At 42.6% G+C, this 72,089-nt stretch overlaps 1 protein-coding gene and 1 long non-coding RNA gene across 2 annotated transcripts in view; both read right to left on the bottom strand.

Annotated features, from left to right (window-relative positions):
- Positions 1 to 3,169, bottom strand: part of msx1a (muscle segment homeobox 1a) — an 11,210-nt gene extending 8,041 nt beyond the window's left edge. The window contains exon 1 of the mRNA XM_053868327.1: positions 3,075 to 3,169. The gene's annotated coding sequence lies outside the window, so the exon portion shown is untranslated. The remainder of the gene's footprint in view (positions 1 to 3,074) is intronic.
- A 44,203-nt stretch (positions 3,170 to 47,372) lies between these two features.
- On the bottom strand, positions 47,373 to 52,397 carry LOC128760915 (uncharacterized). Its single transcript, XR_008414885.1, has 3 exons — positions 52,216 to 52,397; positions 48,786 to 48,877; positions 47,373 to 48,728 (listed from the first exon to the last, which is right to left on the bottom strand). It is a non-coding gene; the product is annotated as an uncharacterized LOC128760915 (long non-coding RNA).
- Between the last annotated feature and the right edge of the window lie 19,692 nt (positions 52,398 to 72,089).

Below are 72,089 nucleotides of genomic sequence, written 5' to 3'. Positions count from 1 at the left end.
ACACCATGTACATAAACTATCCCGCTCTAAAACCCCTAAGCCCATCATTTGGGGTTGTGACCAAAGAAAAGCAAACTAGGAGAGCAAAGTGGGGCGGAGTCAGGGGGTCTTGTCTGGGAAGCTGGACGGTGGATGGTGAGCAGCTCCGCGTACTGTCTCCCTGATCACGCAGGAACAGACTTGGCTCCATCCTAATCTCACAAGTCTGCAACTCAAGTTTACCCAGAGGGGGTTGAACCTCATGCAGCCTACCTCTGTCCGCCACCCGCCTTCAGCCACAGGAAGTCTCCTCTGTCAGTGACCCTTCTCTGACTCCGGCGGCCTAATCCCGAAAATGTGGGCAAAGCCTGAAATGATGAGCTATTGGACCCTTGATATACAGGTAATGTCCTCGCTCTAATGTTGCCTTGTGGTCAGCAGGATCAACTCAAAGACATGAGAATCCCCGGCTTCAACGGGGCGGGCGGCACATGACGTACTTCATTTCCTTTCATGCTACAGCAAGTGTGAAGTTTAGCAAGTGATCTGCTTTTCTATTGCTCAGATGCGTATGAACCAAGAGCCAGTCCATTGACTAAGGGGAGGCTTAAAGACAGGTCTTTCCTTGGTTTGAGACCCCAGCAGTCAGAAACTTGATGGACCTGTTTCCCACGGTTACACCTGGAGATGGTCCTCATGAGTGAGGCCTGGACACTGACTGCCAGCACAGCTGACAGCTCAAATCCCATGACAGGATACTCACATTACGGTGTACAGGTACCACATCTTGTGGCACCAGGTCGCGCATGCCGCGGCATGGTGACATCATATCTGGCAGCTCCGATTGGGTCATTAAAAAAATTTGAAAAATGAGCTAGAGAAACTTGAAATGAAGGATTTAATGGAACTTTTTACCACGGCAAGACAATGTTTGTTTGTGAAGTATTTGTCTGCTGGACAGCACATTATGACTGTATAACTGTACGGGTTATTGTTCGGTCGAGCCTCTGTAAGGGTGGAAAACTCCTTCCTTCGTGCACATTTATCACCGGTTTCGGGTGCGATATCATATGAAAGCACTAACCCGTACATGTCAGCCATGTCATGTACATGTACTTGTACAAATTGTCGAACTTGTCGGTCACCTTTTGCGAATTTTCAGTTTTCTCTGAATAAAATGTTTTTAAAATCCGATTGATGCTGCTGCGTATGAAGCGTCATGTCGTAGCAGCAGACCAATTGGTTACCTACGCCGTCAGATGTATTTTCTCACGTCACAGAAATGTACGTTGCAAAGCTATTAAATGACTCAATAAAAAGTCAATGTTAAAGTCAGCGTCACGACTGCCACGAAAGTGCGCAGAGGGTTGTTGCAGCCGCAGCAGGCCCAGCTCACTTGCCCTCACTTGTGCATTGCACCCCCAGCCCTTTTCCCTCCAGGGGACATATTTAATTAAATTAAGGCCTGTCACAGCCATTGGTTGTGACACTTTCAATTATGGCGCTGGGTTTATGGAGTGCGCTGGCTGTGGATGCGCTGATCTGTGATGAGAGGGTCCCTATCAGTGCGCCGCCACATGGACCCGCAGCCTCTTTGTCTTCCTTATGGCCCTGTGCTGTCTGCTGCAGACAGTGAGGCATGGCAGCGGCTTTAGTCCCGCTCCCTCCCCGCGCTCCATAATTAATCCCTCATTAGACAGCGCTTTATTGTTTAATTTGTGCCCTTCCTCATCAAATTGGGCAGATTAATTGCTACAGAATTGAGAAACCGGGAAGAAAAATCACAGTTTTTAATTGACTTTAGGTTTTTAGTGTCTCGGTGGAGTCACTAAAATGCCTCATGGCTCCCTTTATGAGTGATGAATTGAGCTGCTGGAGCTTCGCTAACTTGCTTCCTGAAGACTTTTTTCCTCACTTTGCTTTCCTATTTGCAAAATCCCACCTTGAAAATTCTTGTGTTTCTGTACAGTATAATCATGGCCTTTTGCTCTCAGTTGTTGCTCAGGAAAGATGGAACTAAACAGGGTGTAGAATCTAGTATGACACAAACTACTGCGATGCCTACGCCAGTTTCTGAAAGGTAGCCCTAAGTAACATCCGACTTATGGCCTGCTCGACTTACGTCCACCCGTACTTACAACCACGGCCAGCAGATGCTTATTTATTTATCTATTTATTCAATGTCTGGCACCGCAGCACGTAGCAGCCCAGCATCGCGTACAACAGTCACGGCAGCACAGTATCCCAGCATTACAGCGATCTACCAGATCAGATTGACATCATGTATCGTATACAGTAGTACCTATAACCCTGCGTCGGCCATTCGACTTAATCTGACAAATACGACCGTTTGGTCGGAGCCGATCCCGGTCGTAAGTGAGATGTTACTTGTATATGTAACCCCCATGGTACAGTCCAGTCAATTCTCCAGTGAGAGCTAGAGGGAAGCAGCAAGTGCGAAATTACACTTGACTTCTGTATCCATGTACTGTATGTCGGCTCATGTGTCGTGCGACAGGTTGCGGTAAATCGTCGCGCGACTGTGCTTCAACAGTGTGATACCCTCATAAGGGGGTTTGGCTTTCATCCGATGGATTAAATTCTGGATAAAATGAATGAAACATTCAGGAGACTCTGTCATCTTTGTATCATAAGAATGATAGATGTCGCTAAATGTCAATGTCGCGTCTCGCTTTGATCATCGGTGTGAGTACCGATTAACATAGCAACCATGCTAACTGTTGCTAACGTGGTGGTAATGTCGGAAGTTGAAGGAAGTTGAGGACAAAACTACACACCTGCAGAACATCGTCGTCGCACATCAGGTTACACACACGACTTCTCCATTGTGTAGAAGGTTATTAGACATCAGTAGACTGTGATTAGTCCAGGAGTTTGTTTACTTCCGCTGCTTATCTGAAGCTCACGCAGCTGCACATCACCCAGTCCGATCACAGTCGAGCTACTCGGCTACATGCTAGCTGGGTCCAGCTATTAACCACATTATCCAATGTAGTCCGACTAAGAGAAATTCCAATTTCTCTCCAGTAGTCGGACTAAGATGTTTACATGCATATTCAAAAGTCCGTACTTACCGTCGTAACCTTGCTCAGTGCCTTTAGCATGTCATTCTATCTTAGAGTCTGCGCTACAGACAGATAGAGAACTCTTGAATATGAGACAAGTGAGCTTTCAAAGCCTTTAAAGATGTTTTGTGTTACCTTCAGAGAGTGCTGTAACTTTGTAGCATAAAGTTACACTTTAAAACCAATGATGCGTTTTTACTGCCAGCGCAAGGATGTCTGCGAGTCGAAAACCTACAGATTTGGGGAGCTAAAGTGTGGCCAGAAACAGTTGGAGGGCATTTGTTCGCTACATTTTAATAGCATTTTTAAAGTCATGACAGAAACAGCTCAAACCTCAGACACATACCATTTTGTTCGCTTAGCACAGCCTGCCTGTAAACACTCTGCTGAGACTGAGGCTGCTTTAAGTGAAAACAGTTTCACTGCTTCACCACGTTTGATACTTACATGCTGGTTATGAATCATTTCATGAAACATTTAGCAGACATTTCTGAACACATTGATGAAGAACCAGAATAGTCTTCAACGGACTCGACGCTCACAGGGGAAAAATGAGGCTCACTTGCTTCTGCCTTTATATTCACAGTGTCTTCTTGTATAGCTGTCTTTGCGGGGACACTTTTGTCAGACACAACAAGGTTAAGACTCAACTTTATAATTGCGTTTATATTTGGTAATGTGAGCGATTATGTTTAGGGTGAGAGGGTTTGCTGGGCCTAATGACGCTCAGCCTCAATTTGAGGATTGAAACTTCAAAATAACTGGGTCATTGTCATTGAGTGTAGAGTGCTGGTTAAGGTCAGCCATTTGTTTTGGCTGGTTAGGGGTTTAGAGTGGGGACAGCGCTCACTGAGATGGATATATGAATGTGCGTGTGGGCCTGGGGTCCGTGTGTGTTGTCAAGGCTGTGTAAGCATCGTAAGGCCGTGTCGCCGATGTCAGACCTTAATAACCTGCCTGTTATGTCACCGATCACTCCAGCAATTATGCGTCATTATCGCTGCGGCACAAAACCAGTGCGACTGGTGGAATCCAACCAACCTGCACGCTAATCGCTCGCAGCCCTAAACACATTTGGAGCTGCCTCAAGTGGTTGATATTTATTTTTCTGTGGGGTTCTAGCCTGTTATGTTGTGGAGAACTGTGGCGAGGAACCCTGCGGAGAGGGAGGACGGGTTTGGCTGGGACAGATGAGACTTGTACGAAGGTTAGCCAGGGGCCCTGATCACAGCAAAGTGAGACGACAAACTTGTTCGGGTTTCTATCCACGTAAAAAAACAAGTCCGCCACAGGACTACCAGCACTCGAGACCTTATAAGGCAGATGGATTCGTCCGTATTATCTTCTCTGCCTTCCTATCCAACGCAGCTGATGATAATCGTGGTTCAGCGCCGTAGCTTCAAGCTCCAGCCCTTTTATGCCCAGCTTTGTGTGTTGCTGCCTTGTGCCGTCCTGTAATGGATGGATGCTGCGGCGGTGCCCCAGCAAAGGGCAGGTATTCCATGTGTGACGCAAGGATTGCCTGTTAAATAATTGCTCAGCATTGTTGTGAACAGCCATGGACATAATTGTTCAGCTAGTTCACTGTGTTCCCTGCCAGCAGATCAGGAATGTGATGAACTGTGTCACTGAACTGTGTCACTGAGGAAAACAAACAACTTGGAAAATTAACTTGAAATTGAAAGAGGTCAGAGGCAGGCACTCTGGTTTCCTCCCACAGTCCCAGATTAATTTTTACTCATATTATATTATTGGTGTGAGTGTCTTTTATTAGCACATTTTTTTTTTTTAATAATACAGTTAAATTATATTATCATTATTAAGTAATATTTAATGTAATATCTGTGTTGTTTAAAGCCAACAGCCTTAAGAGCAGAGCAAGGCGAAGTGTTGCCCTTTGGCTGTATTTTTGCGGCCCTCGGGTCAGACTAAAACTATACATCCGATATGCTGCCATGTTTGTACTGCTGTGTTCTGCTTCTTTTTTAGCCACTACTAGTTCAAGAGTAAATAACCTTTACATTTAATATTTTTGTGTGTTTTTCTTGTTCCTCAAAATACATTTGAAGATTTTTGAAATGACTTTTTTCTGTCTGGTCTGGTTTTATTTTTTATTTATATTCAAATAAACTGCATGTAAATTAAAATATCTTTATAGGTTTGATCCTATATTTTTCTTAATATCCTTATTTATGTTTCCTTTTATTAGGGTGATTTTGTCCTTGTTACTTATACATATATATATATATATATATATATATATATATATATATATATATATATATATATATATATATATATATATATATATATATATATATATTATGGATTTTCCCCGTCATGTTTCCACCTTTCTTTCAACAGTGGCAATATATATGTGTCTCTTCAGGAAATTGAATGGCCCACCTCTGCTATAGTGATACTGAATGGCAAATGTGTTTATGCTAATTTACTGTGTGGTTTTCTACAGTGAAATCTCAAAGATAACAGGTGATGAACTTGTATATGCTGCACTTAAATTCGTCTTTAAACTGATTTTTTCCCCAAAACCCAGACCAGCTCCGAGCTAACACCCCGAGACGCATTATAATGGAGGATGAATGTCCAATTATAGCTGCGACGTCGAGCTGCTCGCTGTGTGGTGGAGCCACCGAGGCTGCACAAACATCTTGGAGGCCCCGCTCCTTCTCTAATGAAACATCGCAGGGGCCCGACGAGCGCACACGGAGAAGCACAGCACAATCTGACAGCGTCACCGCAGCCGTGCCAATTATGTTTTCAGGCCCCCAGCCCCTCCACCACCTTCTTCTATACAGCACCCCCCCCTGCTTGGCCAGACATAGAATAACAGGACAGAGATATGATTACTAATCTTTCCCCCAAACCAAACACTCAACTGTTTGGATTTGTTTGTTCAGTCATCAAGAAGTGTTTCAGACTGAAGTGGGGGTCTGGAGGGATGATGGCGTAATGAGAGTTTGCTGCTTCAGATGTTTGTTTTTGCTCTGATTGCTCTCTGTACGGCTTGATGTGTAAACCTACTGCTCTCATTATGGTTTAGCCATCCACTTTTAATAGCTGCAATTTGTTGGGCAGAGCGTCAGGGGGACTGAATATGGGACGCCAGGATGGGGGAGAGCTGATAATGTCAGGTGGCAGATTCATCTGCTTGTCTTCATCCATTATTCCTGAACACTTCCATCAAAATTCTTGTCTTTTTAAACGCAGCAGTGCGACAGGCCTGCAAGCAGTTGTACCTCCACTCTGTTTTTATATCCGCAAAAAATGAGATTTCATTTTGTGGCATGCATATCAGCTTGAGTAGTTGAATTCTGGAAAAAAAAGCTGAACATTTTCTAAATTATACTTCTATGTGTTCCATATTAAAATATTTGATTGACACCAAACAAAAGGTTTTGGGCTGTATGTCTTCACTATAGGTTCAATATATGAAGTTGTTTTTTTTGCACAAAAATTCAAATCACAAACCTGAAGTGAAGTTTTGTCGTTCTTGAGACTGTATTTCTTATACACCACTGTTGGAGTTTATATTTCATATTCACCACTGCGGTCACCGTCGGTGCTACAGAGGGGACCAGAGCCTCCAGATGTGTTGGACTGGAGAATATTTGAGGGCTGTGTCTCATGAGGAAGGATGAATCACTGTCTCCTCTCCATCTTTACTGAGACAGGCCCCTCATACACAGAGGAGGATGTGATTGAGCTCCAGCTTAAGCCCGTGTTCGGTTTGACACCAAAGCTTTTACTTCACCTGACGCACAGGAATTAATTCCACATTAGTCTGGTTAATCTGCTGCAGGGAGCCGATGAATGGAGGCCCTCAGCTCGCAGGTGCAGAGGATGAAGGTGAGTATCTTCAGAAGAATAGGAGACACTGGTTATTGTCTGCCGGGCTCGCTGATGAACTCGGGCTCTTCAGCTGTTTGGCAGGACGTGTGAGTCAAAGCCCATTGTTACTCATCATGGGAACTGATGTATGTGTTAGAGTGTGTCTCTTCGTCTTGTCTTTGTTTCAATTGTCTGCGCTGTGTGAGACTTTGTGAGCTGATAATTATGCGTGTAAAAGACAAGTAAAAATAGACACATTTGAGGTGAAAATGCAAGATGAATCATGTAGAGGAACGTATAAAACAATGTAAAATACCAACATCATCCCTACTTCCTTCCACTTCTCAAACAAAGCCTTTAAATGCCACATCTTCATTCCCCTGGACGCTCCTAGCTACGGGCCTATTTCATCCTTTCTGTCACAGTATATGATCAGGAAGAACATTGATTTTCAATGTCATGGCTGTCTATAGGATCAGACCCAGTTGCTGAATTGTTGCAGGCTGACAGAAGACTAAGGAGATCCAGGGTAACTTTAACAGAAAGCACTCAGCGGTGGTTCTACACACACACACTCAGACAAGGAAATAACTATGATGAGTGGAAAAACAAAAGGTGGGTTTTACAAAACACTCTACACAAACACAACAAACACAATCTAAGAGAGAAGCAGGAAAGCAGAAAACGGAGCGAAGAGAACCAACTAGAGGAAGAAGATCAAGCGCGCACGGAATTTAGAAATATATAACAGGAGCACAAGAGAACGGAGGGTCGATGGAGAGTTTACTGTGAGGACATGAAGCAACCATCTGGCAGCGCAGACTGGAATCCAGGTGTAGAAATCAGTAGAGTCTGATCAGAGGAATTGCATCCAGCTGCGCTGCTGTCAAGCTGAAGAGAGAGAGGGAAAAGGAAACGACACACAGGAACACCAGAGGTAGCAAAATAAAAGCACAACAGAAACATGACATTGAAGGTTGTGTTGTTAATACATCATATTGTGTAGTAGTCTCGTATGTGTTCAAACAGACCACCAGATCCTTGACCCTCTCATCAAGTTTTAGCTCTACATCTCTGGCCCACTGCACATCACTCGCGCAAACAGGTTTTGACTAGAAGCATCTTCAAATCATTTTTTTGAATAAATGGGAGCTCATTTTACAAACTAACACACGTAGAAACCAGTTTTGCCATGCGAAAAAGCCTCCAAGACTACGACACGCCTGTTACATCCTTCCATCACCTGTAATTTCCAACACACGGTGCAATGCTTCTTGTCAACTGAACTCCAAGGATCACGCCAGTTTGATCTTATATTACATTATTAAAGTGTTAACTTTCTCATTTGGAGAGCCTAAAACAGGTGAGGAACTCTCTATCACAAAAAGGATATGGGGGACGTACTGGGTATAGAGTCTAAACTAGCTCTCCTTACCAGGTCGTTATTGGAGACTTATTAGATTGTACTTCTTCACCACAGTCTCATAACACTCCACTCAGGGTTTCCTCCTCCAGATTCGCTTTCTCTATCACTCTTATGGGCCACGGAAGACAACTTTGTGAGCAATATTTGGCCCACGGGTCTGGCATTTGACACAAGATCTAAGACATTCAATAGTGGTGACATTTTTTTTTTTTATTAGAAATGCTAAAGCTGAGTTAACTCAGGATTAATGGCAAATGAATCTCACATGTTGTGTCTGATCTGAACGTAGCTTAAAGGAAGAGGTTATCAACACCAGAGCGGCCAAAAATGTTCCCAATGCTATACTGTTAGCATGTTGTCGAGCCTCTTCAGAGCCTCTGAGGTTATTCTGAAGAATGTTCTTGACACTATCTGTTCTGGTGGGTTGTTGGAGGAGCCATTATATGCCACTCTGCTGTTGATAACCCCTTCCATGAAGGTACATTTAGAACAGATACAAAATGCGGGATTCATTTGCCATTGATTGTGAGATAACTGCGATTAATTGAGATTAATGTATTGACAGCCCTAATATTAAGGGAGACGACGTAGTTCACTTAAAAACAAAGCACGGTTTTCCTTCTTCTACTGATGTGTAATTAAGTGTTTGAGCCAAATTCGGCATTAAGGTGGGCTGTTAGCACTCGGTCTGAGTCGTGTTCCATGCAGCAGGAGAGCTGCTTAAACCAACAAAGAGGGCTAAAACTTTGCAAACACAAAAGACCTTCAGCTAAATAGCGGAAGCGCTCCGAGAGGGAGTCGTGATCGCGCCTTTATATTATTGTAACAGGATTAACGCGCCCTTGAATTGAGACGGCACGCAGAACGAGGCGATTACAGGCGGTGTCGGTTTCACTTTGCTGTTTAAAACGTTCACACTCACGGAGAGCAGCAACGTGTTGGAGAGCATTGCTCCAGAGCCTGATTATCAGAATTGCTCTGCTCATGAGCCTCTTTCTTCTGCGCTGCCACGCGGGGCCTCCCGCTCCTCCACCCCTGCTGCTCACAGCTCATTGGGCATAAGGAACACAATTAAATTCAGCTAATACAAGACCGCTGGCTGTTCATCCGTCGCCTAATAGGCTTAAGAGGGGAAAATAAATACAATTGTATGTTTCTGATCTGAAGTTAATCCTCGCTGGTTTGACAGCGGAGTGAGTCGGGGCATGTGTGAGAGGCGCTCTGGAGTGACGCAGTTCAAGAGTGCTGAAAAGAGTTCAGGTGGCAACAAAGCCGAGGGGCTGCACTTGACTCCGCCGTCCTCCTCCAACGCTTCTGAAGTGGCCTTATCGAGGCTGAGCTCTTGTGTGAGGCCAGCGTCCAGTCCGGTGATGACTTCAACACCAGGGTGATATAAGGTTCCAGCTCCTGAGAAGACAAGCATGGGCCGCTCTGAGAATTACTTATTTCATTGCCCCCATTTCGTGTCACATTAGATGGGATTAATCCAGCGTTGCCTTCTGCCAAAGGCTGCAGATCCGATTTCCACCTCCATGTTTAACGAACCGAAGTGAAATAAAACACTTGGATTTCTGTTTGGCTTCCAAAATGGGTTCCAGTCTTGAAGCGCTGCTGCGAACAGATTGTTTCTCTCTGCAGTCTCACCATAATTGGAGTCTCTTTCGGCCTTTTGTACATATTATTAAGTTGTTAAAACTATCAAGTCAGAGGTTGAGCGTTTAACCGCACAGCCACACGCATTGTTAATCCTCACTTTGTTATTTCAACTCGACAAGATTTGGCCTCGCTCAAGGTTTTTCTTCACGTCGGCGATACCTTTCAGCTGCGCCGGTCATGGATGTGCTGCAGCTCCACGGCGAAATGGCTGGTGGTGTAAATAGGACCCAGACGACTGAGTGGATGGAAACAGTTTTCGAACGTATTTAGTTTGGAACGATTGTGAAAACCACTGATTTATTTCCAATCCCCCTTTTTTTTTCCTTCACTTTCGGACATGTATGTCTGCCTTTAATTTAGCCGGCACTTCAATACCGCACTCTTCTCAATGAGTGCTAATCGCCCTCGATTGAATGAGATTTGGAGACTTGTGACTTCCAGACCTCGAACAGACATGCAGTTCAATACGAAAAATCTACAGTCACACACTAGAGATGCTTGAAGAAGAAGCATCCCACTGCACCAATTGAATTTTGAAATTGAATTTTTAGGAATTGTTGGTCACATTTTGATGGTGCACGCACACGGATTTGCCATTTGGACCCAGAAATCACTTGAATATTCATACGTATGTGGTGCAGAAGGAGCTGCAGTTCTGGATCCTCCACTGCAAAAACCCAACTTATTTGTCTTATTTTGAGTCAAAATGTCTCATCCCACTTGATTTAAGATGAATTAACATTGCGCAAGATGGAGGGACTTGTTTTAAGATGATGCATCTTAAACATGTTTTCTCACTTCTTCTATTGGCAAATTTTTTCACTTATTTTGTGTTACTTTTATCATAGAGTAAATGAAGAAATCTGCTGAAAAATGAAAGAAAAATCACGATGCATCATCGTAAAAGATGCCCCACCATTATGGTCTTATATGTAAGGCAATTTATCTTAAACCAAGTGGGAGGAGACATTTTGACACAAAATAAGACAAGCAAACTGGGTAAGATTTGGTGCTTATAAGTATAAGTTTAAGCAGCAAAGCAACACACCAGCAAAGTTGTACCGATATTCTGAAAGTGTTTGTTACTTTGCTGACTGTATTTGTTCTCATCCAACATGTCAATCAAGCATGTGATGGCTTTTTATGATGATGAGACCTAGATGCTTATTAAACCATCTGCAGAGCAACAGTGCGTGTTGGCCCTCGTATTTCACAGGTGTGACTGTGGCATTCACCTCATGCTGTTAAGGTTTGCGAGCTCAAACCAGCTTATTTCCGTGTCTGAACTGAACTCCAAGTGATGTTCGGGAAACAAAGGTGACAGACCTCTGTGTGTTCTGCGAGCGAGTCACAGGACACTACGGCGACCAGCTTTTGATCTTATGACAAAGGTCTGGACTGACTTTACTGCCTTTGCAGTTATGAATGCTTTTTGTCAGTTGTATTTTGTTAGCTAGCGCTTACGTTAGGAAAGTGTTTAAAGCAGCGCTGCAGACAAAGCCACAATTTCAACGAATGACTGAAATAAGCCTTGAAAAAAGAGGTGAATAAAATTAAATAATATATTTTTTTATGCCACCAAAACATGTCTACCAAATATATATATGCAAAAAAAGTCCTTGCTGCTAATATTACCTGCTGCAAATGAAAGTGAAAGTTCGATGAGCGACACCATGAAACACAACTTGTGCTTTGTTGTTTTAAATGTGGTTTCCATCTTTGTGTTTGTGAAAAATCAACCCCAACCTGCCTGATTCTTGACGTAAGGCGCATCTGTGTGTCTTCCTAAATATCTGTTGGCAGTCACTCATTAACACAATCATTTGTGGGGGTTTTTTAAAGGAAGGAATCTCCTTGAAGGATCTTCAGACTCTTTGATCACGGCCTGATCGCTAGTCTACTTATCAGGCCTGATGTACACATGATGTCTCTGTTTCGCGTTGAGATAGCAGCCTTTGTTAGCTGTCATCCTCTGTGTGGCCAAGCATGCAGCGGATGAGCTTCAGAGAGAGAGAGAGTCTGGACGTTTGCCGAGCTCCAGTGAAACCTGAAGAGCCCTTCAGGATTTCCCTTGCACTGATAAAGCCAGATTTAGTGCTGCTCATAAAACACAAGGCAAATTGTGCGCTTATAGCTCTCCACTTGACAAACCAGTAAAAGGTTCCACTGAATTTCCGCTTCAAGTGCCACGGCCAGATTTCACCGGGTTTTTTTTTCTTTTTCTCTTCTTTTCGGTGGTTACAAAGAAATACTGACTTCTGAAAAACGTGTTTATTATCCTTGAAATAGTTTTGATGCTTTCTCAAACACTGGCTTCAAAATATTTTAAAAAAATATGATAATATAATAAAATAAAATATCAAATAATAATCAAATTATGGTTGTGATGTTTATCATGTTATGGTCTTTCATATAAAATAATCTCAAAAACAATGATGACATGGCCAAATCTGTGTCTCTTCTTCACTCAGGAGCAGAGCAGGCCTGGGAGGCGTCGAGGGCGAGGGTCCTCCTCTGGTAGTTAAGTGATTACAATGAGCCGCTTTCAAGTGGAAGCGTCCGTTGCTGAGACTTGATATGATTTTTATCTGATCCTGAAATGCTACATTACCAAGTGGCCAGTAAATTACATCTAAACCAATTACAGCGGGACCCAGTGCAGCCCGGCGGCCACAGAGGTCCAAGCGGGAGGGGGAAGTGTTGTGAAGGGGGTGGGGGTGGGAGGGTATGATAGGGCCGTGGCTGGAGTTTGTCTTGATTAGTAGAGTCTGAGGGCACATGAATGGGAGTCTGCTGATAAGGCCTACGCTGTGTGCGTGCCCACAAACAGCGTGTGTGAGCGCACGCGTGTAGGCCCAGATTTATGTCCCTATTTAGGGAAGGTGTGCGTCTGTTGGAGGTCAGGAAAATCAAAGAGGAATGTCATGGGAAAATGTGTTGTAGAGCTGCCCGCTAACATGGGAGCACAGTGGGTTTACCTTTAACCTTCATCAATGCTGCTGTTCAGTCATGACTGCAACGCCAATAAATACCGTAAATAGATGTTAGAAAAGAAAATAATGAATTATAATAAACTTTTTTTTATGCTGAACATAATCACAACATAAATGTGATTGGATAACACATCAGTGAAAGTAGAAGAAAGCAGGAAAACATGTTAAACATTTAAATGTAAATCATTAAAGTGATAAATAATGAGTTTTTAAGAATGTCCCAAGGGTGGTTGGTTCTCAGGGTGTTACCATTTCCCCAAGTCACTCAGGCAGGCCAACATGTTAACAATAAGGTCTTGAGCAATTTCATGTTTCTTCTATCCAATACATCATAAATGCATATGCATATGCGTCTGTATAATGCACCTTTTGAAACACAAGCTTTTTTATGAAAATACTGTCTGAGATTGTGTTAAATTTTACAGCTGTTTTTTTCCACCACTGTAAGTCTTTATGTAAAAGCAGACTGGTATTTCAGTTTTGGAGAAGTGCGTACTGAACCATAAATTTCAAAATTTGAGAAGACTGCTTTTTCTAAGACATATGCTCAGATTGGAAGAGTAGAGATTGGACTTACGCAGAACATCAGTGTCAAGATCGAGTTTATGTGAAGAGCAACTTTGTTTTGAAGTTACTGCTTTATTTATAACTCCCCATCTGAAAGCTTGGCGAACAAGAAGTTACGAAAGTCCACAACATTATTACATCACAATGGGCTCCGCCTCTGCCTTCACCTCCAGCGCAGCTCTGACTCCGCCCCTGTCCGTGGCTGAGATGTCATCTTTCTGGATGACTATGTTCTGATTTCTACGCACATCAATGACATATCAAACAATAAAACTTTGTGTCTTTGACTATAATATGAACAGGGTGGAGGACAATAGTGGCAGTGGTTTGTTATTATGTGCGGGGATTAGTTTGCTATTTTTCACTACATGTTTGTGATCACCAAATGATGTCACTGTCTTCCCAAAAAAACGGACTCCAGGTTTTGTAGCCCCATTAGAAACTAGTAAAGCTGTTTCTCTGCTCAGAGAGAAGACAAAGAGCATCTCAGGTTGCCTCCCTGAAGAGCCATGTCCACCTTATGGGGACCATGGGGACGTAGAAGGTGAAAAACTCAGACCTCCGATCTGGCTCCAAACGCCTCTGTTTAAACACAAGATAAAGCATTCTATTCTGCTACAGTCCCTTAAAGACATGAGCAATATCCATGAAATTCACCCACACTCTCATCTGATTCAAATGAACGATAAGCTGAATGTAACTTCCATAAATATCTCCAGCTATGTGTCACATACATTTTGCACTGTTAGTTCTCTGTTGTTGTTTGTTGCTATTCTGATATGGCTTCTCACCATTCATATTTCACTCTCCATTGCCAGCTGAGGAAGGAGCAGTGTATCCTGCCGGGATGGTGCTCACTCCCATCCCTGATATAAACACTATTAGAGGGCCAAAAAGTCATAATAATGTGTAATAGCTTTTCCACCATAAACCATTAAGATAAAGGCAAGTGATACAATCTAAATATCTTCATTCTCGCTCCGGTTGTTTTGGTTGAGGAGAATTACTTTCCCTTGTCTCTGGCTTGCAAACTACCTTGCGGAACTATTACACTGCTGCTGATTTATGAATTGACGGTGGGTGTGTTGTGATATGGGGAGGCATCAAACCCTCTATTGAGGACGTATAAATGTTTTTAAAAAAAATCTAGATTTATGGCGCCGTTCTTATTCAAGGGTATAATGAGCCACAAATTACCATCAGAAAGTTGAGATAATACAGTCTACTTATTCTTCTCCACCTCCACGTTCCATTATTTTATGAAAGTGCGGCGCCATTATTTCACTAAATGGCAGGTTTCTGCCAAGTGTAATCAGGTTTCCTGAGTCTGACATAGTCCTGTTACCAGTTGACCCTGTCACAGGCAGAAAATTACCAGCATGAGAAGAAAAGTTATTGTCTTTTTCCCAAGACTACCTGAGCTGTTAGCGTGCCAACATTCGGTTCTGAAGCCAAGATTGTCATCCTTTCTTGTTTATGTCAAATTTTATTGTCAAAATTGGGTCATAAAAGTGACATGAAAATCCCTTTTCTTTGTGATGTTTACTCTACACTTTCCGATATCCGCCGCAGTCGTTGCCTCCCGCCCCTCCACGACATATTCCCGGACGCGTGTGGCTCGGAGCCAGCAATCGACCTCAGATGAAAGACAGAGAGACGGAGAAGATGTTAATGAACCAGGAGGGGAGACAAGAGTTCCCTGTGGGGTCTGTCAAGACTCCGGGGACTTGTTTTGCGTGCAGACCACATTACCCCCCACGTCCACAGCTCTCAGGACGTGTCAGAGGATGTCCAGCCATGGGAAGAGACCACGTCCAGGGAGATAACAGTTTTCCACCCCATCACCACTGGGCCATATGTCAGGAGGAAATCGACTGCATATAGCGTTTATCTCCTTCAAGAATAGTCTTCAGGGAAACAACAATGCTTCTTATGTCACTCTATTGTTTAGCTGAGGTTCGTAACTTGGTTTGATGCTAGTTGTTCTTGGATGGACCCTCAATGATGGGGGATGACTTCTGTAAGGAAGAGTGACTAGAAGTTATTATGGGCTTCAACACAAGGTCAGAGCTGACATAACAGAAGCAGCCCAGAGTCAGAAGTTTATGACAACAAAAAACTCCAAAACCACCATGGCGACTGTGGAAGAAGTATTGAGCTCTTGGACAAAAGAGGAAACGGAGACTGTTAAAAATATGACACTGGAGGACGGAGATTTTCCATCGCTATGTTAGTGATAGTAGTATAAAAATGGCTAATAAATCTAACAACAACCTCCTTTTTTAATTTAAATAGCAATGTTCCTGGAAACTCTCCAGGTGAACAGCTCTTGAAGTTGGGAGACCCCTTCAACATTGACTGCTTTAAGTAAACCTGAACTAGTGCTTTCATTGGGTTCTGTGACAGCTGAGCAAAACTCTGGTTGAAAATGGTGAAAAGGCGAGTTTATTCGGGGAGCAGCCTCACCAACCACCTCCTCCTACAATGCTGCCTCCGTTTTCCTCTTTTGTGCAAGAGCTACATGATCGATACTTCTTCCACAGTCGCCTTGTTGGTTTTGGAGTTTGTTGTCATCATAAACTTTTGACTGTGGGCTGCTCCCCCGGTGGATATACTGGTGAACAGCAATGTGAAGAACGCATGGAAGCATGTGATCAGTGACAACATCATTGTTAGAAAAGGACTGGTATATTTTTTGTATGTGGCGGGAGCCGAAATGGTTTCCTACATTGTCAATATTCAAAGGATTTATAAAGTCTGGTTTGAATGATCTTTATCACGGAAAGTGAAACAACAGAAATGGGTGTGGGAGATACTTTTGTAGAGAAGACGTTTCTCTTGAAAAACAAAAGATTTTTAATGACAGAGAAATTTGGTGGAATTTGTGTAACACAACAGCTAACCATCTCGATGTCTTCCATCCACCATGATTTTCTTAAAATGTTGAATGTGAATGATTCTAAAATCATTAAATCTGATGCTGTCCCCACTTCAGATGGAGCCATGCCGTCCAATGTGCTGCTCTGCTTTAACTCAACAATTTACGTCTTGAAAAGGTCCAATGGCCAATCTGCAGTCTATCGTCCCCTGTAACAATATCTGGGTCCTGCTGATAAAATGCAGATGTGGCTCCTCTCAATGTGAATTTGTGACCCATTAAGAAGACCCCCTCCCTTTTCTCTCCTCGCCACCGCTCGGTCCCTCTCCCCGGCAGAAACTCCAGACTGCATTTTCGCATTCCCCAAAAGCAGGTATGTGGATAGTATCAGAGTAACCGGTCACAATGGCGAATTTGTTCAACAAGGAGCCCTGCATTACTCAAACCCGAGCGTGGCTCTCCGTCTCTTTCAGATCTGTGGCCGAGATTGCCGCTGTCTCCCCAGCGTCTCATTTAGGGGCAGACAAAAGGTGACTTTAAGGACTCCCTTTGAGGTTCACCAGAGACAAATAAAGTGAAGCGATTCAGTCGTGCACTGAGACTCTATAGGCCGACCTTGAAGGCCGTGCCAGGAACAACTGGGTGTATCTGATTGACTAGAACAAAGCACAAGGCACAACAAATGTTATAACTCATGAAGATGCGAACAAACCATTTGATGCTTGACATGTTTTCTGCCAGGAGAACAGACTATTTGCACTGTTAGCCTGACCTACACTCAGCAGTGCACCTGACTGAATGGACAAACAGTCTTTCAGTTACCCATTTGTAAGACAGATTGGATTTGGATTGTTCATATAATGGCAGCATCGACTTTAATATCATGACTTAGTAGATGGTATTTTATAATGTCTTTAGCTTCATGGCTTTAACTAAGGAAGCATAGGGGAACAAAAAGTCCAATGGAAGTACCGTAGTTTCTGGACTATTGAGCGCACCAGAATATAAGACACACCCACTAAATTTAAGAAGAAAATAGATCTTATACATGCATAAGCCTACCATGGTCTACCATGTATCGGGTTAAAAATGCACAATAATGTGCGATATCATATCTGACCGGGGTCCAGATTCAAGGACGATCAATAATGAAAGCAAGGCACATCTTCCTGCCGATCTAATGATCGATACGATCATGCTCAGACCAATGAATCTACAAGTGTTTTATTTATATTGAAGGGCTCAACACATTGTTTTCACGTCACCTTCTGCTACTGTTCCGGGACCTCTGCCCCCACAGCAAGTCTCAGCTACAGCGCCCTGCAATTTAATGTCCACAAAAACGGCAGTGACTGCTCTAATGTGAAGACGCGAAATAGACTTAGCTTGTAAAAATCGGTATATTAGCCGGATCATAGTTTAAGCCGCAGCACTCAGAGTGTGTCACAAGTTGCAGTTTATAGTCCAGAAATGATGGTACTTCTAAGGCAAGGGACACGTCAACATCAAGAGCAGCGTCAGCTGTCCACAGATGTAGCCTGTAACTCTTCTAAAACACTACGTTAGCCACTTTCATTTGCCTTTTCAAAGCAAAGTACTGTATGCAAGTTATTGACAGGGTCCTTCTTCATGCTGTCTTTTATATTCAGAAGACTCTCAAGGTCAAGGGTAAATAGTTCGCATACAAGCGCATTGCTGTTTTGATCCGAAGAATTTCAGTGTGCTTTCATTTCAGACTGCTTCCCATAGAACGCGTTTGGATTGAATATACAACAGGCTGAAACCCATCAATAGAGAACCCTGGCCTGCATCGACATGTGGTAAATGGGGAATGAACACATTTTCTTGAGAGCTGATTTATTTAGGGGGTAAATCGACAGCAAGTCCTAAAACACAATGCTTTGTTTATTTACTGTGTGGGGAAACACCTGGAACTGACATCTTTCTTGCAGGTTGTTGAAGTACCAATCATTTCATTGGGGTTATTGACAGCCTTCACACTCCTAGGATAGAAAGTTAATTTAAAAAAATAACTACAGTAGTAACTAGTGAGGTCACAGTCGGCCATTGAAAATTGCCCAGTGGTCATACGATCAATAATTTGTTCAAGGAGAATGTAGATGAAATTGATGGCAGTCAGACAAAAGCATGATTCAGAGTGCGCATAGTGACTCTCCTCAACTGTGTCCATCCTGCCTGGGGCTATACTCACACATAGCCTGTGATCTCGCTCATTGCACCACTTAACTCTGAACAGAGTGAGTTGAAGTCAAAGCCTCTGGTAACAGAGGAGGCCATTATGGATAAGAAGCCTGTGAAAACCCCCAGTTGAAAACAAGCCTGTGACAGTTTAATTGGCTGAATTAGTCACGATATTCAAATGTCCTCTGTTGACCAGCCAATGACTGAAGTGTGTACCACCGCTGCTCAAGCCAACCACAAAACTCCTTCCAAATTGCAAACAAGACAGATTTGGTTTTCCCTTCCTGCCTCCTGCTGCACAGAACTCTTCTTGTCGAATGAGTCTCACAGCTACTTTTTGGGCGACGTGAAAAACCTTGAGATTTTCTTTATAATAAGTGTGAGCTCCACGGCCTCCAACATAAACAGGTGTCCCGCCCCAGCGTGTGTATTTACACATGTCACGCGTACGTTTATATACGGAGTCGCTCACACTTTTAACACCTGCCAGCTCCGTTCAAGCATTCAAATCACAGGCAGTCAATGACGTGTGCGACTCAGAGGGCCGTCGAGAAAGCTGCATCGCACTGCTAGTTTATTGTTTTCCAAAATATGCTGTACTTTAAATATCCACTTCAAAGGTCAGGATTCTAACCTCATTCATTATATATAGGACTATACTAGTTGCAATGGATGAAAGGTTAGAAAACACAGACATGAACTCCTCACACAAAGTGATGGCTTTTGTGTGCCGTCGATTCCTTTCCGATTCCGACGTTTTTCAAATCCCAACATTCGACACATTCATTGGAATGGTCCGATCTGCATGCCACAGGAAACAGAACACAAACACAACTGAAGGCAACAAAATAAAAGCACAAAAACGGAACGTGACACCGGTAGCAATACTACGAAATACAGTGGCCTCAGGAGGACATAAGGCAAATCTCACAACAGCTATATAATATGACTCATGAACGTACAGTAGATCTAGCAACAGAAACAACCTACGTGTGACTTTTCGTTGGCCATTGCCATATTAAGAAAATGAGTAAAAATACTTGCAAAGCACCATTGCAGCTGTTGTTTTCCTCATTCAGTTTCTGCCCAGGGAGGCAAAGCTAAAGCCTAAAGGCCGAACAACATGAGTTTTACAAGTTACTCTTGTGAAGGAACTGACCCAACACTGGGCTCTGGGACCTACCAAGGACTAGTGCCCCTGTAATATGTCCCTTTCAGTTTTTCTTTTTCAGGCAGATGTTTTTTTTGTTTTTTTAGGGTGGTGTTTTCAAACCTAAATATCGATTCATTTGGTTTCTTCATGTATTTGTGTAATGTCTAGCAAGCCAGAAAGAGAAATCACTATCAAACACAGAAGCGAAAGCGAATTGATGTTTATTGAGTGTCATTCCTCAGTTACCAGCAAGTCTCAAAAAGTGGAACATGCTGCTCGGCACTTTGATGTTGGACAAGAGATGGAGCTGACTTTCCGTCCTTAAGATTCCATTTATTAAGGTAGAACCGGTGCTGATAGGCCCAACAGTCGTGGATGAGTCACCCATGTATTTTGTTTTTATATTAAAGTAACAGCTTTTGCTATTCTGAAATGTGCCCCACTGTGGGGATGTAAAATTAGTCTGGACATGCCTCTGGGACTAGGACGTTTTTGGAGGCCAAATTAGCTCATCCTTTGGAAGCTGGCGGAGCTGATTGCAAACATTCAAAATGGTGACTCAGAGGATATTAGATCATTTGTCATAGAACCACATTACAATCAAGGATATTGAAGCATTTTTCCATTCAAGATATATCAATTCAAGAAGGTTTATGATGCTTTGAAATGTGGCCTATGATCAGTGTTTTGGTCCTGGTGCAGGGTTTTCCCACCGAAGGCCGGGGTTGGAAGCCTGATCAAAACAGCTGTCATGGTTTCAGGATTTTATTTTTCTTTATTACTATACCAATGCAGGATGTAGAGTTGCACAGGTTGAGTCATTGCTTCAGTCATCATTCAAGTCACTCACCTGCTGGAGGCTCAGTCCATGAACACCTTGTACTCCAGTCAGATCATATCAGCTGAGGCTTTCATCTCACAAATTATTTCTATATTTACCGTATTTTCCGGACCACAAGGTCAATCTTTTTCTGACTGACACTGACCGAAAAGACCAAGGCGTAAACATTACATTATGTACGTGACACACCCCAATAATCTTGATTTCACTGATCCAGGTGGTGGAGCCAGAAATCTCACGTGATCACACGTAAAGCTCCGCCATGAGGAAAACACAATGCATGTCATTGATATGGACATAATTATGGTGGGTTGGGGTGTCTTTCAATGGGGGAAAAGCGACAGAAAAACACCATTATCAAGGCTGTCTCACAGTTTGTTTTGAGGAAGTGGTGGGGGCGATGATTTTATTGGGTTTTACTTTAGATTTGGCTACGTCAAAAGCATCTGAGACACAGGCTTATTGTTTTAAATGAAATACAACTGTAAACATTTATCCTTCCTCATAATCCCTCTTTAGTGAGACTTACTTTTTGTCCATTTCAGGCCACGCTAGAGCACGCTACGTGCACTACCTGCTTGAGCTGATCAGGCTGAAATGAACAAGAAATAACACTGTTATCTGTGTCTCAGTGTGCTGTCTGTAGTCTCGGCCCACACGTCATGGCTCCAGTGTTCTGTCTCTGACGCATGTTTCTCATGGTGTGTTCAGCAGCGTTGGAATTTTCTACGCTCCAGAAAATGACAAGGGTCATTATCACAAAATGACTCGCGGAACTAAAGTTCTCGTGAACAGCCTGGACACTGGAAAGAACAGTCCGAGTGAGACCGACTGCCAATGACTGATATTATAATCCAGTATGTATAACTCACTTGTCATCTTTAAAAGCTAGTATTTTTACTATCATTGGTGCAATCACTGTTAAATGATTCCTTGTTTCTCAGTCGGCTCGCTTCTTGGGTACGTGCTTTTTCAGGTCAACTCGAGGGCGACGAGGATGTGCCACTTAATTCAACAGATTTTGTCAGATCAATTTCCCAACAAAGCAACTTATATGCCTTTTTTTCTTCTTAGTTATGCTGTTATTTTACAGTTGTGAATCCTCTGAAAAATTGGCACTGAAAGGTTAGTATCTTCTGAGGGTCCTGGCTCTGAAGCTGAGGCACAGTATGATACTTTCATTTACAGAGCAGGTGAGATGGTGAAACCCCTTTCAGGAAGGCCGAATGTGAGAAAGGTTAAAGGTATATAATATGGAAAAATATGTTTTCTACTTTACAGATCTTCCTCTTTATCCTCACACAACGTCTGCTTTGCATTGGTGCCATGACAGGACGATCAGAGGTTTCCATAACTTCCTCAGCTGACCTTTAAATACGTTTTCGTATCTTGCAAAAAAGTCTGTTATAATTGAATTAGGAACAAAGTCAGAAGCAAAAGTTCATGCGATTCCAAATAGTTTTCGCTGTGCTCATGTACAGCCGCCTGGCATGGAGCCGTCCCCTCAGCCAGAGAAAGCACCACTGCCGAGAAGGGAGTCTGTCCCTTCCACTTACCTCCTCCCACTTCTCTCTGACTCTCCATATAAATGCTTGGCAGTTTTACGCATGGCTGGGAGCAATTTCCCACAATGTGTAAATTAGTCAATCTCCCAAGTCAGTAAAGTGGCCTTTGATGGGGAGGACATTAATGAAGTGTACCATTAGGCCTCACATTTGTATTCTTAGGGGCTCTCCCAGCTTTTGATGTCGCCAGGGCCCCATGGCTGATTATCCACATGCCAGCGCTGCATGCCTCTGTTATAGCGACAGGAAGAAGGGAAAAGTAAAGGTGCTGGATGTTTAATGTTCTTCTGTCGCCGCCCCACTGGAGCCTTTTTTTTTGCGTAGTTTTGAAGGCTATTTGAAATTGGCAAGAGAAAGAAAGACAATCGGAGAGCGGGCCGTCCAAAGAACCGCCGACTTGAAGCTGCACGGTGACACTTCAAAGCGCTGTCTGGAGTAAATTGCTGTGGATCACTTCATTTAGAGAGAGAAGGGCTTTCCCTTGCAGATGACAGTTGCGTGGTGACAAAGTTCAATTGGCACTAGCAGGAGTGGAGAGTCTAGAGGAGGGGAGGGGGGGCAGATCAAAGCAGGACCATTGTAATGGTTTTGTTCCGTGGAAAATCGCTTTTTGTCCCTGGCCTTTTCAAGCCAACTCCTGGCTCCAGTCAGAGTAAATGGGATTTTTAACTCCCTTGTGTGGGTGGAAGGGCGGGGGGGGGGAGGTAGTCGGGGGAGCCAAGGGAAGGGCGATTCTTAGCCTCAGGGTAAGGAACTGAAGACCCCCCTTTTACTCTCACCCCTCCTTACCCGCTTTCCTCCACCCCCCTCAACTCTCCCTGCGTCCCCCTGACAATGAAAACTATGTTGATGTTATTGTGCCTTTTATCTGGACTCGGCATCGTAATCCTCAGAGGAAAATGTAGCAAAGCAATTGTGCAATTATGTTTATTGTAATTACCAGAATGGGACAGAGCAACGTCTCACGTGGTACTTTCTGACAGATGCTGTAAGAGGAATCGGCGTGGAACGCTCTCAGAACCGTCGGTGACCATCATTCGATCTGGTTCCTTCTCAGTCGCGTTCCCAGCTTCACACATGACACGTCAGGTTTAGTTTGGTCTTGAAAGAAAGCAGAACCTCAGCTATTCACAGGCATAAGCACTGGCCACCATACCACCATGCTGCAGCAGCATATGCTCCGCAAACACAGGAATAAGGAATAAGAGGTTAGCTGGTTCAATGCACATTAACAGCAATCCAATGAATACTGACCTTGAGAGTTTAAAGGGGCCCTTGAACTGTCTTTGTTGAAGACAGAAAACAAATCTGTCAGTCAAAGAACATCTGAACGAAGGATGGTGAAGAATCTAAATATAATTTATACTGTATATCCAAAACTCATGTTTGATCATTGTGAGTAGGGCACTGGTTGTGTATTGTCAGTGTGGTTTTACAATGAGCCAATGGAGACTTGAGACTGGCCCACTTTCCACCTAAACCATATTCCCTTGAAGCCCGTTCCGGGAAGCCCAAGACGTGTTCCACTGCATGATTTCAGAACGTCTCCCACCCGCATCCCTTGAGAGCAGGTTTACAGTTTACTCAATGCGTAAACCTCTGTTTCTACAGACATTTCCTGAGTGGTACGGAGTTGCCCGTCTCCTTGGTGCTGAAATGTCCGTGATGGATAATAAATGACTCAAACTCTCTTAGTGTCAGTTTGTGCAGACTGGGTGTTCAGTCTCTGTGATAATACAACATCAGTGATAACATCAGGCTGCTGTCCTGTCAAAGTATCAGAGAGTAGAGTCTGAAGTATGAGACTGAAATGCAGTCATGTAGGTGCTCAAGTTTTCTCATATATCTGATTCCTTCTTTTTAATTTCTGTAGATTTCATGACTGTTAAATAAAAGATTTTGTGCCTGTCAGTGAGATGAAACCGTTTGTGCAGTCGTGCCAGATGAAAGTGTAGTGAATATTAGCAGTCCCACCAGTTACCCAGATTCTGCAGCAGAAAAAAAAAATCAGTGGAAGTTGCCATAATTTCTGGAAATACATGATGGGAACAAGGGCCTATTGGAATTATCTTTCAGTTTTTTGCCTTATAAAAGCTCCGGGCTGTACTTTTAGTATTTTCTAGCTAAATAAATGTACATGACTATGTTCCTTGAGTAGTTTCTGGGCTGACAGTGTGTAGTGAGCGCTTGTTGTATTGTTCTGGAGGTCCTCACAAGGGTGGCGTTTGAGAGGTAAAGGTGTGGAATGTTTGTGTGCGTGTGACCGGAGTTGTCCATTAAATACAGCCAGTTAAAACAGTAACTGCTGATATGTTCCCCAGGGTCGCGATGTAGAGTGTCAGAAATAGTGTGGAGAGAGATGGATCTCACGGTGTTTGTTTACGATCGCCCCGTATGGTGTTCGGGTGATGGCACCCTGCACTAGTGAGTTCTGCTTAGTTCTGTCCGTTTGAATGGATTATGAATTGCTCACGTCTCAATTACGACCCTTGGCGGCAATGTTGGTGGGCAAATGTGTGCGTTTGGCGTCGCACTTGACTTCATCTCAACAAGGAGGGAGGAAATATGATGATGCACACGTCGCGTAGAGGGGTGGGCGAAAGGACATTGGCGGTATTGGCATAAAAGTGGCAGTGATTGGACAAAACTGCAGCAGAATTGTTGAAAGCTGCCTTGTGATCGCAACATTGCCGTCTCCAGGAGGGACTGCATAATGCTCAGTAATAACAATACTGCTCGGTAATAACAATGAAGCAATGACTCAATGATGCATCAAGTGAAGGACGTTAGGAACACACTTGCCTGGAACCCGGGGTCTGCTATATTGACACCGACATCACTGGACGTGGATCAATGGCAGTTTTTAACCATAACCAAATTATTCACTTTCCGGCAACTAAAATAAATATTTAATTGAAGTATCAATCAGCCATTATAATCTCCTGTTTGCCTAATTGCTGAAACCCCTATTTCTCCAAGCCTGTTTAAAGATTTCTGGCAGTTTTACAGCAAATATTCCAATTCCATTACCGCAAAAGTCAACTTGATGTGAAGACTGATGACTGTGAAGAGTGTGTTGGCCTCCTCATTCAAATGGCATGAGGATATTTTAGTAGCCACATGCGTCACCCGCAGCTCGGCTTGCTCCGAGTGATTGACTGTTGGAGCCGATGGCCAAATGTCTCCGTTTTTCCCCTGAGCTTGCAGAGTAAAGTGTTATTTCTTCAAAAGCCCCATTTGAGAAACCCTGCAGGCCTGTAATTGCTAAGGAAAAGGTTGGACAACCTGCCAAGCCAAACACTTGAGAGGGAATTTGAAATATTGTAAACAGTGGAGTAACCCACTCAGTGTCAGAACCAAGACCACGGCCCGGCGTAGGCGAAGGGGGTGTTGTCTGCCCGGAGGCTGCGGAAGAAACATGGTGTGGGAGAAATATTTGGAGATTTACAAGCAGCAAGGACGACAACGGATTAGGATCGGCTTTGAAGTCCTGACAGTCAGCGTCCCTTCATGAAGCTGTACTAACTCACTCGTACCCTCAGACTCCAGCCGTTGTTTTTCCACGATCCAGGTTGTCTTTTTTAACACCAACCCCCGCAGTTCCCGACGACTTACGATCGCAGCTCAACTCTTTTATGTGTTGACACAATATTTTTCTTGTGCTGTCAAATAAAAATGAAGGATTATGATTGAAGAGTGACCTGGTTTTCCGATCTTAATGACCTGAGCGTTGCTCTCCTGGAGAACCGAGCCATTAAATGCAGGAGTCCAGGGCAGTTTTCCAGTTGCAAGGCTTTACTCTCCAGTTTTTTTTTTTAACCTGCTGCCTCTCAAAAAAAAAACCTAAATCCCCCGGCACCAATTAGAAGGAAAAAAACGGAAATCTTCCACCAAACATGACATTTACAGGCTCAAGACTTTAGCAACTCACTTCTGCTTTCTCAGACATCTAATACACTGGAGTTTCAGTGGAACCTGAGAGACACAAGCAGGACGTCGCAAACTAAAATCAATCTGAGAAATGTGCTTGAACATTACCATTCCATTCATTCACTCTCATTCATTCATTCTCATGTCATAATCTTGTGTACTTGTGTCACACTTGTGCCACCACTAATACTTCATAAATGTTCTCAGTGATTTGAAACATTTAATAGATGTATGTACGTTCAAAAAGGAGTCCAGTCCAGGTTGGACATGAGACCATTACCCAAACGTGGGTGCTAACTTGGAGTCTTGCTCGTGAGTTTGATGTTGATGGTTGCTGCCTCTTCAGTCTGTCATGATTTATAGATCAACCTACGTTCCTAACCCTGAAACCACAAGTTTTGGGTCAAGTTTCAGGTGTCCACTTGCATCCACAAAACAATATAGTGTATATGCCAGGCCTTTAGTGTCATGTCTGCACTTTAACCCGTTCTGTTTTCACTGTTGTTTTTCTTCCGCGTCCTTTCCTATGCTTTAATTTTGTTACTCCCTGTCTTTTCCGTTTCCTCTGTCCCGTCCAACTTAACAGGCAAACGCTGCCGGCGCTCATCATCTCATCAATCCTCCCACTGATATAGTCCTCCGGATGCCATCTACATTTGCCAGATGGTAGCTTCCACTCAGGTAAAATTCCCTTCCAAGACTTCCATGTTCTCGCTCTCCTCCTTCCTTCAAAGGTAACTCTGCAAAGGCAAACTTTTTAAGATAAGTCATCAGCAAAATAACTTGGAATTGGCAAGGGTTACGGCTGGGTGAGGAGAGACATTCTAGCCAATCGGAATCGAGGAAGGCGGTACTTTCCCCGAGCATCCGACGTTGCAAATTCACACAGCTCAAGCTTATCTTAGTAGCATAGTGGCATAACAAACTGAACATGGAGAGAGAGGTCAGAGGGGACTGAAGATGAGGGCAAGCTCTCACAAGCATTTTTTAGCAGCTATATGAAACATTGACACCAGCGAGGGAGTAATCTGCATGGATTTCATTCAGTGGAGTGGGCATTTCTACTGTGTTCTCAGAGATGCTCAATGTTCTCAAGGTGGTGTGTTAATACCACACAATGAGATGAACAGCACTTTGCTGAATGCACACTTTTTTGTGGTCCGTTTTTATGAAAGCAAAGTGACCAGTTTTGGGGAGAAAGCCAAGACAAACGGGGTGGTGACATCATCGTGCAGATCACCTTTCCGCCCGGAGACATTCCGTGTTTTCAAATCTGATCTGGGAGCCTGTTTCCAAAAGTACTGGATACTGTGACTGAACACCTGAGACTTGGATGAAAGACCTGTCTGACACAGAACTAGTGTGGATACGACCTGCTCCATCTTCACATGGATGTTATTTTTATGTTTATTTTATTGTATTGTTTTTTATTTGTATTTTTTGTGCCATCTAGTCTCTAGTCCTGGCAGTGATATTGAAGCGGTAGAAACCCACAAATGAAGATTTTTTTATCAAACCTTTATGCATCAAGGTCACAGGTTGGAGGTCAACACCACACATAATGGTAATGTGGGTTCAACAGCAGCATCAGGGTCTCCACAAGCATGATTCACTCATTGTTCCATCCAGTCTGTTGTGCTTAGAAGGCATCGGGCCACAGCACGAATTAAAAGTGAAACACACGATCAACACAAATCCCCTCTCCTTCCGCCCGTCTCCTCCCTAACCTGGGAGTGTACACACAATTAGTTGTGTAATTACCGATGATTAAATCAATTACAGTCTGCACCGCGCCAGCTCTGGGCGGCAGCGGCGGCTTCCACCGCTCGCTCCAGTCCTCAGCCAGCTTCAGGCCTGATGCTGCTTCGCTCTGACCAGCAGGTCATTACATGAAGCTCTTCCTTCTTGCGGAATAGAGTGCAGTTTCATCCTCGTGTTTTTTTTTTTTGTACAACTGTGAAAAAAATAGAGCCAATTAAATTGTTTTTACTGTGTTTGCCCTGCTGATTATTATCGCGTGCTCTTGTAGTCACGGTTGAGGGAGAAGAGATAAAATGGACCATTTGCTTCCTCCTCAGGGGGTGGGCTGGAGACAGGGGGCGCAAACACAAACACAACGTGCTGCAGCTCTTGGAGCAGTTTGGACAATTCAAACATGAATGTTTTTTGGACTGTTTCAGCGACAAGGTCGACTGGGATCGTTGCTTGTTGCCAGCTCATTTACACAGCAGGGTTATAAGGTTGTAATATGCAGGAGCAACATGAATGAAACCTTTTTAAAAAACACAAGGTGGAAATCATAATGCTGCCAGGCTCAAGCAAAATTAGACAATGTAAATAACTGTTGCTTCCAGGATGATTCATGGACACACTCACCAGGAGGAAGGGCGCGGGAGGGTGCAGACATGATTCAAAACTAAATACCACAGTTAAGAAGAAAGGCCTGACACAATACACGGACGCCGCCGGGTCAGAGGTGTGGCAAACAGAACAGACCTATTTCATCCAGTTATGAGACAAGGCCACATCGATTACAACCACCTGATGATGGTGGACATCACTTTATCAATGACATAGACTTAAAAATATATCATTTTGCTTTACAAGTTTTAGTACACATAAAGAATAGTGCATTATAATTAATACAATAATGGTAAAAACTATTAATACTATTAATGACAACAGCATCAATAACAACTATAATAATCGCTATTATATAATAATAATAATAATAATAATAATAATAATCAGGTACAGCCTCATTGTCTTAATTGTCTTTTTTATAATGTGCATCATTAAAACGCATAAGCAAGTGATATTGTGGAAACGTGTGGGTAACACTTTAGATTTGGGAACACATATTAGCGAGTAACTATTAATAAGGTAATTACCTTCTTGTTCACTGTTAATAATCAGTAATTGAGGTTTTGGATAAGGCGTTTTAATGGCAACCTTTTATTTCCGTGTTTTTTTTTTTTCTTAAGTTCACCTGGCACCCTCCTCTTCAGACTACAGTATTTGTTATCAGTAACTCATTGCTGCTGATATTGGATCCTCTATCTAATATATTATAATTATTATAAATATAGAGATATGCGTTTGATGATGATGTATATATATATATACATATATATACATGTGTGTGTGAGAGAAAAAAATTTAATGTAATAAAGCATCCTAAAATAATACTTATATTTTTGGCACATGTATAAGACCATGTATATTTCTAGTTTGCCATTGACATCAGCATATCTGGTGTCCGTCAATATCTCCTCTCCGTCGTGACCAATCTTGTTGCACATGAAGGCAACATTTCCAGATTTTGTGCGGCCCAGTTGCCTCTGTAATGGAGAGCAGGCCCAGATTTCAGTGGGTGAAGGTATCCGCTGTGGGGCGTGGCCTCCGATGTCTCTGTGTGGTTTTGATAAAGATAGAGATTTATGCACTTCCAGCGTTTATGGGTCTGAGCTGTTGTGGTGAAGCCCACTTAGACCTGCCGCCACCCCTGTCTCGACAAGCTGAGAGGGAGGGAGGGAGGGAAGGAGGGAGCTATCATGAGCTGCCTGCCTCCTTCACCCCTGGAGCCCCCAACCACTATCAGCACCATTATACCAAGCTGTGGTGTGATGTGATTAATCCAGCCACAGAAAACAGTGATCATGACCTTGTAAATATGACACGGGGAAATTTCCTCCGATGAGCGTCTTCCAGATTTTGGAGACTGGTGGGATAGGTGTAGAGTGTGTGGGTGTCACTGTGCTCACGGGGCTTGAGGGATTGGGGTGGGCAGGGCAGCTTTCTACAGTCAAGGACGCTGTCGAGAGAATATTTTATGTCCCTTTTTTATAGCTGTGTCTTCAATAGACAGCGACTGAGTGACTGAGAAACATTTTGAACTACGACTCCTGTATGTCAATGAAGTGATGGGGTGCTGTTTCCCCAGATTACTGAAAATGCTACTGTCAAACACCACACTATGCATATGTACTTACATCCAAATAAAAAAAATTAAAAAATATTCATTGCCATCAAAATCTAGCCATAAACCTATAAAAATATTGATCTCCATATTTATCTTTCTCTTCCTTTTAGTATTACATAAATGAAATCTAGGAGCAATCATATGGACAGTTTCAGTCACCAGTGTTGGATCATATTGAAGCTCAATGGAGTCAATATCCCTACATTATTTGCCACATAAATATCTCACTGCACACTTTCAAGACTTCCAACCTGCATCATCACATTCTATTTGTATTTTGTTCATTGACTAAGTGTAGACTTACACAATTAGAAGGTCCACATACTGAACCAAAACTCACTTTGAGTTGTTTCTCCCTGGTGACAGAATAACTCAACAGTGACCTTTCGTTCTACTTTTGGTATCAATGCGTTCCTGCACCAAATGTACAGTGATTTTCAAGACCCGGATTCATTCACAAGGTTCACAAGCCAGATAAAGATGGCAAGATGGTCATCCTGCCTCACAATCTGGGATCAGTCCTGATGCCCACTTTAAACAAGGAGATGAAAAGACACATATTAAAAGTAATATAAAGTAATTACTGGCTTACTAACAGTCCAATATGTTGCTGTTTTGAACGAATTTTTGGAGACCATTCTTGAGTGAAATGTTGAATTGAATGGACTTATGAATTACTGGCTAATATGCTTCTAATGCATGTACCAACGTTCCATTGGGGGAGTGCCTCGGGATCTTCCCAGTGAATGAGGCCTATACCTTGGCTCAAAAACTGTTTGAAAAACTTTGGTTAATCTTAAATCTCTTTCTTTCATTGGCAACACAGTTGAGCAACACAACTCATGCCATATACTATCAAGTCCTCCTTTTGATTCTCACTAAAACAAGTTCACTCCGAGTGGTCTCGCAGAAGATCTGTGTACGATACGGTCACTCTGCGAACTTCTTTCCTCTGCTGAGGCAGTTTCCACTGCATTTGTTGTCCTCGGAGGCTTGAGTGGGAAAAGCGAGGGCGCAGAGGGCAGGAGGGGGAAGCCGCGCGTTGTGGCTCTCGTCCCCCCGTGGCTTATTGAATTACCTAAATGAGCAAAGGAGACCGAGCTGAGGCTCTCAGTCGTTTGAAGTTTACAAATCATCCTGACTGCTCTGGGGCAGGGGGGACGTCGCGAGGGAGGGAGCGGGAGGAGGCGGCTTTTGATGCCTTAAATAAAAACATCAGTGACACAAACAAACAAGCCAACTTTAAATGTTGAACCATTGGAAAGGTGGTAAGGAAACACCATGTTACTCGTGGTGACTGGGGAATGCTGATGGTTGAGTAACTACTTCCTGTGGATGATGGGAAAATGGTAAATGTTGATGTCACTGAGATTCCTTGTGAAATACTCATCCGTCAATATCGAGGGCCGAAAACTTCCACAGCAACAGGAAGAGCAAGGAGTCGACGGGTTCGCAAGCTTTGGATGTAGATTGCTTCTCGTATTAATTTCATTTCTGGAAGCTCATGTGTTGTCTTGTACAACAATCATTGCATGAGCTTCAAAGAGGTTCAAGACAGGAACGAGATTAAGCGCCAGAGTGCGCGAGTCTTGTTTTGGAACACCAGCAGGAGCCTCAACTAACTTAGCAACTATGCTAACAGTTGCTAACATGGTGGAAATGTCGTCTCCTTAAACAAACAAATCATGTCTTCTTATGAGAACTAACGATCAAAACAACCTGAGTGACAGAAGGAGGAGAGAAATCTACACATCTGCAGATCATCGTTGTTACGAAAACACAGCTGATACCAGGTTGGTCATGTGTTGTGTAGAAGGTTATTAGACATCAGTAGACCGTGATTAGTCCAGGAGTTTGTTTACTTCCGCTCCGTAGCCGAAGCTGCTGCAGCCACACATCGCCCAGTCCAGCCATAGTCGAGCTACTCGGCTACATGATAGCTGAGTCCAGCGATTAACCACATTATCCTTGTTATGCATCCATATTTCTGCACGTTTCAAAAAACATGCGGGGCAGTGTTTCTGCTACTACTCGATACATAGCTCTTATGAGACAAGACACATATGTAAATGAGTGAGTGACGTCTCTCCAGAAGGGAAGAGGTGCCCGGTGCGTGTCCAGCTCTGAATGTGCGCTTCTGTGCAGTTTGGCTGTGACAAAGTCATAAACCAAGTCACGCTCTGTCCCAGACTCGCCTCATCCCTGTCCCAGCTCCAGCCCACAACAGGACATCAAACCCTGGAGTGTGCGCTCCAGCCTCGGAGGTGTGGAGAGCGAGCACCTCCCGTTGTGAAACTCTGCCATGGTCCAGTGCAGAGACAGGAAAGGTTACGTAACGTAATTCAATGTGTTCACTCAAGCCTTTGGTGCCTTCAGTGAGAAATACTTGTAACCTGGATGTAACTCCAGTTCTATGAGTATATGCGGAGCTCTCTAACTGATGTCACCGTTGAGGCATCGCCTCTGCCCTGAAAGATCTTTATATAACCTCAACCGCAGAAGCAACAGAAACCAGGGTTACATCCAGGTAACTAGTATTTCTATTTCGGTACATTCACCGCCCACTGACAGACTTGGCTATTGGTCTATAACCTGTAGAGTTCATCTGGGATGTAAATAGTCATGAAATCACGAAAACAAAGGAAATGACTCACTCTGAATAACTTTCTGTTTTCCATTTGACATGGAAAAGGTCACTATCCCAAGGTATTGAAGCACATCACATGACCTCCTCCTCCCACCCCAAACTTATGAGTAGAATATAAAATGCTAACCTTTTTTTTGTGCTTGAATGCAACTGAGTCTCGCCTCAATCGCTAATCGATTGTGCACGGCTGTGATGAGGAAACGATACATTGCTGTTTGAGAAATCGCTGACTTAAGCGGAACTAATGAATTACCACATGAAAATGTGCTAAAATGTCTGGTTTTTCACGAGCAGACATTCTTCGTTTGAAGAAAAGAAAAGCCTGTAATGTAGTTAGTTACATAATCATGACAATGCAAACCATGTTGCCTGCCATCCATACGCCGCACGGCCCCTGGCTTCCTCTAAGGTCACCTCATTATTTGTCTGTTCATTCGTGCGCTGCACACAAACTCATGAGCGGTGATCAACGTAAACTTGGTGACCTTTCACCTCCGCCGCCATGCCCACGCGACTCGCCTTGAATTAGACGACACAAAGTCTGCCAGGTCTGAGACGAGACAGAGCTCACGGCAAATGACCTCCCACTTCCTGCTCGATCCGCGCCGGCGCTGGAGCCGTCCTGGGAGCTGTTGCTCTTTGAAACGTGTTTGATTGGCTCGCCATCTCCGGTTGCCGTGACCCCGTGATAATGAGGCATCATTTACCATTCTCCAGAGTTTGTTTCTTTGCACGCCTTATTTACAAGAGCAACATCCCTCAGCAGCGGAGAAAAGCTCCAGCGATGGGAGTGAACAAGAAGCAGCAAAACATGGTTGAACTTCTGACAACCGCTACACAGAAGCTGCTGATCCGCGTACAGTCACGTCTCGTGAAGACGCATGACAAACTCCTGTTTTATGAAGCCAGTCATCTTCTTTCTGTTCCATTCTTCAAGAGACCATTTTGTTTTTACTCAGCTGGATTATTTCACTCATGTATGTTTTATTATAAATGACTAAAACTATTGTCAAAACATTTATGAGACTTTTTTATTGGGGTGGTGACTGCTTTTTGCTGCTGTCACTGCACCCTGGTGTGGACATTTATAGAAAAATGTATTTGCCCTGGTAAAAAAAAATCTATTTATGGCTCTCAGGTTTGACAAATGAGATTACAAGTTGTGTATTTATATCAATTTGCACCTCATCCTCCCGGAAAAGTGTTCCATTTCCCAGCATAGCATAACTATGCAGCATATCTAAGACGTAGACCTCATTTTGAACCTTTAAATATCATTAATTGACATGAATTATCTTCAGCCTTTTTCTTTCGTTTTTGTTGTTTGTAGGTTGTTCTTTAACCAGATTACAATGGCTAACACAAGCCGTAGAAATACCTGTGCTTTATGAAGCCGTGTGGGCGAGACTGAAAATCACTTGTCAGGATGCTTCCTACTGTAGTGACCTCCCTGGTGAGGTGCTGTGGTTTTGGGTTAGGGGTTAATCTTGGTGTTCTCTAAGAAGAGAACACTCTAATGCTCGGGAAAATTAGCATTATAATGGTAGGCTAGCCAACCTCTGGATTTCTTAGCCAAAGGAAAGAGAAAGACACTTATTGTTCAATCACAATATTATATTATTATTTGATAACAAAAAGAAAACAGCTGGCTGTCTCATGAGTTAACTGTGTCCAATGTTAAGAGTCAGTTTTTAAATGTAATACTCGTTCACCCAGCAATATAAAAGAAATAAAACATGTTTTTGGATGAGTGTTCTACAGTACTAACTTGTGTTGACTTCAGGAATTTGTGACATAAACTATTCTCCATTCACAGTTGAGAATACATCCACATGTGAAGACCTTTATTTTGTGAGAGTCCGGATATGAACACACATCAAATATGGAGACGTCTCTTCCCCCCACTCCCCACTGATCCCGTGTCCCAGAGCTGGCTCCTGCAGGCTGCGTGTCTCCGAGCTGCTGCCGGGTGAAGGCAGCGTCCAGTGGAAGAGGATTGGGAGTGACATCTGGCTGTTTGATAAAGTGGATTTGGTTTCTTAGGGGCAATTCCAGGCTGCTCTCTGCGGGCGCCAGGCCCACTCTGGTTAGTATATGACTTACATGTGTAGCCTGCTCTGGGGGAGGGTGGCGGGGGCAATGTTGTGTGTTTGTGTGTGTACAAAGTCTGTGTCAGTATGTACAGTACATGCAAGCAAGTGTGTATCTACGTGTGAGAATGTGGCGTGTGTGCTGTGCTGCACAGAGGGGAAGCGGTTAGTTCAAATGAAAAACAGCAGTCTCTCCACCATGTACATTAATGCAAGCCTTTCATCACCAGCTTTCCCAAAAGCATGGCCTCTCTCCTTCTAATTTACTTTAAACACACACATTAGTCTCATCAATAAACGCTAATGGCTCTTTATAAAACAGAGGTCTATTTCCCATTTTTCTAATGAAGGCCTTATTTCCCTGCAGAGCTTCCGAGTCCACACTAATCCGCCCCTGAGATCCATCCTGTGGCAGGGTGCACAACACACTCACACACTGGTACACGCTTTCAGGAGGTCACTGTGAGCCGTTTCTCTTGTGTTCGACCTCTGTGAGACCTTTACCAAACTCAGTACATTTATCTGTGATTTTAGGTTGTTTTTATCATCAAATAACTTTGAATATTGTCGCCTATGTTTCATTTGATGCTTGTGTTTGACTACTTTTTATATGTTCATTCTCATAATTTTGCATTCCACTTGTCCTAAAATACTTCAGACTCCTGACATTACTCATCAGAGTAGTAAATCTTAAAACGTTTTAAAGGGTTTACTGGACACATTGATGTTATTACTCCCAGCTAGAGAGTCATGTGATTGCTGTGTTTATATGCTTCAAGATAAAATATCTCAAAAATGAAAACGCATGTCTCAATGAAATTTTTGTGGAATTCTGATCATGAGACAAGCAGCAGTGTTTGGAAGTGTTCTGCAGTGGATCAGCTGGATATAGGAACATGACTTCCTGTTCCTGGTGTTAAACGTACTGTAATTTCAGTCAAACGTAGCAAATATCTTGTGCCATTCATCTCCTGCTGGGCATCAGAGAGGACAGAGGTACATTATTACAATGTAAATCAACTTGTGGAATGTTTATGTTCATTTTCCGAGGATTTAAAATTGAGGGATGACACCCGTCTGACAGCAGCGACCGGGCTATGGTCATGCTGTGGTTGTCGGTGTTGGTTTAACGGCAAGCCACATTAAAGTGGACGTGAACTTCAGTATTGTTGGCCTACTGTGACTATGAAAACACGCGGCTCTCACAGACATGCCAGCCTCACAGCAACCTTACATTTTGTGCCGACTCAGCATAACAGGAGTTTGTTTTAAGAAGATGGGGCTGTGATATTACACGATCTAAAGGGCTCGGGTCCTGGCAGCAAAAATGCAGACTTAAACGCCATAGTTGGATGGTCATTGTCAATCGTGTCTCAAACAAGTGTTTGCAATCACTTCAAATGCAAACTATCTCTTTAAACAGACTGTTGAAACCAGAGGTGGGATTCACAATTTATAGCTAGGAAAAACAGATTTAACTCACAAACCCATGGGTCATGAATGATAGTGTCAACTAAATTTAAGCTTTGCCAGAACACAAGGCATTAAACTGTTTGATGAGATAATTTGCGTCACAATAAATAGGTGAAGCAAGTTAAAAGCGTGAGGGACGAGTGGCAACCATCTGCATTTGGCTGCTTTGCAGGATTATTTTGCCCTGAAGGTTTGCCTCAGACGGATTTTGAAACCGACTGCAAATGCCAGGGGTTTTCCAAACTTCCAAAGTCATTATAGCACCCTATCAAAACAGTAGAGAAGCTGTCAAAAACATGGAGGTGCCAATAGTCGCCGGTAAAAGAACCAGTCAGTCCCACTGTTGACCCTTCTGAAGAGAGATTTATATTCCATCTACATTAGCGTTCAGTGTTGCCGTCCGTCTCTGATCTGTTCAGACACTTCATCCTCTCACAATAGTTCGAGTCATCACTTCCTCAACGGTCGTGAGTCAAAACAAGTCCTTGGTTGACGTGAAGCTGCTCTTCTTTCTCAAAAACTGTTGACAAATATGTCATTATTGGCTGATATTACCACTACTTCCACTGCTTCAGTGCACAGCGCACTGGTGTTTGGTGCCTCCAGTGACGTCTTTTTTTGTATACATGTATTGAAGACCCAGTATTTTTGTCTTCCCACTCATCTCACATCAACTCACCGTCTTCATGATTGTGTAGTGAAGGGCACAACTCACGCTTCATGGGCTTCTTACATGGGCTTGTTGATTTCTTCACTACTTAACTCCAAAGTTAACATTCCACTGGCTTTACATGCAGAAATTCTTAGTCGCTCTGCCCCTCGTGGCTGTCTAACTAACTTGAACTGGTGTTTTTTGCCAATTAGTAAAACGGTCTGGCCACCTGTGAACTGAAGCTTTAACTCCCAACAAGTTCAAAAATCGCCCACTGGTTTGGTTCCTCACTTGAAGAAGTGGTGAGAGCTTCAACGACAATGGAAGAATACACATTGTTTTGTTGTTTGTTCAGATTACACACACTGACATGAGCATCTGCAGAATGTGTCACGAGTGAATCAGTTGTCAGTCAACATTTGTTTGGAACCTTCTAAAGGCGTGTGATAGATGGGGATTATAAATGAAACCTGTGCCGACAGATGGACTACAATTGAAGGGGCGAGGCCAAATGTAAACGTAATACACATATTGTTAACACTTGAATATGACAGGGATGAATGAAGGCTCCATGATGTGTCACATACTGTACATATTTGGCTTGATGTTTCCACTCTGAATGCTATTCTGACTTCTGTCTGTCTATCTATCTGTCTATCTATCTATCTATCTATCTATCTATCATCCATCCATCCATCCATCCACCCATCCATCCATCTATCTATCTATCTATCTATCTATCTATCTATCTATCTATCTATCTATCTATCTATCTATCTATCTATCTATCTATCTATCTATCTATCTATCTATCTATCCACTCATCCATCCATCCATCCATCCATCTATCTATCTATCTATCTATCTATCTATCTATCTATCTATCTGTCTATCTGTCTATCTATCTATCTATCTATCTATCTATCTATCTATCTATTTATCTATCTATCTATCTATCTATCTATCTATCCATCCATCCATCCATCCATCCATCCATCCATCCATCCATCCATCCATCCATCCATCTATCTATCTATCTATCTATCAATCTATCAATCTATCCACCCATCCATCCATCCATCTATCTATCTATCTATCTATCTATCTATCTATCTATCTATCTATCTATCTATCTATCCACTCATCCATCCATCATCCATCCATCTATCTATCTATCTATCTATCTATCTATCTATCTATCTATCTATCAATCTATCCACTCATCCATCCATCCATCTATCTATCTATCTATCTATCTATCTATCTATCTATCTATCTATCTATCTATCTATCTATCTATCGAGGTTCTAAATCACTTGTCAAACTCAAGGCTTGCTGGCCAAGTCAAGTCACTGTTTTGGCCCACAAGTGACATGTGTACAGTGAACTCAAAAATTCCGAAAATCAAGTGTAAGAAATCCTCGTCCAACTCCAACGCTTCAAGACAGTGATCTACAGAGGTTACAGTGGTCCAGTTAGTTAGTTAGTTAGAATAGCTTTGATTGACAACCTGTGGCAACAATGTGCATAATATATGAATTGAAATCACAAATTTTGGACAACAAGAACGGACAGTTCTGGAGTCATTTTCATCCATCCTTTTTGTTTCACTCTGTAACAGAACCGTTCTGTGGACAATTAAAGACTGTATAAAACCTAAAGACTTTAGAAAATGAAAAACTCAACTTGAATTATCAATTCTTGAATATGTTTTCAAGTTTTTGTGCTCTGCACAAAACGGCACCACCTGTATTTCCTGCCATCCATATGACTGGAAATAAGAATATATGAACATGAATACTGAAATACGATGAATCATATTTCAATGTGATTTCATCGGTTTGATGTTATGAGGCTTAATATTTTGGCAGCATGACGCTCTTTGGCCTGTAAAAATCCATATATTAGCCGTGCTCTGGTATAAGCCGCAGAGTTCAGACTGCAAGAAAAAGTAGCAGCTCATAGTCCGCACATTACGGTAAATAAAAAGGTATTTCGGCGGATGATTTGTTGATATGAGTGTCACTATGTCTCAAAAAGAATATTATCTCAAAATATCAACGACCAGAGCAACTGGCATTCTTATTAGTGACTTTGCACAACTCACAATTTGTAACACTTTAGACTAGGAAAGCCATATTAACTGCTAATAAAGTAATTATTAGCTCATGAACAGTCAAGAACCAGTTAGTATGATGTTGTTTAGATTGAACTTTTGGTGACCTTTCCTGGATAAAATGTAGCCATGCTTAACACGTACTTTACTTTAATACACACAGGAATGAGTTGTTTATTTCTGACAATATATGTTTGCAAATATAAAACGTAAAATATGTTTTTTATCAACAACAACAACGAAGAGAGCAAGAGTAGAAAAGACTGCAGGTTTCCCTCCTTCTCAGTCCTGCTCCAGTGTCCTCTCAGTGGGAGAAGGGTTTCCAGTCCAGCTTTACCTCACCCAAAGCGTCGCGGGAGGAATTACCAGGCTTAGTTTTCTCAACTTGACCCTGCTCCTAATTACTTGTCGGGTAAGTCTTCGGGCTCCTGGTGGAGTGTTGTCCTAACCTCCACTTGTCTGCTATGTGCCCAAACAAGGAGAAAAGAAAACAGCTTCTATTTGAAAGGGGGTTTAGCCTGGACACCACATTCTCACACAGCCCCACCACGTTCACACTGCGGATGAATGGGTCGAGGAAAGAGAGCAGACGCGCGGTCGGCCTGCGCAAACACGCACTGTTGTTGTTACATTTACATACCGAAGCGTTGTCATGTTTGTCTCATCCACGGTTCAGATTTCCATCTTCAAAGCAAGGTAATAAAACACAGCCGTCAGCGGCAAACTCAAGCGGGAGTGACGCGAGCAGCGGCAACCTACGGAGCATTTGTCTTCGTCAGTCCATATTGTCTGAGACGTTTCTAGCATTCTCCTGGCCGCGTCCCCTGTAATTACAGCCTCTTCAGAGCCCATGATCAGCGCAGCAACTTAGTGGTTAATAGACGCTAATGACAGATAATGGCTCGGCTTTACTGAGACACAGTTGCAGTTATTAATGGTTCTCCAAGGAATTTGACATTTTGAAAATGGAGGCTGGAAACAAACATTTGCAGGTGCCTGTTTTCGCTGCACTGACTTACGTTTTGGAATAAATGGAGAGAAGATCATTCGCCGTTCCCTCCTGAGGTGTGCGCTCAGCGCTAATGGGTTTGGGAAGGAACTGTTTACAACTGGTTCAATGAATTTAAATATTATCTGAGGTGTGTTCGGCAATCAACCCATTAGTGGTTTACAAATTATGCTTCATAAGCAGATGCTGCTATATTTCAACTGTGGTTAGAAGACTGGATAAACAAACATCCCTACGACAGAGGTCTATTTGAGCAAGGAAGAAATTTAAATGTGTGCTTAAAGAATATCAATATTATTATTTACACTGAAATGAACTGTCAGTATAATAATTGTCATCGTCCTGGCAGCGACTGACATATTGAGCTGGTGAAGTAAACAGTCGAAACTGAAGCAGCAAACATGAGCGTTCTCATTTTTGGCGACTGATAACATCTCGTGGGCTCTTGCCTCCTCCTGCTCTGACCCTGGGAAAGCGCTCGGTGAGATTACCCTCCTCTAAATCACAACTTAAAAAGCGGATTATCATCGTCAAAGATTGGTTTTGAAAGCAGAGCTACGCAAACCTTTTAAGGTTTGTCATCCATTCTGCCTAAATTCCCAAGCAATCCTCCTGGGACCCAATAAGGAGAAGGAGGGCAGCTGATTCCATTATTGTCTAATAGCTTCCATAACCATCACCCTTTACCCCCAATAAAGTCTCATTGGCCTGAGGATTGACTCTGGATTACATGGTAGCTCTGCTAATAATGTCAAACACATGAAGAGACGTGACCCTGCAGCTCACCCGCCACCGCGGCGAGCAGGAGGTTACGCCAGTGTTTCGCTCTAAACCATGCGGTGCAGCTTGTTCTCGACCCGCAGCTGGAACATCATCATCATCATCGCAGTCATCATCAACACTGTCATTGTTGTAAAACAGAAGAGGTGACAATATGGAGAGACGTGGTTAGAACGTTTGAAGACTGACTCCTCTCTTGACACACACACACACACAGGCAGGGTGTGCGTGTGCATACCGCTCTATGGAGGCTGCAACACTGTACAGCTCCCCTCGGGGCTACGTTTAGAGGCTGGTGCCAGAGAGTCTCACCTAGTCAGGTTTGCCTGGGAACATAGTCAAGTCATACTACAGGCATGTCTTCATCTTCACACACACACACACACACACACACACACAACTCTACCCACATCATAAGAAACGAGCCATTATAGTGTCATTAGCGTTTTATTTGCACCATCCGTCTTTCAACAGTGGCTTGATGACTCACTTGTACGAGCGCGAGAAAACCCACACAATACACGCGATTCTCTCGCTTCCACTGTGTCTGTGTGTTGTCAAGTGCTTTTGTCTCGATTCATTTTTGACATTCCCAACTACACTCCGACCTCCAACCCATTCAGAGCAACACTCAAACTAGTCAGCCCGAACTTGGGGCGATCGTGAAGGCTGGTCCTCTTTTTCAGTAGGTTTGCAGGCAAGGTCCAAGTGTGTGTGCTCCATGAGGCACACACGTAAACACGCTCAGGGAAAATCCACGTCTTTAAACTTTAAAGTAGCTGAAGAAAGATGCTTCGATATTACAATAACAAAATTGTTTTCAGGTTAAAAAAAAAAGGAATTTTTGTCTTAAAAATAATAAAGATAAATAAAACAGAAAAAAACTATCAGATTTTTTTAGGGGTTAAAAGGTGAGTTTTATTCTAGTGACGCAGAGGACGTCATCGTCCACCAGAGTGATACTGCAGTGGCGCCAGACATCATGCTGCAGATGAGAAAACAAACACTCAACAATGAAAGCAAACAAAAGCATGATTGTTCTTGGTGACTCAATGTTGAATTATGAAAACGTTTTCTTTGCTAGTTTTTCACTACTTTGTTTAGAGTCATCTTTATATGACAGTTTGTCTGTTTGTTTGTTTGTTTGGCCCAACTATGTGAAACCGTTTCAAAATTTAATTATTTATTAAAGAGTTTTTAGCAAAGTATCTTTATACAAGAGGATGAGACAGTTCTGCAACCCCAGTGGTAGATAGACACTGGGGTTGCAGTCAATAGTTTTGGCAAAAATGCTTGAGAATGTATTTATTATTTATGAGAGATAAATCAGTTAATATCATGGGGGGAGTCACAACATTACATCCTAAGAAACTGGAGTTGTTAAATGTGCTAAACTTCTGCTAAAAATTTGTTATTTATCTATATTTCAGTATACTTGTACATAAGGCATAACTATGTAATGTATCATATTCCATAGTTATTACATTCATTGAAATACATTAGAAGAACGAAACCTGAGGAAAATGAGGTTTATTAATGCAATGGTGACATGAATTACGAAAAATAAAAAATATTTAAAAATACTTGCAATCATATTAGATAGAACATTTTAAAAAAAGAACCACCATGTATTTTTAATATCAAAGGTTCAAATTCAAGGTTCGCAGTCTTCATCAAAGACTGCCTCAGTTAAACCATTAATAGTAAAGAATTTATTGGGATATATTTCCGAGCAACACAGTTGTTAAGCGTATTTCTGAAATCTAAGCTTGATATTTGACCATAGCACACCACCACGATGATGGTGACCCCAGTCTTTTCACTGAGTCTGGGGGTGTGTATGCATTTCAGTCAACTTGCTCAGGGAATGTATACTGTGTGAGGCTCGTGTTTATGCACATGGCACATCATTATCTCTGCATCGTGATTAGATTTGCGGACGTTCACATGTTTGCTCGGCTAAATAAGAGAGTGTGATGGAAGGACCACCCAGAGAGAGCGACCCTTCATGTAGAGGAAGACAGGAGATGCTTGCTACACAGCCTACAGTTTGAAGTTCCATCGACTCCAGCAACAGAAAATTGTTTCACCTTGACCCTTTCCTTACTCTGACATATTTATGTGACTCTCTAATCTTCATTTATCACTTCAAAACAACTGTTCTCGAAGGGATTTCACCACGGCAAATCCACATTGGTGATCTACATACAGATGAGTATGTAAGCGTGTGTTTTTTTGGATAATAAAGAGCATCATTGAGTAAACTAAATCCTCAATTTCCCATCTTACTTCCTGCGTGTCTTCACATTTCCTGCAGCTGCACAGCGCTGGAATGAACAGACCTCCCCTTCCTCGAGCGTCGCGGCATGGAAATCAATATCAAAGGTGCGATTAACACCACTTCAACACGGTTTATTACCCATGACTGAGTGGTTCTAATATTATTTGCTCATCAAATTGACTGTAAAAGATTCCTTTTATGCTGTTGCATTTCTGGTTTGTGGTTTCGATCGTGCCACTTCACGTGAGTGCAAGTGCCTGCATGTGTTTGCACATGTCTGTTTGTGTGAGAATTGCAAGAGCAAAATGGAAACAGGAGCGGCGGCATCTCACCCCGAGCTCTCCCCAGCGCCAACAACAGTGAGCGACTGAACTAAACATGCATTTTACTCTTCTCAGTTATTCCTTCACCACATAGCCCGGGCCTTCACTTGCTCTGTGGCGTCCGAAAAAAGTGCAAAATAAGAATGAAAAAGCAACTTGTGGTGCGATGCATCACCTTCATCTTGAACTGGGCAGAAACAGAGAAATAAGAAAACGCATGTGTTTTCAGTGCTATAAATATTTGACATTTTGGAAGCCATGTGCTTCACTTTTCAAACAAAAATGCGCTTCATCTAAAGCTATACCATGTTCTGAAACTCTCAACAGTCATCTCCGATCCCCCCCCAAATGGACCTTCTCTGCTCTTGATCGTTTCCCTGTGTCCTCTCATTCACTGGCAGATATGGCTCCGTTTTTCCTCAGCGACAATAAAGCAATAATTACGAGAACAACAGAGCGTTTTGGTCATTAAAGTGCAGCTGTTGTAGCTGTGGCTCACTCAGAATTCGGGCTTAGCCTTTAATTACATTTAAGCGACTGCTTTCCGAGAGCAAAAGCACAATCACGGCATAATTAAATGCCAATTTTAATGACAATAAACAGCGCTGCCAGGCTCTGTTGAAGAGGCAGCGTCTACTTGTATGACAAATCCCAGGAAGCGTTTATGAATATTGTATATATTTAGCTCCGTTTACAGCTTGGCTTTGTCTGTGTTGTGAAGAGCGCCTGAAGAGAACTTGGCACTGCGACTGAGCGAGTGATGGAAAATGAAAGAGTCCACTGAGGGCCTATGGCTGAGAACAGTTACGGGGTTTGTGTTCATTACAATGGTGTACAAAGGCAATGAGCATTCCTGAGCTAAGTGTTTTACCATTAAGATGCCAGGAGTGAAATAAATGTCATAAAGACCACAAAGACCTCCGGCTCTATAACAAAGCTGTTTTACTGCCTTCAGCCGCCGCCGAGTGCTTGACTTGACGTGGTGTTGTCAATGTGATTATCTCGACACTTGTTGGATACTACTTTTGTTAGATGGATCATTTTCATTGGATCTGTGGCAGGTGACTGAGTTGCACTCAGTCAGTAGCTGGGAAGTGTCACTTTGAAGAGCTAACCCAATGACTTTCATTCATTTTCATGATTAATATTGTTAGTAATCCGTGTGTGTGTGTGTGTGTGTGTGTGTGTGTGTGTGTGTGTGTGTGTGTGTGTGTGTGTGTGTGTGTGTGCGTGAGAGTGTGTGTGTGTGTGTGTGTGTGTGTGTGTGTGTGTGTGTGTGTGTGTGTGTGTGTGTGTGTGTGAGAGTGTGTGTGTGTGTGTGTGTGTGTGTGTGTGTGTGTGTGTGTGTGTGTGTGTGTGTGTGTGTGTGGCATAAGGAGAGGCAAACAAAAATAAAAATGGCTTTGAAAAATGTAACAGCAAAATAATTTTCTGTTTGATGGAAATATAGAATGAACCTTTGTTGAGAATAACTGTAGAACTCATCCTTGAAAAAACTGCAGTGAAGGATTCTTTGGCATGTTTCTCTGTTCACTCAGTCCTTGAAGCTGCTTTTTATGCACATTGTTTCTAAGCTTTTTGTATAGCTTTTTGCACTTCATTATATTATTTCTTTTTCATTTTATTGCGATATTTTATTGCGACAGAGCATGTTACAAACATCATTTCCCTTGGGATTAATAAAGGTTTCTGATTCTGATTCTGGTTCTGAATCAGCAGAAATGTCTACCACTGAAATGTGCCATTCACTGCTCATCTAAATAAAGTGAGAAACATTGAAGGCCACTGCACTGAAGTTAGCTTCTGAGCAGGTTGTGCAGCTTTAGAAACTTTTGAAATAATAGTAATAGAAGACATAGCTAAGGTGCAAGCTGAGTTTGTTAACAATAAGACTTGAGTTGGAAACTATAATCTAAATTCAAATTATTTACCATTCATAAATTGTATAGATATTTTACTTATATAAACTCCTAAAAACATATAACAATAATAATAATAATAATAATGTTATTATTATTATTATTTAGCAGCAATGTTCCACACTACAGACACAGTCAGGTTCGAACTCGGCTGCTTGAAGCTGGTGGATATCAGGAGGTAGCAATCAAAGTGAAGAGCTGCGTGTCTTCCACAAGTGCCTCAGGATATTTGTGCTTGTTTAAAGTGCATCACCTCTTATTTACCAAACAGTGGAGACAAATGTTCAGCAGCAAGATGTGCTTGTTTGAGCTTTTTGTTTGGAGTTGTGCGCAAGAGTTCCTGATGGTTGTGTATTTGTCTGACATGGCCGATTAATAAGCACATGTTGGCGCTGCAGTTTAGAAGCCACTCCGGAGTGTGTTCATTTGTGTTGTCTGCCGTCACACACTCGCACACACACACACACACACACACACACACACACACACACACACACACACAACTCAGCAGGCCTTGGATGATCGCTGCACATTAGAAATGATTGCAGTCATTTTATTTTTACAGTTACATATTGCATAATTACTACTCTTGTTTCAGTATGTGCTTTGTTCTGTGACATACCATTTTAAAAATATGTATTTTCTTTTTTCATTTTTTACCTTGCTAATTATTTAAATTCAAGTATAGATTTTTAAAAATAATAACAAGTAAGAGAAAAAAATGAGTATATATATATATATATATATATATATATATATATATATATATATATATATATATATATATATGAACTGAAAATAATAACTATTGTTTTAAAATAATAACTAGCCAGATAAAAACAAGATCCCAGACATGATAGAATTTTCATATCTCACAATTGAAAACAAAAACGAAAATATACATGAAAAAAATAAAGAATTAAAAATTGTAATGGGCGAGTAGATGCGAGTAGAATAAAATATGTACCTGTGCAATATAAAAAGCAATGATAAACACTGAGACTTTTCCTTTTAACATCAACTGAAGTAATTACAGAATGTTTTATGTAAATAAAAAAAACATATTTCTAATGCAGCTCAATTCTTTTAATACATTTCAGCGCAGTCCAGCTTTGATTTACAAGTCCCCACAAATGTAAACATACAGGATAATTTCTCTTCGACATAATACTATAACACACATCCTGAGTGGAACAGTGCTGGATGGAGTGCCATCGTGTTTGTCTGACATGGTATTGTACATTAATAAGTGCTACACAAGTAAGTGCATTTCCAAGACGCACGCACGCACGCACGCACGCGCACACACACACACACGCACACACACACACGCGCGCGCTTGCAGGAGTCTCGGTATAATTGAATAAAGGTAGGAACGTCCTGCTGGTTTCCATTCCTGATGGTCCTGAAATGAGATTTAGCTTCTTTGATGCCACATTAAGGTTTTCTTCCTCCCATGTGTCCCTTGTTACATCACGTCATTCCACGATCTGTGTGTCAAAACATCTGCAGCCTCAATAAGAAGCGAGCGGCAGACGGTTTTGAGGGACGGCCTGAGAGCAGGAGGGTCTGTCAGGGGTATTATTCAGCAGTAACAGATAGCTGCTCTCAGCGTCGCACTGCCAGCAGCTCCAGGGTCTCACCTCTTCAGCACCTTCCCCTTGATGTACGCAACGGGTCGCCCAGAGACCGGATCGGGCCGGCTCTCTGAGCGACAGCTTCAATAAGGGTAATTACAGTGGGCTGCAGGGACCAGTTAAGCTGTCTATGGGCTCCACCCACTGTGGAGCCAGAGTGACTGAGCTAACTACACAGTGTTAGACCAAGGTAGGCATCAGTCAGCCATCCATGGACCTCACAGTGGTAAACACGCAGCTGCAGAGGCCCCTATATGATCCACCTCCATACTGAAGATGGCCGCCTGACAGTACTTTGATCACGACTAATGCGCTGACTACATTTGTTTGAGGCCGAGTTTAATAGATGCGATGCAGCCAGGATCCTGTTCTGGTAAGGTATCTGCTTCAAGTTAGTCAAAAGAGGGCAGTGTAAAAAAAGATGGATAGAAGTTTGATCGACCCAATGAAACACAATTTAGAAGAATACTGGATAAGTCACAAATGAAAAATGGCAGTTTATGGTAACTAATCTCAGTATCAGTATGTCTGCCTACAGACCTCTTCAGGTTTAGGCGCCCACCACACTGGCTTTACACTGCCCAAGTTCTGCCCAAGAAGGATGCGAGCTGCCACTGTAATGTATTCCTGAACTCTTGGTATGCCCATTCATCAGGACTATAACCTGGAAGCAAACAACACCGATGTTCTAAAGTTGCCAGTGAAGCTAACAAAATATTTTAAATAAGTTAAATCAATGGTGATACTATATTTCATTCTATCATGCATGAGTAGAGGTTACCTTTCATGAAACGTGGATCACATTTCTTTCAAATTTATCTTTTCTTGATGCCATAGTTTGATCAACAGCACAATTTACCAGTCCCTCCCGGATTTCAGTGACCATTTTTTATTCATTGTTACAATCAAAAATGCCTGATTTTGAGGCAGATTTTGTTTGTTTATCGCGGTGAAAGTTGTGAACATTTAAGTGGTTCTCGATCAACATCACAGGAAATAAAGGCCTTTGCAAATGAGCTTGTAAAAAATGTGTGTCAGTTTTTAGCAAGTGCAAAGAACACACAAACACAAAATACATGAATGAATAAATAACGGATTATAAAATGAGTCCAGCTTCTTTATGAAGATGCTCAGTGAGTAGTAGTGTACAGTAGTGAGTGCTCATTGTTCTGTTACAGAGCTCCTCACAAGGGTGGAGTCTGAGATGTAAAGGTGGGGAATGTTTGTGTGTGTGTGTGTGACCGGAGTTGCTCAGCGGCTCATTTATACAGCCGGTTAAAACAGTCACTGCTGATATGTTCCACAGAGTCGCGAGGTCAGAAGTAGCAAGGAGAGATGTGGATCTGGTGGTCAGCCATGTTTGTTTATGTCCACCCCGTATAGTGTTCGGCTGGCGGCACGCTGCACTAGTGAGTTCTGCTTTTTAGTTCTGTGTGTTCTACGTGTCAGTCATGGGACATTTATGAATGGATTCTGAATTGTGCACGTCTCAATCGCGACCCTTGGCAACAATATTTGTGGGCAAATGCGTCACATGACTCTCACCAAGGAGGGAGGGAATATGATGCCACACAGGCCGCGTTGAGGGGTGGGAGGAAGAAGACTAAAGTGAGTGGATTGGAAGAAATCGCAGCACCACTCAGAACTGGCGCGGATTGGTTGGAATTGAGTCCCAGGAGTGCTGGATCTACCACCTAAGCCAGGACAGAAGGTTATTCTTTCAGACAGCAGCAGGTGTAATCTCATCTCACCTTATCAGTGGTTGCAGCTGAAGAGGCCATTGAGCGGTACATCTTTGTTTGTGTTGAGCAAGATCACAGGCTGCTGCCTCAGGGGTTTGGGACTTAACAAAAGGACATCAATGTAAGGGATGGAGTCGGTTAAGAGCTTCAAACTAAAGGAGAAGAATGTTCTTGTGTTGGTCTTTCAAGTCAAGTTTAGCAGAATATGACCATTTTCTTTGTCACAGAAATATATCTGTAATCTTGAGACATGCAGCTCTTCATGAACCAGGTGTACTCGAACTAATTTAGTTGGAATGGTTATTAATTATTGTCAGTAAATGAACTGTCATTTATCATGACTCATAATTACTCGTCACTCAGCTGTGTCAGTGTGTTGGCGAGCGGGTTCGACATCATTAAGTAGAGCTGAGGTGTGATGAGGTCTGTGTCAGCGGCACAATCGCTGGAATCCTCCGATAAATACAAGTTAGCAGTCTGATATAATCATTCATTTTGTTGTTGGCAGGATCAGTAAGTGCAGAGTCGGTTCAGGGAGCCCCCAATGTGTCAGCAGGTAAAAGGTTCAGGTGTCAAGAGTTGTGTTAGATCTGTCTGACAAAGTGTCACAGATGAAGCTCATGAATCAAAGGCATGAAGTTCAGCGAAGGTTATGACTGTGTGCACCTAATTTCCCAGTGTGGATTGCAGATATCTGTCCACGCACATTTGTCAATTGTTGCAATGCCGGCATTTTGTTTTTGGATGTTTGGGCTGGCGGGTCGGCGTGGGAGGTTCATTCCACAGTGGAGCCAGGAGTGTTTAGAGGCTGTTGTGTCTGGAGTCTCTCAGGTCACTTTAATATCAGCCCAAGGCCCAAAGAGCATCGGCCCGTCGCTCCGACGATTACAGGAGAATCCCCACCGTCCTCCTTCCTCCCACCCTACCTCCCTGCTGAGGATCCTCCCCATCCTGCTGCTGCCGGACACTTTTCTTCTCACACTTGAGCTTCAGCCATCTGTTTCTCGTCACGTTATCAAATGAATTTTTTTGTGTTATTTTGTTATGAGCCAGACGGACAGACCTGTTTATTACCCTTAAGAAATGAGAGAGAAAAAAAGGGCATCAGAAACATGAATGGACAGCTATCAACATGTCAGATTGGTAGTCTTAAAAAAGACGTAGTTCAGAGGAAAGAGGCTGATTTCTATGATAAATTGTTGATAAGAAAGGTCAAAGCCAGAAGTGTGTCATTCTGCCACAACAGTGGAAGCACCAGGTCGGCTCGGCTGTTCTCATCGGCTCGAGCCATAACTTTAAGTTATATGCTTTAAGATTATAATTTAATCTCAAAACAGGCAGAATTTCAATTAGTTCTCCACAGAGCTCAGAGCGAAGTATGAGACAGGAATACTGAGGACAGCGGCCACTAGTGGTGAGCAAAAGTGAAGGCAAAATCCAGCTGTTGTAGCTGGTGGTTTTCTGTTCACAAAATTCATTTAAAATGAATTTTAATGTCATTTTTCAGAGGTAAATTGGTCCCAGTGTACATCCTGGCCAGATACATTTTGCTATCAGGAATACCACATATAATCAGACTAAAATTTGCTGTGACTTGCAGGTAACTTGAACTGCATTCATAATTTGTGATGCATCAAGTTCATTTCTTGCGGTTAAACTACAATGATGGCCTGCCACATGGATATCTTTATTGTGCTACTGTCCACTGTCCAACCACTGTCACGCACTAAACTGACTGCACTGTGCCTGTGAGGCAAGCACGTCATGGACACCCCTCGGGCACCTACCCACAGCGCATACGTGAACAACCCTATGTTTGAGCAGATGCTCGACAAGGTGTTGAGTATAGATGCATCTAATTTAACACTGAGTAAAATGAGCACAATGAGTTTAACAAAAATGCATCCACAAGCAGAGAAATGGAGTTTGTTCCAGTGAAACACTTTTACAAGCCGCGTTTCCGATGATGCTTCCTCAACACTGCAAATAAGAATACAGTGGTACCTTGGTTCTCAACCACAATCCATTCCAGACGGCTGTTTGAGAAGAGAATTGTTCGGAATCTGAATCGATTTTTCCCCATTACAATGAATGGAAAAAGAAATATTGCGTTCCGAGCCTTAAAATAGTCTTTTGTAGGAGTGAATGTAGAGTGTCTGCTGCAGGTGCGCTGTTCCTCTATGTGTGTGGCCGCTGCATGTGGGAGGGGTTGCCGAGTGAGTGACGTCTCTCCAGAAGTGAAGAGGTGCCCGGTGCGTGTCCAGCTCTGAATGTGCGCTTCTGTGCAGTTGGGCTGTGACAAAGTCATAAACCAAGTAACGCTCTGTCCCAGACTCGCCTCATCCCTGTCTGAGCTCCAGCCCACAACAGGACATCAAACCCTGGAGTGAGCGCTCCAGCCTCAGAGGTGTGGAGAGTGAGCACCTCCCCTGTGACACTCTACCACGGTCCAGTGTGGAGACGGGAAAGGTTTTACACCTCAATATGAAGAAAAAACAGTCAGTGAATGGAGCTAACGGGACACGTCTGCATACAGAGGCTGCGTTATACACAATAACAAAGCGCGCCATGGGTCAGCTGATCGGTCCGTGCACGTTATGTTTTTTCCAACGTTTTCCGGTGGTGTTCGAGTTATTGATTTTTGTTCAAAATCCGAAGCAAAAAAATCTTGAAATTTTTGTTCGAACTTCGATTTGTTCGAAGTCTGAGACGTTCAAAAACCGAGGTTACACTGTACTTCTATTACTTCTTCTTCTAATAATAATAATAATTGTGATTATGCTATGCACCACTCACCTCTTCGCTATCAATCTTTCCATGATTCATAATCAGTGTTTACGCCTCACCCTCCATCTGCCAGGAAACTGAATTCTGTATTTTACATGTAAGTGTCCCCTGAGACCTTGCGTGTTTCCACCGTTTCTTTTAGGAATTAGACTCTGCATCGGTCCTTTTAACTTCAGTCAGCGCTGCATCCTGATATCCTGGTGTGACTGGTTTCAGGGGGTAATTCACTCCACCAGAAACATGGGCTTTTAGAGGTTCCACATGTGCCTTGGCACCAGACAGATGAGAGGCCGCTAGCTTTCATTAATTGTGGCAACATTCCTGTACCGTTGTCAGGCACTTTTATTGGCATTAGCTTTGCCTGCAGGGCGTCATTATGCCTCATTTAGAGGCCAAACGCTCCCTAACTGCTGTCATAATTGTTTGAGAAAAATGTTAATGACCAATAAATTGATGATCAAATCTCAATAAGGGAACACGGAAATTATAAATGCATCCATCCAGCCTATATAAGAAGCTGTTAAACACTAGACCATAAGTGGACTTAACACAGCAACTAGTGTTATTTGAATATCTGTCATAACAAAAAAGTTCCTCTGCCGGATGAAATATTTATACCACTACTGCTACTACTTATACTATATTATACTACCTTCTTCTTCGTCTTTCACTCTGTTGTTGTATATATTCTTATTCCAGTTGCACATAAACGTTCTGCTCCCTCTGCTCCATGACCCCGTGACCCTGTTTTGGCAGATAAGCAATCCATAATGACTGAATGTTCTTCAGTTGGAAATAACTTAAATGACTTAAGTTAAAAGCCCCAGAGTTCATTCTACATTCTAGCTGTCAGACGTTCCACGTGAAGGCCAGTGTTTTTGTCTTCATTTTTCAGGCCACTTTAAAGGCGATAGAACAAAGCCGTTATGGTGTCTTAAAGGCTTCTTTTCAACCTGTCCAAGGTCATTTCAAAGGTCATTTCAAACTTCATGTTTACAGGCTGCCAGAGCGAGAGAGAAGCCTTGGAATGCCGCCAGCTATGGCTCTGTGACTAGCATCGTGCTACGCCGCTAGCCCCTCCAACATCGCCGTTGTCGCTGAAGTTCCTGAGGAGAAATAGACGATAGACGAAGCACGTCGTCGTCCCCCATCACAATGGCAAGTATTAATTTTCAAATCCTTTAAATCAATAATTAAACTTCCCTCTTTATAGGCACATATTTAAAAGTTAACATTAGCATTGGGTGAATGTTTTTTTGCTCATCTAAGCGCCAAATGAAGCTAGGACCTAGAATTTTGTCTCATAGAGGCAGAAAATAACTGACATCTGGCGCAGTGCTTCATTAAATTAAATTAGCAGTAGTTATTAACAAGACTAAAACAAAAAAAACAGCATCATTTGAGCGTGACACAGTACGTCTGCGGCACCTCAAGATGAAACCGAGAACGTTATCATTATATGTTTTCTGTTCATTGTCTGTCTGGCAACAAAAACTAAATACTCCTGATAGATTTTATTGTCATTGTACAGCCACATTTTTAAAAAAGTACATTTTAAATAGAACTGCTGCTACAATGTTTAACCTTATATAAACAGTAATAGTTCACATAGCTTCTGTTGGTGTATTCGCTACAGGGATTTAGAATTTTGTGCGGAGTGCTGGTCGGTTTACATCAGACCAAGGAAAAGTCACAAAGTGAAGACACAAGAAGCCGTCCAGCATCAGTTGGCCACAGACAATTGAGTCTTGAAAATCTCCCCTTCGCAGCATGCTGCACAAAGAAGTACATTTTCCTCACCTCCTAGGCGGCGCCCGTGACCCGGCGGGTTAGGTTCTTGAAGCCAACTGTTTAGTCCGTTTGACATGGACTGCACCTGCAGGTTGATCCCTGAGGTCAAAGCTGGCTACCGGAGCCGACACACTGCCGACTGCTTTCATATGATCTCGCTGACAAGGTCGCCTGTAACTGGCTGAGAGGTTGTCATGACTGACTGGAAAGTGCATCGGACTCATTTGTGCGACCATTTGTCAGGATGTCACGTTGCTTGACTGAAGCTCGTAAGCAAGAGGAGACACTACTGGTGCCCGCCTCCAACAATCAAGGTTCCATTCTGAACCATAGATTCCTCTCTAGTATTTTTAGCTGACAACTGTGACTCATTTGAGTTGAGATGTTTGAGCCAGGCTTATTTTGCTCATCTGGACATGATTTGTTTGCACCATTAAATGTGCGACAGATTTTTTCTTTTTTTTAATGGCCATGTTCTTCGCCGTGGAGGCATGAAATTTTATATCTTTTTCCACTAGGACCTCCAATTACACCCCAGGATAAAATATTATGAACCACTTTACATTTTATTGCACCATCATTGTGTTTGCGTTAGCCCTTGGATAAATATTTGACTTTTTACTAGGTAGCGTATACAAATAATTCTTAAGAAGAACATTTGAGCGTGAATATAAAATGCCATGGTTAAGGTTCTTACGGGATACGCGGTGTGTCCGTGTGCGATGTTTGCCTGTGTGTCCTACCTTCATGGTGGTTTGCTGTCTATCCACGTGAAGCTGAGACGTGAGGATTGAAGCAGGAGCGCTGCTGTCGTCCAGCCACAGATCAAACACACACCAGGCGACAGCGAGACGACAGACAGTCAAAACACAACCTGATCTCCGAACTAATTACAGTGTTTGTTTAATCTCAGGAACATGCTGTTGAAAACAAGAGGCTGTCGGCCTTTCACTCCACGAATGAGACGTTAAAAAAACAGATTAGCAGACATTAGAGGTTCACAGTTTGGTGATTAAAAATGAAGCATCGGGTGTGGTTGGGTGTGTGTGTGTGTGTGACAGAGAGAAAGACACACCCAGCAATTATGCTCATTGTGTCAGGTCCACCACAAAGAATTTATTATTCAAGTGTTCTGCAAAAAATGTTTTGCCATTTTTAATCTAATTTATCCACTTTTATTGGTGTACTGGAAAGAAAAATGTATGAAATGATGTTCTTCATTAGGGCTGTCACTCGATTAATATTTTTCGTCTCAATTAATCGCACTTAAAGCTGAGTTAACTCACTCATTAATGGCAAATTAATCCCACATTTTATTCCTGTTCTAAATGTAACTCAAAGGAAGATTGGCCAATAATGTTCCCAATGTTCTGTTGTTAGCATGTTGTCGAGCCTCTTCAGAGCCTCTGAGGTTATTCTAAAGAATGTTCTTGACAAAATAAGAGATTAATTTTCCATTAGTTACGTGCTAACTCAGCTTTAGCGCGATTAATTGACATTCAACATTTTAAAAAATTAGTGCAGAGGAATAGAATACATATTGCTGATGCCTTTCTTGACAACTTTAACCCAATGTTTTAGGATTTGCCTGCTGAAAAAAAATTAATTACTTTCCTTTTCTATGATTTTCATGCATGAAACACTGCTGTGTGACTGCAAAGGGTGGTATTAGCACAGACATGTGAAGAGCCATGTATGTGAAATAAAATGAGGAGAAATTTATGTTTTGAAATGATTGATTTACACAATGTCAGGAGTAAATTTATAATACTTTATCTATCTATATATATATATATATATATATATATATATATATATATATATATATTCTTTTTTTTTTTTTTTTTCATCTATAGTTCTGCATCTATTTCTTTTGTTTTGTTTTTTTTAATTCAGCTATGGTGTATTTACTGGATTAATTTTGTATTTTTCCCCTCATTTATTCCATCGTGAGAAATCTTGGTCTGAATGAAAACTATAAAGAAAAAAACTGTCTTAGCTGTCACTCAATCCATGATGACACTTGAAGACAGATGGAGACCAAATGTCACAGGGGCTGATGTTTGTTTTCAATAGTAGCATATTTGCGTCAACACTAGTGTAAAAAGGTGGTTGTGCAGCAGTCATTGGATTCACCTCACCAAACAGAATCTCATGGTGGACTATGAGTCTGAAGGAGAGATTTAAATATCGAGTTTATTTACCATGTGCCATACGAACCGACTCCGTGGCTGCCAGTGATGATGGCAGTGCTTTCTACTCTCTCGTGTTACACACAGCGCACAAAACTCAGTTAGCCATTCTGCATTAGCCTCCAAACCAAAGTGCGTCCCGGGGGCCAAATGCGGCCTTTGACTCTATTTATGTGGCCCTCCTGGAGTCAGAGTAAAAGTATAAAACTGACATTGTTGTTGTTTCTGCCTTTTTGTCGTGTGTTTTTTTTTTTTTGTTTATCATGATGCAACTGAAACATAACTTTCTCGTTTGACAATTTTTCTTAATTGTTTGTCTTTTCCGTTGGCTATTTTAGGAGTATTGCTTGTCCCTTAAAATACATCAAAATTGAAAGTAGATTTTGAAATGTATGAGACACATCAATAATCTTTAAATGGAATGTGGTTTAAATTAAATAAAACACAACAAAGCAACATTTTCTGCGCATTTTTAAAGTGTATTTTCGCAGTCACACCTGATGTCTTCACTTGATTTTTATTTTCAATTTTCTCTTACCCCCCTTTCCTCGGGTGTGACGGCCCCTCTCAGCGGTCATGGTATATAACCTGGCCCTTGAGGGAATATAATTTCCCACCTCTGCTCCACACGAAGGCTAAAAACTAAAGTGCTGCAGTGACACTTGCGTCCCGTTCACGCCTTGTAAGCCCTCAGGCGCTACTCTCCTGACGATCCTGTTACCTGTACGTTCCCCTCCGAATCAATTCAAGCCATCTGAGACCTCCAGCTCCCCGGGGCCGACTCCTCCACACAAGTAAAGTGGCGTGAGACCAGAGTTTGACTCCCACTAATTCCAGAGAGCATTTGAATGACAGCAGTAGCAGTCCTTGAGGGTGGTGTGAATTGCTTTATTACACTGTGGTGCAATAATGATTAACTCAGGAGCAGTAATTACAAAAAATGCCCCTCAGGTCCTCGCTTATTAGAAGTGATCTATTTAGCTGGGAGGTGTGAGAGGTTTATTTTGAATGAACTATGCGGTGAGGAATACAGACGGGAAGCAAAAGCTCATTTGGTCTGAGATAAACTCAGGAGCTACCATGTGACAATAGACACATTAAAGCTCACACGCTCATGTTGTTCTTCTGCAAGGAATGTTTCAATATGAAGATGTTTTCAGAAACTTTTTACAGTCAGCGGTAAGAGATCAGCTGAATAACACAATTGAAAGGTGAGTTATTTTCAGCAGTGATGTTTTTTTCAGTGGTAATGATGCTTTTCTAAATGCAGCTATATATGTATTTTATTTTCTCCACGTTTCAGGGTTTTCATTACTGTTATTTTGACTTTTATTCCAAACTAGGTTTTGTATTTCTTTGTAACTACAACTTCCATCGACTCGACTGTGTGATAACATCCAAATGGATAACTTTTGTGGGGGCCGCTCATTGACTTTCATGCTATCCCCAGCCTCTCACCCTAAACCTAACCATCCAAAACACACTCTGAGCCAAACTTCAATTCAATTATATCCACCCAGTTATTTTGAAATTGTAATCCTCAAATTGTGGATTAACATTGTGAGGACCGGCAAAAGGTCACAAGGAGGTGTGTGTACAAGATTTGGTCCCCACAAATATAGCTATACAAGGTGACAAAGTTGGTCCTCACTAGATAGACATGCTTAAATGCAAGCAGACACACAGGTCTGTCACATTATCTCTGTGAGGACCGCTCATTGCCATAACCCTTTCCCCAGCCTCTCGCCCTAACCTATCCAACAGAAATGGCCTAAATCAACCAGAAAACTGAACCAAACATAAACCTAACAAAAATCACCCAGCTATTTTAACGTTTGAACCCTCAAACCCCTCTGAGGACCGGCTGAAAAAAGTCCCCACAAGCATTGCTATTCAAGGACACGCACACACTGGCGGTCATGTAGTGACGGACCAGGGGGATGAGAAGAGGTTTCATGCTGACAGGATGTCAGTGCTCAGTGGGAGCCGGCTAACTAGGGGGAGCATCAAAGAACAGCTAAATCAGCTCCTTCCACCACAACAGTCACCGCATTCCTCTCTTGTGCTGATATGAAGGAGATAATAGCTCAGCACACGGAACCAGAAAAGAAAAATGACTTGAAGCCTATTTTGACTCAAAGATAAATACATCTGTCTAATTTCACTCTGTCACATCCAAAACAACGAAGGTTTTCAGCAAATAAACCTTGAACTTCAGGGCCATGTTCTGAACAGGAACCTGATCTACAAACGTCTTCTCTGTCGAATTGATTCTTTTGTGCATTTTAAATCAGTACTTGTCGTTCTTTCATTGCAAATATGTCCGATAATCCAGCCAGAAATGGAAGTGGCAGGACAGCAGGACACCCCATAATAATAAAAGACAAGGCCATGTCTGTATGTGTTTCATGATTTGGTTTTATTGATATCAAGCACTCAGTCACTACATGACTGCTCCTTGTCCAGAACTGCAGCTGTCTTCACTTTGTACTTTCAACTTGGCTCTCTTTCATTACTCTGGCAGCCGCCACACAGTAACCACCGTCCAAAAAAATCTCATATACCACTCAACACGCTCACCAAGGGGCTTACGCCACGAGAGGCCTGACACGAGCGGTAAAAGCTGTCGAGGACGGAAAAGAAAATATAATGAGACTTTTATTTGGTGACAGTTTCACTCGCTGTGCCACGGTTTTACGTTCATGTAAAGGGACGGCGTAGGATTGATTGAATGGAAGTCGTTGAATGTTTGGATCAAATTTACAAGCCCTGCTTTGTCTTTGGCACCTTCAAAACATCGGTTATTACAAGCAAGTAAATGTTGACTTTATTTGATCTGTAATGAGCTCTTCCCTTCGTAGCTTCACTATTGTGTTCCCACCATTGTCATTCATCCAGAACTACCCCACCCTCCCTCAGAGCACTGGCCTGTGAGTCTTGTGACTTGGTGCCCCCTCCCTCGGCCCTGGCCGTCACACACCCAAACAGGACCTGCTTTGACTGCCGCTTAATTACACAGTTTAACTGGACAGTTTAGCAGTCAAAAGAAGAAGGGGGCGGGGCTTGGGCCGGAGCAATGAGGGCCCCGGCATCCTCTCCATCAATGTCCGAAGCCCCCACAAAGGCTCACATGACAGGGGATGAGTAGTCATAATGTCGCGGCCAAACCTGCCGCTCAAACTCACCCCATTCCTAATTGCCCTGAGAGATGTGAGATAATGGAGGCACTTTGAAGTGAAAATGGCCTCTAGTGGGCGAGAGAGAGGGTGAGGAGGAGGGAGCAGGGGAGAGGGAGGAAATGAAGAAGTTCAGATGAAGGAAAGGAATCGTGTCAAAGAGAGAGGCTGCTGACTTCCTGGCCTGCTCCCACTGTGCTCACAGGAGCGCAGAGGAGTCTGAGACGAGGGTTGGAGACGGACGCCCAGCGGGGCTCCGCTCCATCCATCTTCCTGCCTCGGCTCCTCCTCACCCGTTCCCCACTCCTCGGTCTGCGGTGCAACCTACAGGCACCTGTCTCCCCCTCTTGGTTTCCTCGCCATCTCTCCAGCCTTTGCATCATATTCTCCTTTCTTTCCTCGATTATCACACGTCTCCCCCCCCCCCGCCCCCGACTCCCTCCCATGGCTCTTCCCCTCCCTCCCTCTCGATCTCATGGTTTCTAAGAAAGAAATTTAGACGGAGAATCTGACAATGGCTCCGCCACTCGGTCTGGCGTCAGGATCTTCTCTGAGCACGCATGCCTGAGATTCTTCACGCTCTCTTGCTTTCACGTGATGCCAGGGAAACTTGACTTATTTACATACAAAGATTTGTTTTTGTCTTTTTTACTGCATGCAGCTTTTGTCATGGTACTGTCCGCCGATTACCTTGTCTTTGTTATTGTGATGAAGCGCTGTTTTCCTTTACCTCAGTAGGGTAGTTCATTTACTTCGCTCCGGTTCCCTGAGCTTAAACAAAGAATGCTTACTGGTCTGACCCGGGGCCGAAATGACCGGATCTGATTTTTTTCAAGAACCCATCCCAGCCAACTCATAAATCCATATAAGCTCAATTTTATATTCATTTTATATTGATGTTCATTTAGATTTGCTTTTTATACTTTAATTTACTTTAAATGTTTGAATGACGCGGTGTTGTGTTTACCAACGCTGCTAAAAGCTTTACGTTTTAATACAGCCACAGCAGTCGTGCATAACTTCAGTGGTGTTTTTAAGTGCCAGTATTATACAACTTTTTGAGTGACTTTTTAAGTGGAAAGCGTCGGACTGACCGATCCTCAAAGCTGCACTGTCAGTATGAGATGTGAAAAGTGGTTCTGAGCAATCCCTCGTTCCAGAGCTTTAATAAGTTGAATATTTTGGGAGTGAACGATAGACCCGTCTGAAGTTTGTAAACAGTGATGCATGGGAGGCATAAATCTGCAGTATGAAATGATCATATATCATCTACAAATTGAATCACAATGCTAAATTTTGTTCCAACTGAATCGAAGCCAGAACCAAATGATGAATAACAATTGATGATGATGAATAAGTTAAGGCGTCACAAGAAATAGGTGAAGCAAGTTTAAACAATGAGGGACGAGTGGCAACCATCTGCCTTTGGCTTTTTTGCAGGATTATTTTGCCCTCAAAGTTTGCCTCAAACAGGTTTTAAAAGTAACTGCAAATGCGTTTGCCAACGTAAACAAACGCAAGCCATAATAGCAACCAATCAAAACATGGGTAAGGAGGAGTCAAGACTCCAAAAGCTCCGAGTCAGTTCCACCGTTGACTCAAACGCATGACATGTTTTGTACTGCTGACCCTTCTGAAGAGAGTCTCACATCCCATTAACATTAGCGTTCAGTGTTGCCGTCCGTCTTTGATCCATTCAGACACTTCATCCTCTCACAATTGTCTGAGTCGTCGCTTTCATTCAGACGTGGTTGGAAAGCCCAGTACTTCCTCTTTGTAAATATGTATTGGTTGGTGTTGGTGACACTGTAGGCGTGCATTAAATAAGTGAACTGAGATCAAATTCAGACACCAAGTTGGAGAATGTTTGAAGCTTCCAGCCAGCACATATTCAAGTTATTTGGGATTTGGCATTTGACAGCCGCGACAGTTGTCAAACATGATGCCTTCCGAGTCAGAATTGTCTCATAGCAAAGCAAATATCTTCAAACTCAACCAGGCGTAGGGCCAAAATGTTAAACACGTGAAAAAAAAAAGTTTATTGAACAGTGAATGAGTGTCGTTTAAAAGGTAGTCTACACGGCACATTCTGCTTAGGCTATTAGTCGGTCTATTCAGGGAGAAGGTCTCGACTCTGAACTTTGTTGAGTAATCTAGTGTTTACTGCACGACAGACTCATATATGTTTTAACAATATTTAATGGTCTTGTGGGCCACGCTGCCTGACTTGGGTCGGATTTGGTCCCTTGGCCGTGGGTTTGCTCATACTCTCTAGAGTCTAGACACAAGTTTATGTTTTTCTACTGAACAAAGTCGATTAATAAAAGATATAAACATAATAAACAAAGTAGATTAATAAAAAGTATTGTGATAGTTTTTTCCATTGCACACACCCATGTCATAAGTCAAAAACAGTCTGCTTTTGAGAATCACGCAGACCCTCAATGAACATCAAAGTCAATCCTGTGATTGTGTTTACTTAACTGAGAAGAAAAAAAAAAGGAATTTGCAATTCATTTTTACAATTCATGTATTTACCTATTTTCAAATCACCTATTGTTTTGGGGCTTTTAGAAGAAAACAATGGGACACAGTGTGTTTGACTTCAAACCAAAATAGTATCAAAGGAGTCATCTGGCTTCATATCAACCGAGGTCATCGCAGGTTAATATTTGGAAAACAGGTCTACTGAGCTCAGTGGAAAGCCCTAACCCCTGTGGCTTGACCCATCCTTGTGACACCATAAAACATAATAGTCATTGATGAAGTGACCAGTTAACTGTAATTTGCTACAACCACTCTCCTTTGACTATTGTGATGCTGCTCTCAGCGGTTTGTTCCCCCTCTGACAATTTGTGTTTTCCCTTTAGTCTCCCATTTATGAGAGCAGCTTTTGTCCTCAACAAAAAGCAGAGCCAGCAGGCTCTTCTAAATGACAATACTTTGAGGTTTGACTGGGTATTTACTGCAGCAGAAGTGGAGTGCATTAAGCCCAGAGACCCAGGGTTGTTGTGTTTGTCTTGACTAATTGGCCGGAGGGCAGCAAGCCGCTGATACAAATCAGAGGGAAAACTCTGATCACAGGGGGAGATGCTGGAAGAGGATAGGAGGAGCCATGGGTGTATATTTGCAAATGCATGCTCGGTTGGCGTGCTGATGGCTTGGAAGGACACGCCAGACATATATTCAAACCTTGTTTACGCAAAACAATGCTTTCCCACAGGCTGATTGAGGTCATGACCAAGTGCGTCAGAATAAAACTCCACTTCTGCATTTCATGTCCTCGCCAAGAGAAATCATATTTCGGGTCAAGCGTCCGCCATCTGATGAGACTAAAACCGCAACACTCATCGATTAACTCCAACCGCAATTTATCTTTCCGCCAGCAGGTGCAGAATTCTTTCTGCTGTAACGCTCAAACTTTCAACTCAGACACTTTAAAATTTAAAAAATTGTTTATATCATACATTTTTGGTTGACTAATAGTTAAACATGTTAAAACATGTAGTTTTTAATTTACATCTTTAATTTATTCTCAATAATTTGAAAGTCACATACAGTGGTGCCTCAGTTTTCGAACGTCTCGGATTCGGAAAAAAAAATTTAGAGATTTTTTTGCTTCGGATTTCGAACGAAAATCTAGAACTCAAACTCCCCCGAAAAAAGCTGAAAAAAAACATGACTTTGTTATTGTGTATAACGCAGCCTCTGTATGCAGACGTGTCCCGTTAGCTACATTTACTGACTGTTTTTTCTTCATATTGAGGTGTAAAACCTTTCCTGTCTCCGCACTGGACCGTGGTAGAGTGTCACAGGGGAGGTGCTCGCTCTCTACACCTCTGAGGCTGGAGCGCTCACTCCAGGGTTTGATGTCCTGTTGTGGGCTGGAGCTGGGACAGGGATGAGGCGAGTCTCAGACAGAGCGTTACTTGGTTTATGACTTTGTCACAGCCAAACTGCACAGAAGCGCACATTCAGAGCTGGACACGCACCGGGCACCTCTTCACTTCTGGAGAGACCTCACTCACTCGGCAACCCCTCCCACATGAAGCATTATTCTTTCGGCACTCTGGTTTCCTCCCAGGGTGAATTCCTGCCTCTCGCCCAATGACTTCTGCGATAGGCTCCCTGAACAAGACTAGGTGGTGTCACATTGAAGTCACATTCAAAATCACCTCTGGATCTGCATTCAGAATGTGCTTTCCCAAGAGCAAGTTATTATGAGTGTAAGTTTTTATTTTAATACTTAAATTTTTCAGAATGAACACACCACACTACGTCGTCAAAACTGTAAAATAATGATTTTGTACTGCTACTGGATGCATCATACGCAGAGGATAGAGTCTTTATAAACTGCCTGTTTCAATATTTAAAGCAGCTTTCCAAACTCCTGGAGCACGCTCAGTGTTTACGGGCCGAGGTTCTGCTTCCATCTAGCCATGGGTCTGTTTAGTAATCAGGACAAGTTTTGGGGGAGACTGGTCCAAAGCTCCCGACCGCAATGCCGTACTCTGCAGTGGAAGAAGACCAGGACAAATAACAGAGCGGGAAATGGTGAGAAAACCTTTTTGCTGGACGTGCAGAAAAGTAGCCATCACTGTGATGTGGTGCGAAGAACGAAGGCCGACCGCAGAACTTAAAGGGGCACACTGTATATTTGTGCTCGGGGGGGGAGAAGGGCATGCATGTGCTTATTAAGTCAGCTGCCCTGAAAACAGAGACGCTACTCATCAAGTTTTGGGTCTGAGGGAGCCCAAATTAAGTGTGCGACACACCGCGGAAAGGGAGACCGAAGAACCAGAGGCGGGGGACTAGAAATCAGCGCGAGAGCCAAAAAGTTGGGATCTGAAATGGTCATGGTTGAAACCAGTATTCACAGTGAATTTCCGGCCACAGTGCCATGCCTAACTCCCCTTGATTATTTTCTGGTTCAGAGGTTGCTACATTTCAAAGCCTGCCGTCGGCCGCGTCTGTGATTTGGTCTTGTTAAGAGGCCTATATTTCACCGGAGAAACACAGTGAAAAACCTACATTAAATTCGAAGTGACCGTCAGTCACACAGAGTTCTCATTCTTCGCTCGGGGTGTGGCAGAGGCCTGGATGGTGCAGCCTCACACTCTGACAGTGAGAGGGTTGATATTTCAGCGTTTGTAACAGAGGGTTTGTTTCCTAATTCGACTGGGGAAATACATAAGTCATAACATAATAATACATAATACATAAGTCCTGCAGGTCAGCCATACTTGTAAGGTGCTCTGTCTAAGTGACCAAAATAGAATGAAAGGAGACTATTTTATAATTGAACAGCAAGTTCCGTATTATTTATTTTTCATAATATATTTTCAGACTTTTGCATCAATTGTGAGCTCATCAGATGCGTAACGCACGCTGTTAACCGCCGGCACAGTGGCAGAGTTTGAGGGCCTCCTGCGGCTTTGTAATGGTAGGGTTGACTAAAGAGCTGAGCTCAAGCCAATAACAGAGGTCCACGTCCTGACTCTCCTGTCGTTCCTTGAATAAGTGCTGCGCACCACGGAATGACTTTCCAAGTGACCATGAGGACAGATTTCTTGTCGGATTCAAGGGACACTCAGCTTCCATTCTAAAATCCATAATAACCATAGAGGCTTGTAACACTAATGCTTTCGGGCACAGGGGCATTGATGGAGGCAGGCTCGGGGTGTAGCATGCAGCAGGGATGAAGTGTATAAGAAGAAGAAATAAATGGAAATGGGCACAATTTACATCACCAAGTAACTGAAAAGTTGTTTCCCCCAAAATATGTATTGTGTAACGTTACATGTGATCACCAATGTTCCACACAACAACTATCTGAGCGTTCACGATCGGTCGACGTCGGACATGGTGACTGCTGTAATAGTTTATGAGCGTTTACGACAGAGATGAGAATTTACAATTTGCATCATTCACGTTGAGGAATGGAAAATGTGTGCAATTGAAAAATATAAAAAGGTAGAAATAAAAGCCTTTCAATTGTCTTTCAAGTGTATAGATTCTTTACATATGTTTTCAACTGAATCATAATGTAATATGTTCAGAACGAATTTTCCAATACAATGAGTAAACTAACTCTAGTCATTGAAGGCCCATTACACAATTAAGGGCGCTTAATATAAAAGAACTTAAAGCAACTTTTACAAACATTTATCCTTTCTCAAATTGACAAAGGCTCATGAGTCCGTCTGTTGTGAGACTCACTTTTGTCCACCTGAGGCCACCGTATTCTGTGACCCATGGCGCAGTGAGCCTGTGTGGATCAGGCTAAAATGAAGAAGGAACAGGTTTCTTTCACTGACTACAATGCAAATTTCTTCACCTGACCAGCCTCTGAAACCTGCACTGCAATGATTCTTTCTCTCTCTTGTTTCTCTCTCTCCAATGGGCTCAGTGCATGCTCACATTTTGACCAACCACTAGTGACTTTAAAAGGAATGAGCTCTTAAACATCATTCAGCTCCAACAGTTCACTTCCAATAGCCCACTCTCCTAGTTGCTGTTTGTTCCATTGTGTATGTAGCGGTGCCACTTAACCAGCGGATGGTGATCTTAACCACCACTGCACCAGCGGAATGGTGGAAACTGCCGGCCGGGAAGGCTACACACGGTGGAACAGCACAGTGAGCACTTCATTTTCTTGGTCTCATGTCATGAGGCTTTATTTCCTGGCGGCAAAAAGTCCAGAATTTCTAGTAATTTATATTAAATTCAGGATGATTTTTTTCTAGCACAGTGTTGATATTGCGTCAGCTGTGCGCAATTGCGCACGCGTGCACCTTAAAGAGAACATTGGTGATCATCATTACATACTTTTAGAGTGTGTACTTTTTTGTCCTCCTTGATCCAGGTTCCTCGGTCAGTGATCATAACAGAAGAACCTGGATCTAACAGTCCTGACGTTTCGTCTCCACTTCGCCTCATGGAAACATTTCAAGCTCCTCATTTGCCCACATACTTGAGCTATAGGCAGCTGTTTTGATCAGCTTGTGTCTTACGATTTGCTCAATGCGAAAGCAAAGGTTTCTTGTTCTGTAAACAGAAATAATCGCATTTTTCTGATTCTGGATGTTAATAAATTTCCTTCTGACCAATAAGAAAAGCATGAACCCCATAGACTCAGCAAACGTGACTCAGGTTTTGAACTCATTTGTAATTGTACGTCACTTATGATGTGAGCAGTTAGAAATGGGACGTAGATGAGGTTATGTTGCCCTTCACCTCTGGGGAGACGGCAGTTTGTTCTGATGCAGCAGGGCACGATTGTGAAGCTGACATGTCTGAGGATGCATAATGGCGTCGCTGTTCTAAAATTATGGCTGTGATGCATTCTAGCCGAAATGAACTCACTACCACCTTAAGCTATTTTCAGAGCAGGTCAACCGAATTGCTGAAGGGTCACGTTGTCAACTTGCTACGTTATTAAGATTTATTATTCCAAACCTTCCTCTGAAACCACAGTTGAATATTTTTACTATAAAAAAGTTCTCTGAGAACCTGTTGACTCACTGACAACCTGTAATTTCCCCCCTCCAGATCCTTTCAAACGGTTCAAAATTACAGTGTAGTGAGGGGATGAGTCAAAGGTTCTGCTCCGTCAATGCAAAACATTGTATTACCTGGAAGACCATTGTGTCACTACAAACGTCTGCAAACTGCTCTTAGCTGAAATGTTGACCACAGTTTTGATTTATAAATTTAAATAGGTGGCACTCTGACTCTGACAGTAACTTTGTTTTCCCACCCATTTGAATGTAATGATCTTGGCTTTTTTTTTTTCAAACTATAAGTTTAAGCAATTTGACGCATGCGCGCAGTAAGTTACAGCAACAAACACTTCAAACACATATGAGGGCCTGAGCATTTTTTAGTGAGCTTTAACACCCATGTAGATGGAAATATTCAATATCAAGAATGGTACACGCTTTCTGATCCTCCATCATAATGATGAAAATTTAGACAAAAAAATCCTGTACAAAACTGCATAGAATAATGTCATCGAAAGGTTGCAGCCTGGACACAAACTGATGTTGGATAGCTCAACGCAATTGATGCATAAAGTCTCAACCACGGCAACATCAACTAAACCATCATAAGAAAGAAGTGCTGGGTTTTCATTCCATGTGTACAAAACAATTCAATAGAACTTGGTTCCCATATCAGACCATAAAATCCATTGTGATTGAATAATGAGGGATTTGTCAACGGTTTTTGAGGAAGAAGAGCAGCTTCATGTGAACAAAGGCCTGGTTTTGATTCCAACCACGTTGTTGTGGAAGCAACGACTCGGGTCCTTACTTCTTTACACTCACTGAGCTACAGTACAATGCAACAAATGATGAATCTAGACATCAAAATTGCCAGTAGATTGTAAGGGCACAGGGAGTTGAATATGTGGTGTTGTGTCTGGTGTTTTGTCTGAAAAGTGTGAAGGGGTGTGGATGACTTTTGAACTTGGTTGGTCAGGATAATCCTGCCATGATTGGGTACCTACATGGCTCACGCATCATTCCTCACTTGTGTTCAATTGTTTAGTTTTTTTATGAAGGTAGGAGACTTTATTGATCTCACAATGGAGATATCCACGTCAGTCAATGAGAACCTACAGTCTGAGACAAAACAATAAACATTTGAGAATCCTTAAAAATCAACCAAGAGATGAGGTGAGACCTATTGCCTAGTTTATCAACAGGTAGACATTAACACAAAGGGGCAAGCAGTCACCATAAAATAAAGGTGGGAGGCACAATACAAGCGGCTGAGATGAGTTTCCTCGGCAGGGTGGCTGGGCGTGAGGAGTTTGGTCATCCGGGAGAAGCTCGGGGTGGAGCCGCTGCTCCTCCACATCGAGAGGAACCAGCTGAGGTGGCTTGGGCATCTGATCCGGATGCCCCCTGGACACCTCCCTGGGGAGGCATGTCCTACCGGGAGGAACCCCCGGGCAGACCCGGGACTCGCTGAAGAGATTATGTCTCCGGTCTGGAGGTTTGTGCGGACTTCCTTGCTCTGAATGCTGCCTCCGCGACCCGACCCCGGATAAGCGGCAGAAGAAGGTGAAGGTGAAGGTGAAGGCACATTAGCTCGCCATATATTAGAATAAACAAGGGATACATGTGGATTAAAGTTGTGTCAGTAGATCGTTCTCTGGATTGAATTTTTTCTCAGCAACCCTCAGCAAAAACATATTTATTCAAGTCTACCATGAGTATATTTATTTTATACTAAAACTGAGGAAGTATACTTGAAATTTACTTTTGACAGACTACATTGGAATATTTAAAAGCAGCACACTGAAGTACACATACACTCAAGTATATTTAAGGAAATGAATTTCAAGAATACATATTTTTTTCTAAGGGGTGAATTTGTTATTATTGTTAGGTACTTTTTATCTGATATTGTTTTGTTTTCAGTGACGCACTAAATAAATGACCCTCTGCTGTCAGCCATAGGTGGTATGGCTTGCAGTATGTGGCCATAAATTGGTAATGTACGTATATTACACTGTGTACAGGTACGAGATGAACATGGTTCACAATTTTACAGAGTTTTTGACTATGCAAAATATGAATTTTCAATATACATTGAATAATGCAGATGAGAATTATATACATGGTACGCTAGTGGTATACTTCTTGTATACTTAATACTGTTCCAAATTTAATCTGAAGAAGTCCACAATTACTACACTTTTTGTAAACTACTAGTATAGGGTCTAGAGGCTACTAGTATACTTAATAAAATGAACTTCTTGTATACTAGTTTTTGCTGTGGGAGACACTGAAATTGTCAGTATCAAAATCTGGTGCTATTGTGACTGTCACGTTGCCATTCACTTATGATTGGCTGATGAAAGGTATAATTTGGCAGCAGAAACATCAAAAGCGTCCAGTGTCATATTAGGCTGGAATGTGAAAGCTGTCCAGGCAAGAAATTATCCAATTTTCTTGTGGCTTTAATTACAAAGAGGATCTCATTTCATTGGTGGAGCAATTGCTGACCAGTTTTGAAGTCCATTGTGGAAAATCATCAAGTCAAGCATGTCCACAATGCTCGAATCTGGCCCATCTTACCGAACCATGTTATTATTCAAGAGCACATTTTTGCGAAAAACATGCTTCAAACTAATGGACGAAAGTGAAAGATTCCATTTCAGAGGCTCACGCAAACATATGAGTTGTGCTCGTGTTGACAGGCAAAATGAAAATGGTAATACGTTGAGGACGTTGAGTTGTAACCGAGTCTGTGAGAAAGTGCTCCATTTTTTATTGTCAAGATGCCAACAAAGTACCAGCATAAATTGCGGTTAATCCGTGAGGCAGAGCTGTTGTGCCTGAAGCCTGTTGGTAATGGCTAATGCCCTTTTCAATCTAAACAGAGTTAAGCATCGGTAACAGCGACTGCATTATGGAAAATCCAATTTGTGATTGCAACATCTGTACCCAACCTATGGACAGCTCTTTACTCCAGCAAGATTTTCCTAAGATTTTCTGTGATTAGTCGGACAGGAAATCTGCGTGAGCATGAGCTTGCATGCGTGGCTGGTGATTCATAGTGAGGACTGGTCCTGGTCATGAAGGTAGAATAGAGAGGGCAAGTCATTCTTGTATGTTCTCCACATCGGAAATAATGGTGGCTCCTCTGCTGCAGGTAGTGATGGGCTGATGAGGCTTCATGAAACAGTGTCCTCATTTTCAGAGCCCACTAGATGGGAGCCTCTGCCCTAAAGTCTCAGGATTTGAACAACCATTTCAATGAAACCTTTCATCATTTTTACAGGGAGAGCGCCTCCGACTGAGCTCAGAGAATGCAGACGCCGTTTCATGAAGCCTCATCAGCAAAACCATCACTAGAAACGGTTGGTCAAATCCAGAGAGTCATTTTAAGCCACATTTAAGTGCCATCTAGTGTGCTCTGAAAATGAAGACACTGTTTCATGAAGTCTTACCAGCCCATCACTAACCACAGGTAGTTTCCGCCAATGGTTGCTGACTTGACCGCAAAAACGCCAGTTTTTAATGAGCAGTGACCCTGTCTCCAGACAGCAGCGGTCCGTCTGCTCATATGCTGGAATCCGCAACTTGACTTCACCAGCAACAGACTTTAGTCATTATATGATTTTTCTTCCGGGATTTTTCCGCAAATAACACACTAAAACCGACATTTTCACGACCTCCTCCTTGAAGTTTCCACTTCGTTTTAATACATTCAATCGTGTAAGATTTCATTGTTAAAAAGAGATCAGTTTTCTGATGGCATGGCAGCTCTCATGTAAGCCGCGCTGCACCGCCAGGCTAGTTTCTATGTGGCGGAAGCCCTGTTATACACTCATTTGTAAAGTCTCAGTTTCGTATCAGAAAGACTCCAACAAGACAGCCACAGTTTGCCAACCGCGGCACAAGAAACATGTCAGAGTAGAATGCGCCAGTGCGCCCCGTCATTAACATGTTACACATGAACAAAATAACATTTGCACACACCAAGGGCTAAACTTGCGGTAGCCGCTTGGTCGAAAGTGGTGAACTTTCTCTGCATGGTTATCACACCGATGCAGCTGTAGATTCCGGAGTTTTCATTCTTGCTACACCACTGGTAATGTGTTTAGTGTCAAATGAATATCATTTGTCGTCCATAATAATACATGAGTCTGTACCAACCCCCTTGGTTCAGTGCCTTTGGAGTGGCTCACAGCTGCATGAAGGTTAGTGAACCCTGCGCTATGAGACCCGTTTGCCGTGTGACGTCCAGTGGCTTGGCGCAGACGGTTTCTCAGGCTTGACTTGCTTCACTACATGTTCATTGAACCACTTATGCTCAATCTAGATGCTTTTTCAGAGACCCGTCCTGGATCTGAACATTGATGTCAGTCAGAACTTTTGTGTCCATCACCTTTGGCTTCCGTCGCAGAAGTGAAGACATGATTTTGTCACGTACTAAAACAACTATAAACTCCTTTTGGTGAACAAAAACTGTGACCTTTACGGTGTCCCTCAGTTCATGTGTGTCACATGAACTGAAAGTGACTGTGACTGAAAGTGACTGTGACTGAAAGTGACTGTGACTGAAAGTGACGTCACATGATGTTGCCAAGATAACATGAAGCAGTTTTGTTTATAATGCCAAACAGATTTGTTGAAGCTGCTTTAAATGCTTCAGTGATTGATGTCAGTGATTTGTTAAAATCATCTTTTTATGTTGTCAATGTAAATGGAGCCCTTTGAGCATAGCGGCCATTTTGCAAACTTTAACATGTCATAACTTTGAAATTACATACATTTGCATTTTTATGTTGATGTAAAGCTACAACAGTGGTATGTGAGAATTGAATACTATACAAAGGGTCCCTTTAAACAGAAGGCTTTATGAAATGATGCTGCAGGTGGAGTACATCAACAGCAGAGGCAGGATGCAGCCCACTGAACCTGAGCTTGACATGGAGCTCTGTTTTGTCGCTGATGTGTGTTTTTTGTCTTAGGGAATTTGAGTAAATGGCTTCTTTTGAGCTAATATCTGAGAAATATGTAGCGTATACAGAACACTTGTTGGCGTTCAAGTCAGGAATTTGGAAGGTAAAAGCTCCAACAAAGAGAGAACGATCTGAAAGCACGGCCAGACTTGATTTATTGCTGGCATTGCTTGGTTGATGCACAAGCCACAAAGTGCCAAAATGATCAGCAACTTTGCTGGCAACATTGAGGTATTTTTCTTTTGGGCTTTGAGTAGTTTTCAGAATAGATTGCTGCGTTGAAGTCCTGCCAACCAAAGCAAGCGTAGATGAGTTAATTGGGTGCCTTGGCTAACACCAACCTCCCTGTCCCCACCTGTCAAATACCATGTGTCAGGAGGAAAGGCACACAAAGAAAGGGGACCCTTCTCACACATTTGGGATATGTCCAAGGGCTTATTTGTAAGCCTGCAGGGTGTGGCAGGTAAGCCTCCACCTCAAAGACCGTGGCCTCCTCCCATGTAATTGCTCTTCATCTGATCAAGCTGCATGACATTCCTAAAGACTGTTAAAAGACAGAGTCAACTGCCATCAGCGTATTCCCGGTGACGTCGCGGCGCTTAGTGGGATATCAGTGTGTCAGTAGCTCAGGTTTCCGCCTCAGAAAAAAAACTCTTTGAAAGTTTGATTTACATTTAACTGAAGAAGTAGACGTGTGAGATTGACAAAATCTCAAATATTCACCATAGCAGGCGACGCACTCTTCACAGTGTCCATGGAGGTAAGAGAAAGGATGCATCCTTAGGCAAAACAGAGATGTGGCCCTTTGATAATACTAAGCCAACGTGGAGCGGCTGGTAGATGAGTCCTGTGATGATAAAACGGCCCTGACTGACAGCTCTGATAA

This window comes from Synchiropus splendidus, chromosome 6, assembly GCF_027744825.2.
Source record: "Synchiropus splendidus isolate RoL2022-P1 chromosome 6, RoL_Sspl_1.0, whole genome shotgun sequence".
NCBI classification, from domain to species: domain Eukaryota; kingdom Metazoa; phylum Chordata; class Actinopteri; order Syngnathiformes; family Callionymidae; genus Synchiropus; species Synchiropus splendidus.
This window is presented reverse-complemented; position numbering and strand designations above follow the sequence as displayed.